The 64,380-nt window shown below is 33.4% G+C and overlaps 3 protein-coding genes across 5 annotated transcripts; 2 read left to right on the top strand and 1 right to left on the bottom strand.

The window, feature by feature from the left end:
* Positions 1–349: 349 nt before the first annotated feature.
* LOC126886676 (mediator of RNA polymerase II transcription subunit 8) lies at positions 350–20,043 on the bottom strand. The gene is made up of 4 exons (XM_050653663.1): positions 19,601–20,043; positions 16,679–16,924; positions 12,361–12,531; positions 350–836 (listed from the first exon to the last, which is right to left on the bottom strand). The coding sequence occupies exons 1-4, from the start codon at positions 19,766–19,768 to the stop codon at positions 642–644; spliced, it is 780 nt and encodes a 259-aa protein (XP_050509620.1). The 5' UTR covers positions 19,769–20,043; the 3' UTR covers positions 350–641.
* Positions 20,044–20,149: 106 nt separating this feature from the next.
* Positions 20,150–31,581, top strand: LOC126886673 (gastrula zinc finger protein XlCGF8.2DB-like). Of its 3 annotated transcripts, XR_007698750.1 has the most exons (3): positions 20,150–20,541; positions 25,380–30,341; positions 31,252–31,581. XR_007698750.1 is itself a non-coding variant. In XM_050653659.1 (2 exons), the coding sequence occupies exons 1-2, from the start codon at positions 20,418–20,420 to the stop codon at positions 26,534–26,536; spliced, it is 1,281 nt and encodes a 426-aa protein (XP_050509616.1). In that variant the 5' UTR covers positions 20,150–20,417; the 3' UTR covers positions 26,537–31,581. The 3 variants fall into 3 exon arrangements, 2 of the variants coding, with proteins under 2 accessions (XP_050509616.1, XP_050509617.1); XM_050653659.1 differs by having other exon boundaries at positions 25,380–31,581; XM_050653660.1 differs by lacking the exon at positions 20,150–20,541 and adding an exon at positions 22,070–22,210 and having other exon boundaries at positions 25,380–31,581.
* Positions 31,582–35,908: 4,327 nt separating this feature from the next.
* Positions 35,909–58,960, top strand: LOC126886674 (3'(2'),5'-bisphosphate nucleotidase 1). The gene is made up of 7 exons (XM_050653661.1): positions 35,909–36,041; positions 36,096–36,218; positions 41,686–41,814; positions 41,873–42,010; positions 54,509–54,711; positions 56,800–56,884; positions 58,601–58,960. The coding sequence occupies exons 1-7, from the start codon at positions 36,006–36,008 to the stop codon at positions 58,859–58,861; spliced, it is 975 nt and encodes a 324-aa protein (XP_050509618.1). The 5' UTR covers positions 35,909–36,005; the 3' UTR covers positions 58,862–58,960.
* Positions 58,961–64,380: the final 5,420 nt, after the last annotated feature.

The raw sequence follows: 64,380 nt of genomic DNA on the forward strand, positions 1-64,380 counted from the left end.
CGTTAGTGTGCTTGACTCGCGTGCCGGTAGTCCGGGGTTCAAATCCTACCGCCGGCAAGAACAACTAGACATTTTTAAAATGTTTATAGGCCTCAGGTCGACTCAGCCTGAGTAAAATGAGTACCTTGAGTAAAACCAGGGGTAATAATAGGGTTGAAGCGTAGAACTGGCCCTGTTACCTTCCTTGTATACCGTAGGCCCTAGATATAGCAGACTACCCTGCTGTACTCCCAAAGCCACAGCGGTATAAAACGAGAGACTATTATTATATCTTTATTACGGAATAAAAACACAAATCAAAACCCTTGTGCTAGAATTTCACGTTTCTATAAATTTAAAAACAACAAAATTTTGTTTATACCGTTTTATTTATTATATAAAGTCAGGCATTAATTCTTCGGATATATAAAATTATTGTTTATAATATGATCAAAAAAGTTAACGAATTTTTACAATAATATAAACAATGTTATTTTCCATAATTCACATTTTTAAATTATATCCAGTAAGTTATTTTAACTCTAAAATTCGCTCAGGGTAGGTACACGGTACACTAACACAACATATTCTTTTTATCGACGTAAAATAAATAATGACTGCAATATTTTTTAACTTAAAACGTTCGCACAATAGAGAACTATTTACCGACCATATGGATGCATTTGACCTGCACTTTTAATATTCGTCTTTATAGCAGATGGAGCTTTATTCATCGCCATAGCTTGAGTAGTAGGTGGCATCTGGCCAGGGCCTGGTGGACCGCCTGGTCTTCCTGTAGGTGTTACCATCATTCCACCAGATGTAGGATTTGCTTGACCATTCGGACTTGGGCCCATCTAATAAATAAAATAATCTTATTTATTATTTATTGATAACAAACGGGACAAAAATATATTCAATATATAAAATTACAAATAAAAATGGAATATACATCAATACAATAAATAAGCAAGTGCACACTTATTTATATAAAGTATCATTATGCATTTTAATACTTTAGTGCTTTCATGACATACCTATCTATTTCATGAAATAATTGATTTGCATGCATGATCTACGCAATTTAAAAGAACAGTACATCAGAAATCTTCTTTGAACTCTTTCTAACTTTTCGATACATGCTGGAGTAAAGGGAGACCAGATATCACAGTGGAATTTTCAAGTTGAAGCGGACAAGAGAAAAGTATATAGTTTATATAGATGCAATCCTACGAAAATCTCTGTTATACCTCTTAATAAAACCAAGCTATTTCACAGCCTTGTTGCATATAGGATCTATACATTGAATGAATCTATATATCTACAGTTTGAAGCACAGAATTTTTCTGAGAAAACACATCTAGATCTGTTCCTCCCAATCAAAATATCCTCTAAATCAGGGGGTTATCAATCTGTGGTAGATGTTGCACTGGTGGTACATATCATTATTTGCGGTGGTACACAACACACAAAAACACAGCCAAAATCCAGCATATTTGTAGTTAATTAGATTACCTAGCTAGATAAGTATTCAGTTAGGTGGTACCAAAAATAATAAAAAAAAAATTGTGGTACATGACTCAAAAAGATTGACAACACTGCTCTAAATTGTAATTAAAGATTATAGTCGCCATAGTATATAATATTGTCAGGAAAAAATAATGCCACCACCACATGTTTTTCCAGTAGCAGTATGGTCTCTATCTTTCCTCAATATGGAATAACCATTCAAGCCAAATTCGTCATCAACAATTTCCTGGCAGAGCCACGTCCCCAAAATGATAACATTATATCCAGTAGAAGAAGCATTATTGCACATTAGATCCAATTTTGTCCTGTCCCCTAACATTTTGGTAATATATTTAGAGCTGCTTATAAGATTTCATAAATGAATTTGATGAATAAAGAAATTGAAGTGTTAAATACCACCAAAACAAGAAAATTGGAATATTTTCGACATATTACACGTGGAGAGAGATACAACTTGCTCCAACTCATTATCCAGGAAAAGATTCAAGGAAAAAGAAGCAAAAGAAGACGCAGAATATCGAGGATGCGCAATGGAGAATGGTACGGATGTACAGTTACGATCACTGAATAGTTTACACATTAATTTTTATATTGTAATACTGTAAAGTTGCAGTGTCGTACGGATCTGATAAATATCAAAGTCAAAAAATTTCAAAAAGTCAATACTCAAAAATTTCGCGAGTTGAAAAATAAAATAAATTGATATCAAACTCCCCCAAAAAAAACTTCTTTGTATACTTTCCATTTTGTTAATTTTTTTTTATTTAGCTTAATGCCTCTACAACTAATGGCCCTTGGCATTTTTGTTAAATTTTGTAAAATTTATTTATAATATTTTGATTTTTTTATTTTAATCAACCTATTCTAGGTACACCACTGGTAACGTCACTTTGACGTAAAAGGTGCGTTTAAACGAGGTGAAATTTAAAAAAATTGACTCCTAGATACGAAGCCTGTAAACTATTAATAGTATGGTATAGTTAGACCCAAACCCAGACATCCAAAGTGAAAGTTATCCTCCAACACCAAATTGTTCTATATGGTCCACATAATGTTCAGAAAAAAGTCACACCATTTTGAGCGTCGGGTTTGGGGGGGGAGGGGGGGAAGAAATCTGCAAATTCGTAGTTTTTTACGTTTTTCGTCAATATTTCTAAAACTAAGCGGTTTAGCATGAACAACCCTCTACACAAAATTGTTCTACATTAAATTTGAAATAAAAAAGGCCCTATGCATAACTCTTCTAAAATGAACGGTTCCAAAGTTACGAAGGTAGTATAGTATAATTGATCCAAAAAAAGACCTAACCCAGAAATCCAAAGTAAAAGTTTTCCTTCAACACCAACTTGTTCTATATGGTCCACATATTGTTCAGTAAAAAGTTACACCATTTTGAGCGTCCGATTTGGGGGGGAGACGGGGGAGAATTCGGTAAATTAGTAGTTTTTTTACGTTTTTCGTCAATATTTCTAAAACTATGCGATTTAGCATGAACAACCCTCTATACAAAATTGTTCTACATTAAATTTTAAATAAAAAAGGCCCTATGCATAATCTTTCTAAAATGAATGGTTCCAAAGTTACGGAGGTAGTATAGTATAACTGGTCCAAAACAAGGCCTAACCCAAACATCCAAAGTAAAAGTTTTCCTCCAACACCGAAATGTTCTATATGGTCCACATATTGTTCAGTAAAAAGTTACACCATTTTGAGCGTCCGGTTTGGGAGGGAGGTGGGAGAGAAGCCGGTAAATTAGTAGTTTTTTTACATTTTTCTTTGTGACTTTTTTCTGAACATTATGTGGACCATATAGAACAATTTGGTGTTGGAGGATAACTTTCACTTTGGATGTCTGGGTTTTTGGTATATTTATATCATAAATATTGCCCAAAAAATATAAAAAGTATCGAAAACCTCGACTTTTCACCCTCCGTAACTCTGGAACCGTTGATTTTATAACAATTATGAATACAACATTTTTTGTTTTAATTTCGTTTAGAACATTCTTGTATATAACATTGTTTACGCTAAAGCATAGTTTTAGAAATATTGACGAAAAACTTAAAAAAAACTACTAATTTACCGGTTGCTCTCCCATCTCCCTCCCAAACCGGACGCTCAAAATGGTGTAACTTTTTACTGAACAATATGTGGACCATATAGAACATTTTGGTGTTGGAGGAAAACTTTTACTTTGGATGTTTGGGTTAGGCCTTTTTTTGGACCAGTTATACTATACTACCTCCGTAACTTTGGAACCGTCCATTTTAGAAGGATTACGCATAGGGCCTTTTTTATTTAAAATTTAATGTAGAATATTTTTGTAGAGAAGGTTGTTAATGCTAAACTGCATAGTTTTAAAAATATTGACGAAAAACCTAAAAAACTACGAATTTACCGATTTCTCCCCCCTCTCCCCCCCCAAACCCGACGCTCAAAATGGTGTGACTTTTTTCTGGACATTGTGTGGACCATATAGAACAATTTGGTGTTGAAGGATAACTTTCACTTTGGATGTCTGGGTTATGCCATCTTTTGGATCAACTATACTATACTATAAATGATCGTAATTGTACATCAAATGAACTTTTCAGAGCAGCCTTCTCCAAAGTCCGAATACCTATGATGATTGCCGACCTCCGTCGTGGAGATGACACTTAAAGAAGATAAAATTTCAGACAGAAAGATAAACGGAGAAAAGCTTAGCCATCTGAGGTTAGCCATTTGCTAATAGCTGATAGGCGAACACCTAGTAGAACGCTTAGCGGAACTATGGTGGGACGTCTGCTAATAGGAAGACCAAGGAAGGGGTGGACAGACGAAGTGAGAACCGATGCTAAAGAGATGTTAAGGGTGGACAACTGGAGGAGAGCAGCCAGGGACAGAGATACTTGGAGGCGGATGCTGAGGGAAGGCAGGACCCGACTTTGGCTGTAGCGCCATAGGAGAGAGAATAGCTGATACGATAGATGAGGCCAAAGAACTTTTAAATCAGCTCTACCTTTCCTCGCTAGAAGGGGGATTGAAAATAAATATATCTACAACCCAGATGACGACAAATTTTGTAGTCAGCGAAGATATTATATGCGTAGGACAAGATCCATAGACCAGGTGATAGCTTATAAATACCTAGGTCATGAGATTCGCATAGGAAAAGATAGCCAAACCGTTGAGATTCTCCGTCGTATATGACTGACTTACACAGACTTCGGTAATAGTCCATTCTTTCACGGTTTTTGCTCTAAATTTTAAAGAACCGCTTGGATTGACATGAAATTTGGCATACGTATAGCTTACATGTCGAAGAAAAAAAGTGATATTGTGCCGATGTGTGCTTTTGCCCTGGGGGTGACTTTCACCCCCCATTTGGGGGTGAAAAAATATATGTCCAAAATAAGTCCGGAAATGAGTAAACTGACTAATTTTAAGTAACTTTTGTTCTATAGAGCTTTTTCGCCAAGTCAACACTTTTCGAGTTATTTGCGAGTGAATATGTTCATTTTTCAACAAAATAACCACATTTTTAGACGGTTTTTGGCAAATCACTCAAAAAGTAAGTATTTTGTCGAAAAAAACGTTCTTAGCAAAAATATAGCCTGTAAAAAAGTAAAAAAAAATGGTGTACGCGTTAGGTCTCTGGATCTCGTAGAACCAGAGTTATAGCCAATGAAAAATAGACTCATATTCACCAAATTTTAAATAGAATATTTCGACGTGAGATATCAAAAAAGTTAAGCACTTTTTGGAGGAAACCTATTATAACTTTTCTAAAGTGTTTAAAAAAGCTTTATTTTTGTTGTTACAAAAAGTTTCTAGCATTAAATTTAAGCAAGTTACGCTCAAAATAAAGTTGGTTCCTTTTTGTTTTTACAAAAAAAAATCGGGAAGACCACCCCCTAATTAGCAACTTAAATGAAATTAATCGTTACCGCTCCACAAATTATTTTACTTATATTGTGTTTATATGATCTGTAAGTTTCATCGATTCAAAGTGCTTATTTTTGAAAAAATTTGGTTTCAAAGTAAAATTTTTAAAAATTTAAATTTTGAAAAATATGCTTTTTTTCAAAATAACTTAAAAACTGTTAGAGATACCAAAAATCTCGAAAAATAAAAAAAGTCAGATTTGCTTTTCTGAATATCATGTATTTTTTGTTTTTCTGTTAGACAAAAATTGATTAAGATTTGGTGTTTCTAAGTTTGCATACATTCGTGATCAGTGACTCGCTCAACCCCTTTTAGCTACAGCCCTTTCAATAATAAGGACTTTGAACCGATGAAACTTACAGATCATATAAACAATATATACACGAGTCAAGAAACTTGTGAAGTCGTAACGATTAAGTTCATTTAAAATACTAGTTAGGGGGTGATTTTCTCGATTTTTTTACCAAAGCCAAAAGGGACTAACTCTATTTTGAGCGTAACTTGTTTAATTTTGATGCTAGAAATTTTTTTTATAAAACAAAAATGAAGCTTTTTTTAAACACTTTAAATAAGTTGTAATGAGTTTTCCCCGAAATGTGCTTCATTTTTGGTTATTTCACGTTAAAGTATTCCATTTGGAATTTGACGAATATGAACCTATTTTTCATTAGCTATAACTCTGCTTCTACTAGGTGTAGAGACGTGATGTATACACCATTTTTTTTTAATTTTTTACAGGCTATATTTTTGTTAAGAATTTTTTTTCGACAAAATACTTACTATTTGAGTTATTTGCGAAAAACCGTCTAAAAGCGTGGTTATTTTGTTGAAAAAATGAAAATATTCACTGCCAAATAACTCGAAAAGTATTGACTTAGTGAAAAAACTCTATAGAACAAAAGTTACTTAAAATTAGCCAGTTTATCCATTTCCTGACTTTCTTTGGACGAATATTTTTTCACCCCCAAAAGGGGGTGAAAACCACCTCCAGGGCAAAAGCACATATCGGCGCAATATCACTTTTTTTCTTTGACTTGTTAGCTATGTGCATGCCAAATTTCATATCAATCCAAACGGTTCTTTAAAATTTAGAGGTTTTGCAATATTTTACCGTTAAAGAACGGACTATAAGCTGAACCATATTTTCAAATCATCTGACATACATTAATGCCTTAAAAGAAAAACCTTTAATCAGAGTGTTTTGCCAGTGTTGACTTAAGTAGCAGAAACGTTGACCATGGCAAGGAGAACAGTGCAAAACGGTGTGTCTCAAAGGGCGATGGAGCGTGATGTATTGGGCGTTTCACTACGAGACAAGATCCCAAACCGCCAGCTACGACAAAGATCAGGAATGGCTGATGCAGTAGAGAGAATAGCAAAACTGAAATGGAACTGGGCAGGTCACGTGGCTCGAATGACAGATAACAGGTGGACAAAGCGGATATGGAATGGAGACCAAGAGATGATGATTACCGAAATAGAGGTCATCCACCATCACGTTGGACTGATGATCTAAAACGTTGTCATAGGAAGTGGATGCAAGAGGCACAAGATCGAAATAGATGAAAAATTATGAGGGAGAACTATGTTTAGCAGGGGACAAGCGAAGATTGAACGATGATGATAAGATTTCATAAAGAATGTCTGTGTGTTATTGTCCACAGATTGCTTAGTGCTTTTTAATCTATATGGAGGATTTGTAAAAAACTCCCTAATTGTAACCATGCTTGGTCAAAATGGTATTTTCAGTATAGCATCAAATATGCTCTCACGAACACCAATTCTGAAAGAACTAATAATTATTGAAAGTCAGTTGCATTACCAGAACATTATGAGCCTTCAGATTGTTTTTCTTAATCTGACATCCTCAGAGGTAGAAGAAACATTATTAACATGCAAAAATCTCGTCCTTTCTACTTTCCTAAAATCAGCATTGGGATCTAAACCAACCATTTTAATACCTACTAATTTTTTCTTTAAAACCAGTGAAATCTTATATCAAATACAGTGAAATCGAATGAATGAAACCATGAATACAAGAAAATACGAAGTGAAGTCATAGAGACAACATGTGAAACGAATCAAAAAAATGGCAGATAACGAATTTATCTAGCAAAAATGGCATAAAACAAGTCACTGGAAAACTAGTAAAAACTCAGATGGTAGATATCTTAATTCTGCATCTGGTAGTTGAAATATACGATCTAATTTAAAAAGGGTACAAAAATTAATTCAAAGTTACAAAGCAGTGACAGGGAAACACAAACAAAGAGAGGTTTTAACAAAAAACGATCAGAACCGCTTCAGGGAACCAATGAAAATGCTGGAAGTATCCTGCGTGTGACCCCAAAACATACCTTTCTGGTTTCGATCCAAAAACGGAAACTCCGGAAATTATCAACTACCTAAAAGAAAGAGAACTGGATGAAAATGTTATCTGCGAGAAAATGAAAACCAGGACAGATAAGTACAAAAGTTCATTTAAAATAACTGTACCAGAACTAAAAATACCTCAGTTGATGAAGGAAGAATTGTGGCCTAATGGTATAATATTCAACCATTTTCAGAATGTACAGAATGTCAGAAGACACAGCAAAAGATAATAATAGATCAATAATACACTTAAATACGCAGTCAATCAAAACAAGCATTGATGCGATCAATCTTATCGTAGAAGACCACGATGAATGTTTTGCTCTGTGTTTAACTGAGCACTGGAAAACAGAAGATCAACTGAGGGACTACAATGTGAAAAATTTCAGACTGATATCTTCATATTGTAGAGGCAGTTCACAGGAACATGGTGGCAGTGCGGTATACATCAAACAACCGTTTATTGCAAAAGCCCGGGAAGGCATTTCAAGCTTATCAAAAAGATCAGTGTTTGAGTGTTCTGCTGCAGAGGTGCGAATTGATGGGGAATTGATGGGAAGAAGATCGTAGTGCTGTCCATATACTGAACCGAAAACCCACAAGTTTTAATAGACAAACTAGACCAAATACTCTATGACTTAGTTGACAAGGACTCCATCATTTTTCTGGCTGGAGATTTTAATTTGGATATGCTGCTTGATGGTGTAGGTTGGCCAGGTACATTAAAAACGTTTTTGAGCTCCTTTGATATTAAACCCTCCATCAAAGACTATACACGCATACAAGGTAACAAAAAATCCTGTATAGATAATATTTTTACAAATCTAGACATATTTGATTCTGTTGTATTCAATCCTCATACATCTGATCATACTGCTCAAAAGGTGAAATTTGAATTAAATAAATTTGACTCAAATATAACAAAAAACGAATATTTAGCAAGGAGAATAAAGATTTTTTTAAACTTATGTTGAGTAATGTTGACTGGGTATCTGTTTTTGAGACATTAGAAGTAGATGATCAGTGGGATACTTTCATGAATATAGTTCAGAAAATTTTTATAAAATGTTTTCCACTTAAAGAGTGGCTACAGCAAATAAAAAAAATCTCAACAGTGCTTGCAAAATGATGATATAAAAAATTGTAAATCTAGGTTTGATGTTTTGTTTACACTATTTTTCAATATTTTGGATTGATTTTCTTTTAAATATTCTTTGAATTGTACTTAATATATTTATTTAATTTAAAAATAAAATAATTGTACCATAGCTTCGAAATAAATTCACAAAAATGTGCTTGATATGTTGATTTCAAACCATACCCCCCCTTAAGAATAACACTAAACTGCAATTAGGATCCAAATTTTCCAAATAAGCAATCAGTTACTCAATACAATGTTATGAGTAATAATTATAAGTTTATTTGATATTCTTTGTTATAATTTAATTTAGGTGAACTGACCATCAACAATTACAATTTATTTATCCTTAACTGTAGGACAATATAAAACTTTACTTAAACTTTTTTTTGGCTTGGACTATAGTCATTCAGCCAGTCTCAATCAAAAGTAAATGTATTAAAGATATTGCCAATTAGTGAAACATGGTTATTATAATAATATTACAATTCTGTACGTCTTATTTTACATACTTATTACAGCTAATGTACATACTATGTTAATAAATATTATAAATATAATGTTTATCAAGAACGCATAGTGTATAAATTTTACAAATAAAATTATTAATCTTAATATTTAAAATAAATGCATTCTTTTTATATTTTTTTTTTGTTTTGTTTTTTTTGCTTTGTTTTTTTTTTGTTTTGTTTTTTTTTAAGTAAGTCTGACAATATATTTTATATTTTTCTTGACATTACTTCAGAACTGTATACACTGTCAATACATAAATTAACAACCATAGAACAACATCCACTTTTAATATTGGATATTTTAACATTCTTAACCAAAAAAAGTTATTACGCATATCGATTATAAAATTGCTGATTACTTTTCGAAAATGACTATCACTCACAAAAAAACAATGAAAAATATTGTTTTACTACAATGCTACTGACTGTAACGGGTTAGTTTTAATTTAACATTTTTAGGTAATGTTCGATTGAAAATTCTTTTGAAGAAAATCGGCATCGCCGCGCTAAAAACTCCCATAAGGATTGCATTGTCATATGTTCGTGTACTGTAAAGTCAAGGTGGGACAGACATTAGCAGTCGGATTTGTTTTAGTTCATTCAAAGACAGTCATATATCTGATGATAGCTTAGGAGCTTGAAATCGGTTACGGTGTTTATGGCACTCTCTGAATGAATTGAAATATAAGACGTCTCTAGTCTAGTAATAATAATGTTGAATATAAAGATATTTACAGGGCAGAAAAACGTAAGTATAATTCTTTACTCACTCAATCTCGAAAAAATTGTTATAAAGAACGAATTGAAAATAGTGAAAATAAAACTAAAATGGCTTGGCAGTTGGTAAAAGAGATTAAGGGCAATTCAAAAAATCAAGGTAATTTTTGTTTAGAGGGTGATCATCAGGTGCTATCTAATGAAATAAATCAATTTATGGCAAACGCTGTGTCTGAAGCTGTAAAGAAAATAAAGCCTGTAAAAAATTTTCAAATTAATATCGAACAAAATAATCATTGCATGTTTTTAACCCCTGTTTCAGAAAAAGAAATAAGCCATATAATAATTAACTTAAAAAACAAGCATAGCTCTGGTTATGATGAAATATCAACCAGCTTAATTAAATTTGTTTCATCAGAGATTTGTCTTCCTCTATCTTTTATAGTTAGCGCTTCTTTCAGGCACAGTAAATTTCGTCTCAAAGTGTAAAACTGGCAATTGTCAAGCCACTACATAAAAAAGATGATGTTACTAAGATAGAGAACTATAGACCAATAAGCCTTCTTCCGTCATTCTCAAAAATATTCGAAAAAGCAATATATTCCAGACGACAAAACTTTTTTACTACAAACAACTTATTCAGTAGTTCGCAGCACGGTTTCCATGCAGGGAGGTCAGTTGAGACAGCTACCTATGATTTTATATCAAAAATTTTAGAAAAAGTAGAGTCAAAAATGAAAACACTCAGTGCTTTTTTAGACCTATCTAAGGCTTTTGATAGCCTAGATCATGCTCTCCTATTGCAAAAATGATATCGTTATGGAATACAGGAACCAGCATTGAAATGGATAAAATCATTTCTTAGAGATAAATCACAAAAAGTATGCTTGGAGAAACAGGGATGTAAGGTTTACTCTGAATCGATAAACTTAAAATTAGGTATACCACAGGGGAGCGTTTTGGGGCCTTTTCTCTTTTTGATCTATATAAATGACCTGCCAAATGCGGTGGTTAGTGGTTCCTCAAACCTTACTTTGCTGATGACTCAAACATGCTATTTTGGGAAGAAACATTAGAAACACTCCTCACAGTGACAGAACAAACTCTGGACAAGGCTGAACAGTGGTTCAGTGGAAATAGGCTGGTGCTTAATACTGATAAGACAGTATTTGTTTACTTTAGAACCAGCCAATCACGAGAAGAGTTCCCAGATACAGTCAATCTTCTATCACAAAACACAGAACCTTCTAGATCAGTTTAGTTTATTGGTCTTCATATTGACCAGAACCTAAATTGGCGGAACAAATAAAAAATGCAACAAAAAAGCTAAATAGAGCCTGCTACTCATTAAGAGTTTTGAAAAGCTATCTAGACCAGGGAATCTTATTATCGGTATATTATGCAAACTTTTATTCTATTATGCGATATGGAATAATCTTCTGGGGTGCTTCGGTGGATAGCTCAACTGTCTTCATAGTCCAAAAAAAGACAGTCAGGGTGATCTTAGGATTAAAGGCGAGAGAATCCTGTAGAGGCCGATTCAAATCACTCAATATACTCACTTTCTCAGCTGTCTATATATATATATATATATATATATATATATATATATATATATATATATATATATATATATATATACATATATATGAATGTATTATGTTCCTCTTTAAAAATTTTACTTTGTTTTATCACCTGCTACCAATCATGACTGTAACACAAGAAGCCTTAATTTGAATATTCCACTTCACAGATTGTCCCTAACAGAGAGAAGTCCTTTGTATGCGTGTGTTAAATTTTACAATAGTCTACCATCTGACATTCAACGGGAAACAAGCTATAAAGCTTTTAAAAGAACTGTTTTTCAACACCTCATTAACATTGAGCCCTATACTGTGGTGGAGTACCTGGCCTACCAGCCTTGATCAGCATATATGTAATTTGTATTGTTTGTATATTTTAATGGAATGTTAATATATATTTTTTTAATATGTGATTATTAGTAATGTGATGTTATTTGCTCAATTCTGTTAAAAGTTTATGCAAATAAAAATTTACTCTACTCTATTCTACTCAGGAAGTAAATGTATTTACGTTAGATTATGATGCTGACATAAAATAAAATGGGCGGATCAGTATAGGACTGTAGATAAATCAAATTTATAATGCATAATTTTTTGTTACCTTTAATCCTTTGCCCATCCCAACTGCAGTAACTAAAAGCTGTGTGTCGGCAACACTTGAATTTTGCTGCGTATTTCCTCTAGATGATGACTCAACCTCCCATTCTTCTCGTGCTTTACTCACAATATCCCATACATGGGAAACCACCTTCTGATATGTTGCAATTTGTTTCTAAAACAAGATTTTCTTAATATGGTTATAATATTATGTTCTGTTGATATGAACAAAAAAGGTAGTTATATCAAAAAAGTATTTGTACACTAAGCATCAAAATTAACGCACCACCTTAAAAATGGGACATTTTGGACGTTTCGTATTTCCTAAACCTGTTGTCCGATTTCAGAGATTTTTTTAGTATATTACAGCTTTATTCTTCAACAACATCGATGTGATAATAGTATTGCTAAACAGGTAAGTGTCATTGTATACCGGGTGTAACAATGATAGTGTGTTTTTTCCTCAAATTTTGGAACACCCTGTGGAATATTGTAGCGTATATAAAATATTGACATTAAAACTCAACTGTAGCCTTAGGCTTTCTTAACATTTTGCTTTTTTATTCATTCGATTATGTTGGATAATAAAAAAGTTAGGTACTTTAACAACTAGCAATGTTATTCATCAATACAGGGTGTTTCTAAATAAGTGCGACAAATTTTAAGGGGTAATTCTGCTTGAAAAAATAATGACCGTTTGCTTTATAAATGTATGTCCGCAAATGCTTTGTTTCCGAGATACGGGATGTTGAATTTCTTCTTACAAACTGACGATTTATTTATAGCTCTAAAAGTGGTTGAGATATGCAAATGAAATTTGGTAGGTTTTAAGGGGTAGTTATTGCGCATTTTTTCACATACAATTAAGAATTTTATATTCACCATTGGCGTGCATACGGGTATAAACATTTTAGAAACATCCCGTATGCACGCCAATGGTGAATATAAAACTCTTGATTGTATGTCAAAAAATGCGCAATAACTACCCCTTAAAACATACCAAATTTCATTTGCATATCTCAACCCGTTTTAGAGCAATAAATAAATCGTCAGTTTGTAAGAAAAAATTCAACATCCCGTATCTCGGAAACAAAGCATTTGCGGACATATGATTATAAATCAAACGGTCATTATTTTTCATGCAGAATTACCCCTTAAAGTTTGTCGCACCTATTTAGAAACACCTTACATTGATGAATAACATGGCTAGTTGTTAAAGTAACTAACTTTTTTTTGAAGTTATACTTCTTTACGGGCGTAATGACCGTGAAATTTTATATGGTAAAACCTAGCGACCGGGCGCATGCGCATTATAACTTTGTTCTGATTGGATGTTCAAATGACATGACAAAAATTATCCAATATGGCAGCTGTGGCACAGCTGTGGGACTGTAGTTTGGTTATAATGTATGCTTGTTGCGTTTTAAAATTTGTAGGAAGAGAAACAACAAACAAAAAGTTAGTTAATGGTTATACTGCCTTTTTAAATAGTTTTCATATTATATTTTTGGACTTATTTACATAGAAGAGATGATTGTTGCATGCCAATGTGAAAGCTCATCAAACTGTGACTAGAATGAGTGCCGCAGATCTCGCTTATTCAAAGCTAAAGAATCTTTCACTGGTAAGTGTTTTATAAATAGTTGATCAAATTTTGTTATGATATTTGAACATAGCCACTTTGCACGACGCAAGTGATTGCGAAATTTATTAGTCGTTATATGGGCTCCGATACCTACCTTGAACCTACCAAAATACATAAGTAGTATGTAATACTTTTATTTACATAATTTGATTACCATCAAAATTTCTATCAATATTCACCTAATATATTGTTTTCTTACTCTATGTTTTGTTGTATTTTTTCAATTCTAAATCATTTCAATTCAAAATCAAAATAATTTGATTTACATAAGTTAAAAATGTCAAAAGGTTAATCTGTTTGGTTAGACGATCTTCGCACATAATGACAAGCTGTCTCTGTGGCGAAGTTTTTAATGCGAGTGAATCCCAATACAACGCAAATACCAGCCGCGTGGTAAGTTGGTTCGAATCCCAATAGAAACTTTTATTTTTTTTTATACATTTTATGATTGTAAGTATATTTATTATATAATTTTATTTTCAGAAAATACGTATTTAGTTAAAAAATTTTCCGACAATTAATGTTCAGAAATCATTTGTGGCATTTTTAATGTGTTTGTGTGTGTTTTATTTTTTTATTATTTTAATTTTTGGCACTGTTTTAATAAAAATGTTTGAGAAGTAGTAAGTATAAATTAATTTAATATTTAAATAAAATATAAATAAAAAGTATATTAATTTCGTTTATAATCATATAATCATATAATAGAAGTATAACTTCTTACGTGCGTACAAAGTACACACACATTCTTTTTATCTCACATAAGCAAATTAATCAAAAAGCAGAATGTTAAGAAAGCCTAAGGCTACAGTTGAGTTTTAATTTCAATATTTTATATACGCTAGCCGCTAGAATATTCCACAGGGTGTGCCAAACTTTGAGGAAAAAACACACTATCATTGTTACACCCGGTATACAGTGACACTTACCTGTTTGGCAATAATATTATTACATCAATATTCTTGAAGAACAAAGCTATAATATACTAAAAAAATCACTAAAATCGGATAACAGGTTTAGGAAATACGAGCCATCAAAAATGTCCCATTTTTAAGGTGGTGCGTTATTTTGATGCTTAGTGTATATAGAACGGCAGCTCTATAAGTAGGTACTTAGCCGCATCACCCGATTGCATTACTATCACAAGAGAAATTGGCTATTATGTAATACATTGAAATACTACATTGAAACAGACTAAATACTAAATATTAACCCATTTTGAAAAATATTAGATAGGATAGATCAGCGATACTCAACCTTTTTCTTTCCTGGGCCACATAGTAGCTATTGCCACAGCTTGCGGGCCGCAATCAAGATGAAGTAGTATACAGGGTGTTTAATTGGGAAACGGAAATACTTGAATGGTGAATAGAGATAAATGAAGCGGTTCTAGACATACTTAATTTATTGCTCCACCGACTTTATAACCGAGTTACAGGGTGTTTTATCGATTTTGCCCATTTCTTTCTGGACCCATAACTTAAGAACAACCTTGTATATTTTTTTGATATTTGGTACACATATGTCGCATTTAGAATCCAAACCACCCAACTACTATATCACAAGAAAAATCCAGGTCCGGATTAAACAAAATTTTAAATCCATTGTGACCTTGAAACAACATCCTGTATATTGAAATTTTCAAAACCGGTTTGCACATGTGAAAAGAACTTTAACACATTCACGGTCACGCTTCATGTAGACACGTCTCCTTATGGAGTAAATGACTTCATATGCAGTCGTGTCCGTGAATGTGTTAATGGAACTTCCATTTTTTGCGCAGACAATAGGACTTTTCATCGATTGTCATTTGTTTCGAGCTTCTGTCATGTGTCACATAATATTATATCTACCTCATACGTCTTTGGTTTGCATCATTGATATGTACCAATAACGTATGACGTAGATATATTAATATTATGTTACACATGACAGAAGCTCGAAACAAATGACTGTGAATGAAAAGCCCTATTCAATGACTTTAATTTTGAAATTATGTCGAAATTTTTAAGAACTCATAAAAATTAAATTACAACTAATGATATCTGTGAGTTCTAGAAGAAAAAAAATTAACAAGCATATCGGAATTTTCTTTAATTTATATGTATTTTAAGTTTGGTAATTTACCTTACATACTTTCAAAACAAAAATGTCGGTATAATTATTTCAAAATTAATGTCATTAAATTGTTTGCGCAAAAAATTGAAGCGAGCAATTAAATTTAGTTTTTATGATTTTTTTAAATGTGCAGACGAATTTTGAAAATTTTAATATACAGGGTGTTGTTTCAAGGTCACAATTATTTAAAAAAAATTTTTGTTAATCCGGACTTGAATTTTTCTTGTGATTACTAAATGGGTTGTTGCAATGTAGTAAATAAGTATTGATTATTTTTAAAATGAGTAAGTATTTGTTCATTAACGTTAATAATTTATTATTAAAAATTAATAATACCTTGCTTTTTATTCAGAGTTCTTAAATTTAAAATTAAAGTGATTAAATTGTCTGCCTCACTCCCAAACACGCCTCAAATACATCGGCACACTATCAAATAATTAGAGAAAACACGTGAAATTTGACAAATAATTTGATCACAGGGCCCTTTAAAAAGCCTTCGGGCCGCATAAAAAACGCTAGAGGGCCGCAGGTTGAGTATCACTGGGATAGATGATCTTACCTGAGCATTATCATACTGCAAACTTAAAGCCTTGTTTTCCAATTGCATCATTTTTGTTTCAGCCATTGGTTCTAATTTTGTTCTAAGGTAATCAGGAACTAAGTCATGAGCAAATGTTGTTACTCTATGTTCAGTAATTTGTGCAAGTTGTTCATCTCTTTCAGGCGATAGCATTAGTGGTAAAACAGTCAAGTTTCTTAATACTGGACATTTATCATGACTCATTACTTTGGAAAGAGATGTTAACTGAAATTCATGTAATCAAAGTTAATACTAGTATAACACAAGGGTAGCCAAACTACTACTCGCCAGTCATATGTGGCAACTCTTAGGCATAGGAGAGGGAATTACCTTATTTGGTCTTGATTAAAAATTAGAATTTTGTTTTTGCTATCCCAATACAAATAAATGATTGAATTTTGTTTCTTTAAATCGAAGAGACAATTAAGTATTTTTCTTTGAATACTTTTAAGGTACATTTTAAAACCATATACAGAATGGGAATTGAATTTAAATTTATAGGGTTTCTTGGATCATTACAGAGAACGAGATAGAGATAGTGCAAACACTCGTGACCACGGCGCAGTAGACGAAATTTGGTTTAGTCCCCACTGCCATACGAAATGCACTGTGCTATGCAACGTGAAAATATCCGCCTTCGCGCAGCTCCATGGTCAGGAGTGTTTGCAACATCTCTACAAATAAAGAATATTTTTCTTTATGCAAGGGATATTTTAAAATTTTTTCATATCAAAAAGTGAAAATAAGGGACATATTTCAATTTGTTCAGAGAGGACCATAAACGCCCTTATGAATTCTTCACCCTCTTTAGAGATCATCGGAGTCTATATTCATTTTCATTTCATATAAGTTTACTCATCTGAGTATGTACCAAGAATATGTTGGAATGTTTGCATTGATGAATAGACAGGTAGTGAAGTGAAATTTTTAGACTCCCTGGGTCTTCTTTCATTCATCTTTGACTTGATTTGCAAGTAATAGAAACCACGAATACAGGTGTAACCAGAATCTCGTCCTAAGAGAATTGTTTATACCTATCTCCTGAAATAAAACTTTAAATTGTTTTTTCTCATATCCTTTTAAAGTTCAAGTAAGAAAAAATTAAGGTTATTGGTTTAAATTAAGGTTATTTATAATATTAATTAATATTATATTAAGGCTGACATTATGGCAGTGAATTTGAAGGGTACAGGCAAGGAAGGTGCTATGTCAGAATAATAAGTTTCGAGAAAAATGGTTTTAAAGGTTTAGGCCCGGTTTTTCAGTGAGCGGTTAATATTTTGGTTAGCTAACCTAGTTTAAATTTTAACCAATATTTTAACCCTCATAGCATTTTTAAGTGCTTTAAATCAAGTTAAGAAAATCTCGGTTAGCTAACCACTTTTTTTCTTCTGTTGGCAGCAGTAACTGTACATGCGCATGTGCAATTCGAGAAATAATGATCAATTTGACAGAAAAATAAATAAAAGACAATTTCATAACCAAATAAAAAAAATGATTAATGCAATGCAATATCAAGTTCGGAATCTTTGTTTAGTTCATAACGTCTACCTCGGTTTCATAACAGAAGAGAATTAGAATTACTGGGACGATTTAGACTTTTTCCGATTTTGTTTGTCAAAGACCACGGTCTTATCACTATTTGAACAGATTGACCAGGAAATAAGAAGTCAGACTCTTTGGTAAATAATTAAGTATTTTGCTGTGTAGATAAATATAAAATAATCTTTTTAAAATATTACTAGGATTGATGCATTAAATCCTGTTACAGTAAGTGTAAACATAGGTACCTGTTACAGTTATATTTAAATATAATATTTCCTTATAATTCCTTCCTGTATAATAACGATAATAATTTATAATTTCAATAATAATAATTTCCTTATAATAATAAGGAGGTATTAGAATACTTCATGTGATGAAAGAAAATAACATAACCCAACTAATCCTTTCTGTCAGGCAGGTACTCAAAAAAATAAACATGACCATGATGCATTCACTGCACCAATGCGCAAGTGTAACCGCAAAATTCGGAGTTAAACCATCTAACGAGGATAGGTTAAAATCGTGGTTAACTTAAACAAGTTTAAGGTCTAACCCAGTACTGAAAAACTGATTAAACATGAATATTTCGGTAAACAACAAATAAATAGGTTAATCCAGCACTGAAAAACAGGCCCTAAGACTCTGGTGTTTGTTTATTATTTATGCACTTATGAAAACTTGTTTATTTACTAAACTTGCTGGAATTACAGTGCTGGCATCAGCTGATGTGTACAAAATCACATAGCACTTTTTTTCACCGGGACTGCACAGATCTGCCACCTGCTTAGCTTGACTAGAGAAATTAAAATATGTTGTTATTCCTGACTGAACACGTTCCTAGCGGTGACTGATTTATAGAATGGTAGTCGAGATCGCTGGTTAACAGAGGGGACCAGAAACTCATTTTTTGCAAAAATTGACATAGCACCTTCTTTGCCTATACCCTTTGTTTAGAGTTTCTAGAATTTAAAGAAAGTGCAGGTGGCAATAAGAAGCCAATTTCAAGTAGGGTGTAAATTGCAAACAATAAAAGTATGTAAATTTAAGAAAATCTTAATGACTGTAAAGCTATTGTCATAATAACGAATGAAGGAAATAATTTTTTTATTTAGCTTAAATGCCTAGACAACTAAGGCCATTGGCATGGTACAGTTGATTTCGTAACCAGATTATAGTGTAATGTGTAGTGACTGTGTGTTGGGTAAATGTCTTGTTACTTAGTAAAGTCGACTTCATTATCTGTACAAAGAGAGGCTAATTGTATCCGAACCTCTGTGGTCTCTAAGGTGAGTACCGATCCCACATCCCACAAGGAAAGGAAAGATTATTATTACAAAAAAAACGCAATTTACTTACTTGTCCTGATATTAAAGCATAATTATCCAAAAAAGTCGGCCAATTAATAGCATCATATTCATTTTCAATTTTAAATATCATCGATGCTATTGACTGCTTCAAATCATTTACTCTTTGAATAATCGCGTCCAAAGCAGACTCAAGTTGTTTTTCTTCTCTTTGCTGCATACTTTGAATAAAAATTTGTAACTTTAAATAATAAACAAAATAATCAACATAACCTATTCTATATTCTTCCAGTGACTTCTTCTTTTCGCAATATTTACCGAACTCATCTTATTTGTATGGATCACTATCCATAGAAATTAGGATTGTATGTGATAAATAAGATAAATACCCCTTGTGATTAACTCTTACCATATTAACATTTAACATGTACTACATTCTACGGCATATTTAATGGTAATATTATTGTGAGGATTGATGATGAGGAGGAAATCGTATTTTCTAAAAGGTCGTATAGAATGGAAAAACAAATGTGATGTGGCAACAGCGCCGTGTGACTCCTCGAGTGGGAGCAGTGATGTGAGAGACTCTCTCCCACATCACTGAGTGGGAGTGAGCTAGAGTGATCCTGGCAACAACAGTGTCAACTTGTCATTTAAAATTTAAAGCAAACTTTTTTTAAAATTAAAATGTCACTAGTGTCAGTCAAGAGTGTCAAGATTATTAATTTATAATTTTTATTAATTTAAATTTTCTGGTGGTGTATTGTGATTTTCTTCTAACTTCTAATACAACATTTAACTTGTATATTACACAAAGAAGTGGTGTATTTTCTGAATATTAACTACAATTTTCAATTTATTTATTAGTTATGGAAGTTAAGCTTGAAATAAAGGAAGAATTGGAGGAATATGAACAAAATTATGTGGAACCTCAGTTATTATCATCAATAGATATTCAAGAATGTAAAAGTGAAACAGAAGCCAGTTGTTCAGGTGAGAAAAATAGATAGATACATCCAGGGCCGGATTTACATGTTGAACCCTACTAGGCATTAATATTTTTGGCGCCCTACGCCTTGATCTCCCCCTCCCCTCAACCCTCTTATAACCAACCAACTTTTGGCTTTACCAAGCTCTACCAAAAAACCAGCCAACGACTGGTAATATCCTTTTACTTTACTTAAAGTTGTAGCTTCATACTGAAGTTTAGTACTGACTTTTTGTAATCGTTCTAAAACGGTACTCCAAAATATGAACAAAAATACTGTCTCTCTCTAGTGATTCAAGGTTTAATCTTAGAGCAGATGCATCACTACGGCATGAAGGTTTTTCGTTCCTGTCATTCTCTATTAGTTTCAAAGATTCTGTAATTGCTGGCCAAATTTCTTTCAGAGCTTGACAAGTATAGTTTCTCACTAACCAAGGTGTTTTAGATAGGCTTTGAAGTACCACAGAGCATTTTGGTTCAAATAAAGCTCCCATCAATGTGTTGAACTTGTGAAAAAATTGTACAGTTCTTGAAGTAGACCAAAAAAAGAAACAACAACCACACATGAACTAACGGCCACAGATCCTACCAGATTTAAGGAATGAGCGGCACATGGGACATACTCAGCCTGAGGACATAGTTTTTTGATTCTGGTTTGAACACCTGAGTCCCTGCCATATTACTGGTATTGTCATATGACTAACCACGGCATTTTGTGATATCCAAATCGAATTTATCACAAACATCGATAATAGCATTTACAACCTCTTCAGCTTTGTGTCCGACGTTAGGCAAAAAACACAAAAAGCGCTCTACGGGTATGGCATCTCTAGTTATATTTCTTAGTACCAACGTTAATAATTGGTCAATATGAGATATGTCTGGAGTGGAGTCTACCATAATCTCAAAATATTTTGCTTCCTTAGCTTCATTTAATATTTGTCTTAGAACATTTTCAGCCATAAGAAGGATAACTTCTTCATTATGTTGACTAGGAGATGTATGAAGTTGTACCTGAACCTCCATCGCCATATACTTTCAATTGCTCTGCAAGAAAGGAGTCAAATTCGAATAAAAATTGTAATAAACCTAAAAAGATGCCTTGATCAAACAGTCCTAAATATTCATGGCTACCACGAAAAGCTAATCCTTTTGTGGATAGAAATTTTACAGCGGCAACAACACGCTTAAGAACATTCCTCCAGTTTTTAGTTTCCTTATTTAACTGATCAGCAAGACTTGAACTAACATGTCCTTTTATTTGACCTCTCGATTTTAATGTTTGCTGGTGTGACTTATGACAACGAGAATTTTCGTGGACTACCACTCTATGTGAAGCAATTTTTCAATCATTAAAACTGGTTGTAAATGTATTTGCGTTAGCAGATCAACTGAACAATATGCATGGTACACAAAACACAGACCCTTTTCTCTGAGAAAATGACATCCAATTTATATTTATTATTTCTCCATTTTTAAGTTTACGAGTAAATAGCTTATCAGTTAAATAACTGTCTTTTTTATCTGATGGATAGTGCTGCTTTTGATGATGTATAAGTTGGTTGCCAGTTTTGTGATGCACCGAACAAAATCTGCCTGTTCCGCGGCCTAACAAATTTGGCGCTTGAGGCCAGTGCCTAGTCGGCCTAGTGGTAAATCCGGCCCTGGATACATGTAAGTACATACCTAGGTATATATTATAGATCCAGTGGTAGATATAGACATTTTCCTTGGGAGAGGAAATTTGCCTTAGGGGGAAACATCTAATGAAACACCAACCACATACACACATACTCATACAGCCCCGGGGTACATGTGTGTTCCAATGGAACAGTGAGACCTACATGTCCAAAAAACAAACCTGTCACACTCTGTAATGGAGTGGTACCTATCTGACCTGACCCCCCAAGCTATACCACCAGCCCTCCCTATCGAAGGACATACCAAATGGGCCTTAGGGAGCAAACTTCTAATGAAACACCAACCACACACACAGACACATACTCGTATGTACAGCCGCGGGGACATGTGTGTTCCAATGGAACAGTGAGACTCACATGTCCGAAGATCAAACCTGTCACACTCTGTAATGGAGTGGTACCCATCTGACCTGACCCCCCAAGCTATACCACTAGCTCTCCCCATCGAAGGACATACCAAATGGAGAGGCTTTGTAATGGGTTGCCCTGGGTAATGGAACATCCTCTGTATTACTTTATGTGGTTAAGCCACCTGATTTTAGGGGTATATGCCATTCCACGAATATATGACTGTTGGATTATCTCAACAACGAATATTTTAATGTGCAACATAAGAAGTACAAAAGTAACTGGCTCTAATAATTATTCCAATAAGCAACAATGTAATTTGCAATTTACTTTCGTTCTTCATATTTGGCACAGTAAAATATTCGTTGTCGAGATAATCCAAAACAGTCATATATTTGTGGAATAGGGTATAGCAAGAAGAGCTTTTCTCTCTATTATTGACTTAATTAATTTATTACTTGTCTTTGAACTTGTGTTCAAAACACCAACCAAAAGACATAAAAAAGATAAACCCAAACTACATAAAAGACATAAATAATAACTTAAATGCATTAAGTTCCCTTAATTTTCCTAACTAGCATATTTATTGGGTTGAATTTTCCTGTCTGTGGGGAATTTTCCCATTTTCCCTCCCTGTAGACCCGCCACTGCATAGATCTATAGAATATAGGAAGTGATCTTCAATGGTGACAGTATGTGTAGAAAGATTGTTAAAAATTAACTAATAGGATTTAGTTTATAGTGTACTAAAATAGCTTTTGCAGAATTAGGCTTTTCCCTGGCATAAACTTGACATTAGAATGACAAAACCATTATTTAAATAATGACAAGCTCTTGTCACAACATTAAGAACGCTAAATTATACTGCATTCACTGGCCCTATTTTTGAACAAAATCTTGCAAATATCTTGGTTTATTTTTAGTTCTAGCTGATTTAATGCTAGATTGAAAATCTGAAAATCTTGGTTCATGATTATCATCAGATACTTGATTCGGTTCTTGAACAGGTAAATTTTCTGTCTCTTCTGGTATTGATTCAGTAATGGAATTCTCAGTAGTAATTGCACAAGAGCTCTAAAATTATTGAATTTTTCCCGAGTGACACTTTGACAGTTTTAATTTCACGAGCCGAAGGCGAGTGAAATTATGTCAAAGTGTCACGAGGGCAAAAATTCTATATTAATTTTAGAGATCGAGTGCAATTTGTTGCGATTATTTCATGAATAAAGCTGTTCAAAACCAAAATTTTATTGATATTTATTTATGTAAGTTCAAATTAGTACAATTAAACACACAGTTGTTATAAATATTTGATGGTTGAAAGTCATCAGTTTTATAATTTTTAAAACATTAATTGTCATTAATGTCACTGAATGTATTTTTTCGTAGCAACGAAGGGCATCTGACGTAATATACTTGACGACGGGAAATTATCAAAAATTATTAGTCTAATTTAGATTTCTGTAGCTTTCTATTGGTCAGAATCTCCTATGAATGAAATAATCAGTAGTAATTGCACAAGAGCTCTGAAATTATTGAATTTTTCCCGAGTGACACTTTGACAGTTTTAATTTCACGAGCCGAAGGCGAGTGAAATTATGTCAAAGTGTCACGAGAGCAAAAATTCTATATTAATTTCAGAGATCGAGTGCAATTTGTTGCGATTATTTCATGAATAAAACTGTTCAAAACCAAAATTTTATTGTAATTTATTTATGTAAGTACAAATTAATACACAGTTTTTATAAATATTTGACGATTGAAAGTCATCACTTTTATAATTTTTAAAACATTAATTATTGTCATTAATGTCACTGAATGTATTTTTTCGTAGCAACGAAGGGCATCTGACGTAATATACTTAACGACGGTATATTATCAAAAATTATCACCTTAATTTGCATTTCTGTAGCTTTCTATTGGTCAGAATCTCCTATGAATGGAATAATCAGTAGTAATTGCACAAGAGCTCTGAAATTATTGAATTTTTCCCGAGTGACACTTTGACAGTTTTAATTTCACGAGCCAAAGGCAAGTGAAATTATGTCAATGTGTCACGAGAGCAAAAATTCTATATTAATTTCAGAGGTCGAGTGCAATTTGTTGCGATTATTTCATGAATAAAACTGTTCAAAACCAAAATTTTATTGTAATTTATTTATGTAAGTAACATTAAACACACAGTTTTTATAAATATTTGACGATTGAAAGTCATCACTTTTATAATTTTTAAAACATTAATTGTCATTAATGTCACTGAATGTATTTTTTCGTAGCAACGAAGGGCATCTGACGTAATATACTTAACGACGGGAGATTATCAAAAATTATCGATTTAATTCAGATTTCTGTAGCTTTCTATTGGTCATAATCTCCTATGAATGAAATAATCTAGTGTATTATGTGGACTTTTATTTTTATGTTCATTATTATAGTGATTCAATAATTTTACGTCACCCCTTGGTGGACTTATCCACCCACTTGGGTGGACAAGTTCAAATGTACTAATATCTTGTGTTTCCCACAAGAAACCGAATGGTATTTGTAAAATATTGTTCTAAGATAATAAATAAAGAGAATATAGCTTTGGCACTCCTGAGACGATCACAAGATTTTGTCTTGACACCAGCGAGGAGCACTTGTGTCCACCCAATTGGGTGTACATTGTACTTAACCTGTTAATATATTTGTTTCTTCAAAACTTTTGTTATTTTTAATTATGTTCAATACTTCCTACAGTATTTTTTCTTGTAATACAAAAGAAACATATTTTCATAGATTTGTTTTTATTTTAGGTTTTGACCTCAAAGAAGAGAGAATCGAAATGATGAAAGCACTTTCTGAACAATCAGTACCTGAACAAGAATCAGTGACTCAATGCTTTGAAGAAAAGACATTAAATTTTGCAATTGGTCCTGAAGAATTTTCACACAAGAACAATTTCAAGGAACCTATGAAATTTCTTTCTGGAGAAGATCTTCATAAATGTCATGTTTGCTATAAGCTGTTTACTGAAAAAGGTACCTTCAATGACCATATGAAAGGTCACGGAGAAAGACCTTACAAATGTGGAATTTGTGTTAAAGATTTTACTAAAAAAGCTGGTTTAAAGCAGCACCTGAAAGTTCACACTGGGGAGAAACCTTATACATGTGCAAGTTGTTTGAAGCAGTTCTCTACAAAAAATAATTTAATTGTGCATACAAAAATAATTCACACTGGAGAAAGACCTTATAAATGTGACATTTGCAAGAAGCAGTTTTCTCTAAAAAATACTTTAAGGGAACATATAAAAGTTCATACTGGAGAAAGACCTTACGAGTGTCCAATTTGTCTTAAGAAGTTTGCTCATAAATGTCATCTAAATGAGCATATGAGAATTCATACAGGACAGAGACCTTACCAATGTGAAATTTGTATGAAGCAATTTATTACGAAATATCACTTAACTAACCATATGAAAGTTCACAGTGGTGAGAGACCTTACCAATGTGAAACTTGCAATAAAAGTTTTCCTCAGAGACATCATTTAAATGAACATATAAAAGTTCATATTGGAGAGGGTCCTTACAAATGTGAAATTTGTGGTAAACATTTTACTTGTGAGCCAAGTTTAAATAAACATATGAAAAGTCACACTGAAGAGACACCTTACAAATGTGAAATTTGTGCCAAGAACTATGCTAATAAATGTTCTTTAAGTAAACATACGAAAACTCACACTGGCGTGAGACCTTATAGATGTGAAATTTGTGCTAAGCAGTTTATTGAGAAATGCACTTTAAATCAACATATGAAGATTCACACTGGAGAGAGACCTCACGAGTGTCAAATTTGTCTTAAGAAGTTTGCTCAAAGTTTTCATCTGAGTAGACATCTGAAAATTCACACTGGACAAGGACCTTCTTCGTCTAATGACGCTATGTCCTTTGGTGAGTCTTGGCCAGCTTAACAATGTACTTCCATTCCGGTACGTTGTTTATCCATCTTTTATGGGGCCTTCCTCTTGTTCTATTTCTTTGGGGCTTCCATCTCTGGATTACTTTTCCATCCACCCAATGGCACTACGGCACAAACTGGGCCTTGGCCTCCTTCGGCAAGTTTCTCCAATCATTTTGATTTACTGCTGTTTTTTCCATGAAAGCGTTTTTAGGAGGTTTTTGGCATCCTCATGTACTTCGTCTTCCAATCTCATTTTTAGTCTTCGAACAGGTCTTTTTCCTTGTATTTAGCAATTTTCTAGCGATTCTATTTTCATGCATGCGGGCCATGTACTCTACATCGTAATATCTGCAGTTTAATGTATTGTGCTAGAGTTGGTTCACTATATTGTTCGTATATTTATTTATTATACCTAATTCGTCAATTTTCACTTATTGGGCCCAGTATCCTACGTAATATTTTTCTTTCAAACACTTCTAATGCGTTGGCAGATCTCTGTGTCACAACTCATGTTTCACAACCATAACTTACTATGGGCCTGATAACTGTTTTATAGAATCGGAGTTTTGTTTTCCGGTGTACTTCTCGCGATTTCAATATGTGGCCCATCGCGAAATAGGCTTTATCTGCCAGCATAAACCTTTCTATTTATTTCCGGTTCTTCTTCATTGTTTGCGACCAGGTCCGCGCCTAAGTACGTGAATCTATTCACATGTTCTATATCGTCTATAAAGTGTTTCCTAAAGAGTTCTGCACTCTGTTTCATCTCAGTGTAGGTTTCTTTCGCCGCGTTCATTGTTCGGCTTATTATCTTATTCTGCTGTTTATATCATCAGCGTATGCTGCTAATTGGGTAGATTTGTTTGTAAGTGTGTTATTTCCGCTCACCGTCAATCGTCCAATTACATTATTCAAGAACAAGATTAAAAAGTGTTGGAGTCGGTTCGTCGCCTTGTTTCAGTCCTTGAATGCATACATATGCTTCTGTTTCTGTCATTGTCATTTGCACTAGTCGTATTAATTTTGATGGTATGCCAAATTTTTGCAATATATTAGGTAGACTTGTTCTATGAGAGAGATAGAGATTCAGATTTACAAGAAAAAATTGTTCAACTCTTACTTACTTACTTATCCTCTTCGTTCCCACTGGAACATAGGACATCTACTGTCACTGTCCATTTTTGCCGATCTTTTGTTTTTTCTCTGACTTCTTGGTTAGGCCGATGTTTTCTGCTCCTTTAATAATTGTTTTCTTCCATGTATTTATCGGCCTCCCCTGTTTCCGTTTTCCTGGAGGTTGGAATTCCAATGCTTGTTTTGTTATGTCTGTGTCTGGTTTCCGCACAGTATGGCCCACCCATTTCCATCTTCTCTTTCTTATTTTTTTTATGTATTGGTTCTTGCTTCGTTTTTTTCCATAAGTTTGAGTTTGTGATCCGGTTGGGCCAAAATATTCTTAGAATTTTTCGTAAGCATTTCTTGATGAAGGATTGAATATTTTCGGTGTTGTGTTTTGTTATTCTCCAAGTTTGTGATCCGTATAATAGTACTGCCTTTACATTAGTATTGAAGACTTGTTCAACTCTGAAGTCGGGTAAAGCCAAATCAGCAGAATGCGATGAGACTTGCATTAGTTTATAGATTTATATTTTGTTTAGTTCAAGGTAGTGGTTTTTTGAAAATTTAATTGGTGAGTTTAAGAAATATATAATATGTACTTATAAAATAGCAGATGACTTTTTATTTGAAATAGCACTATGAATTTCCGTCAATGGGTCTTTTGAATAAAAAGAAGTATTTGCTTTTATGAAAGTTCATACTGGAACTGCTTACAAATGCGAAATCTGTTTTAAACAATTTTATAAAACAACACAACTAAGGTTTACTAAATGCTACGTATGGTCGGTGCTGCTGTATGACATAGAGGGATGGACATTCAAAACGAGGGATATAAATAGATTAGAAGCTTTTGAGATGTAACTTTATCGCCGTATCCTAAAGATCCCATGGACGGCGAAAGTCACAAATGTAGATGTCCTTAAAAGAATCAACCAAGGACACCAACTTTTCGAAACCATCAAGAAAAGGAAAACGGGGTATCTGGGTCACATCATGCGAAACGAAAAATACCAGTTCCTTCAACTTATATAATCGAGGGTAAAATTGAAGGCAAGAGAGCAATTGGACGCAAGAAAATGTCCTGGCTCCGAAACATAAGGCAATGGACGGGTATTAACGACATACAATCTCTGATACACATTGCAAGAAACAGTTAATGGAAAATGTGATCGCTGACATCCATTAGTGGATTTGCATCCGAAGAAGAGAAGATAAAACAACTCATTTACATGAAAACATGAAAATTCACAATGGAGAAAGACCTTATAAATGTGAAATTTACGTTAAGATTTTACTATAAAATATGATTTAAAGCAACACCTGAAAGTTCACACTGGGGAGAAACCTTTCAACTGTCGAACTTGTTATAAGCGGTTTTCTACAAAAAATAATTAATTGAGCATAAAAAAATTCACCCGGAGAAAGACCTTATAAATGTGACATTTGCTTGTAGCAATTTGCTCTAAAAAATACTTTAAAAGAACATATAAAAGTACATACTGGGAAAAGACCTCACGAGTGTCAACTTTGTCTTAAGAAGTTTGCTCATAGATGTCATCTAAATGAACATATGAGAATTCATACGGGAGAGAGACCTTACAAATGTGAAAGTATGAAGCATTTTATTACGAAATGTAACTTACGTGATCATATGAAAGTTCACAGTGGTGAGAGACCTTACAAATGTGAAATTTGCAATAAAAGTTTTCGTCAAACACATAATTTTACTGAACATATCAAAGTTCACATTGGAGAGAGACCTTACAAATGTGAAATTTGTGGTAAACATTTCACTTGTGAATTAAGTTTAAATAAACATATGAAAAGCCACACCGAAGAGACACCCTATAAATGTGAAATTTGTGCTAAGCATTTTGCTAATAAATAATGTTCTTTAAGTAAACATACAAAAACCCACACTGGTGTGAGACTTTATAGATGTGAAATTTGTACTAAGCAGTTTATTGAGAAATGCACTTTAAATCAACATATATGAAAGTTCACACTGGAGAAAGACCTCACGAGTGTCAAATTTGTCTTAAGAAGTTTACTCAAAGTTTTCATCTGAGTAGACATCTGAAAATTCACACTGGAGAAGGACCTTCTTCTAATGACGGTACGTCCATTGGTGAATCTTGGCCTGCTTATTAATGTTCTCCCATTCTGCCCTGTCGGATACTATCCTTCGCCACTGGCTGATGTTCATGATTTTAAGATCTTCCTATTCGTCTATCCATCTTTTACGGGGCCTTTCATCATCATCAGTGGCATTACAGCTCTTTATGAGCCAAAGCCTTCTTCAGAACAATCCTCCATTCGATCCTGTCTCTGGCAACTCTTCCCCATGCTCTAATTCCAATAGATTTCAAATCATTTTCTAGTTTGTCTTGGTACCTAAGTCTCGGTCTTCCTCTTGCTCGTTGTCCTATCGACCCTCTTCGGTCAAAAACTTTTCTGAATATGGCATCTTAATCTAGCCTGATTACATGCCCTAATTATCTAAAGCGTGATACCTTAATAAATATTACAACGTCAGGTTCTCCAAAACTTCTGTACAACCCCAGGTTGTAACGCCTGCGCAACAAACCTTGTTCTTTTATCCCGCCATATACTCTTCTTAGGATCATTCACTCGAACCGTTTGAGCAGTTCTTGGTCATTCTGTGTAAGTGACCAAGTTTCTGAACCATATACAGGGTGTCCCGGAAAATAGTGCGTTCCTTTAAGGTATGGAGAGAATACACAATTTGGAACAAAAAAGTCCTATACCATTTTTTTCTAAAGTTAACCGTTTCCAAAAAAAAGTTAACATTGTTTTCCATATACCTGTATTTTAATGTTTGGAAATTTTAATAAACTGGCAACATCGTACGCACTACGGCATAATAACATAATAAGAACTCGTTTGTGATTGTGATTAACACTATTTAAAATAATCCAACCTAATAGTAGGTAATACTTATGTATTTACTATTTGTTTACTAAAATTATTTTCTTTTGAAATGTATTGAAATACCTATTGCATAATTTTAAACGAATTACACATCTTTTAACATAAAAACACATCTTTTAATTAAACTAGTATTATGTATTTAGTAAGGTTTAAATGGGTTGAATGCTGAGTATTGCTGAGGGCTTTAACTGAATTACATAGTTTTAATAGTTTACAGTGGAACTTAAATACACCAGATAATGTCTCAGTAATTTGTTTACTTGTGAACTGAAATAACTAAGTTGTACTTACTTGAAAATAATTAATATACCGAATAGATGTTTCAAGTAACCTTTCACAAACACCATTCATAGGTAATAACATAATAGGTAATACACTCACTATTCGAAAACATTTTCGGCATTGACACTAAACAGGATTCTTTAAAACTATCTGTTTACTATCATCTTCTATCTATTTACATGGGACTGTCTATGCTTAAATTTGCGTACCGCACATAGTTGTCAGATTTAAATTTGGATACAAAATACATTTTAATTTTTTGGTCAAACGGTTGCATTTAGAAAAAAATGTTATAAGAGTTTTTTGTTCTACATGGTGCCTTCTACCTATACCTTTAAGGAACGCACTATTTTCCGGGACACCCTGTATTAGCATTGGTCTTATTAGTGTTTTGTAGACAGTCAATTTCATTTTTCTAAGTAGCTTTGAGACCATCTGTCTTCTTGGAGACATGGTAACACTTATTGGCGAGCACTATTCTTTTATTTCCTTTTTAATTTCAATTTAATTTCTTTACATGGCCTTCCTCTCATTCTGTGTGAGACTTGCATTAGTTTATAGATTTGTGTGTTTAGTGCAAAGTAGTGATTTTTTTTAACATTTAATTGGTCAGAGAGAGAGAGAGAGAGAAGAGCGAATTAGTTCGTTGTAGACCAATGAAATTGTACAGTTTGACAAATATATAATACTTATTACAAAATAGCATACCTATGACTTTTTATTTGAAATATCACTATGGAGTTCAATCAATGGATCTTTTGAATAAAAAGAAGTATTTGCTTTTATGAGGGTGCATACAGAATTGCTTACAAATGCGAAATCTGTTTTAAAGAATTTTATAAAACAACTCATCTACATGAACACATGAAAATTCACAATGGAGAAAACCTTACAAATGTGAAATTTGTGTGAAAAATTTTACTAAAAAATGTGGTTTAAAGCAACACCCAAAAGTTCACGCCGCTGGGAAGAAACCTGACCACTGTGTAAGTTGTTTAAGCAGTTCTCTACAAAACATAATTTAATTGAGCATAAAAAATTCACACTGGATCAAGACCTTATAAATGTGGAACTTGTTTTAAGCAATTTGTTCTAAAAAATACTTTAAAGGAACATATTAAAGTTCATACTGGGGAAAGACCTCACGAGTGTCAAATTTGTCTTAACAAGTTTGCTCATCAATGTCATCTAAATGAACATATGAGAATTCATACTGGAGAGGCCTTGCCAATGTGAAATTTGTATGAAGCAATTTATTACGAAATATCACTTAAATAACCATATGAAAGTTCACAGTGGTGAGAGACCTTACAAATGTGAAACTTGCAATAAAAGTTTTCCTCAGAGACATGTTGTTTCAAGGTCACAATGGATTTATAATTTTGTTTAATCCGGACCTGGATCTGTCTTGTGATTAGTAATTGGGTGGTTTGGGTTCTAAATGTGACATATGTGTACGATATAAAAAAATATACAAGGTGGTTCTAAAGTTATGGGCCCAGAAAGAAATGGGCAAAATCGATAAAACACCCTGTAACTCGGTTATAAAGTCGGTTGCGCAATAAATTTAGTATGTCTAGAACCGCCTCATTGACCTCTATTCACCATCCAAGTATTTCCTTTTCCCAATGAAACACCCTGTATACTACTGCATCTTGATTGCGGCCCGCAAGCTGTGGCAATAGCTACTATATGTGGCCCAGGAAAGAAAAAGGTTGAGTATCGCTGGTCTAGAGAAAATAAACATTTGAATATTGCTGCGACAACGCAATACCAAAAGAAATTAAATATGTGGACTGGACTTTGTAACGATAATATAATTAGTCCATTTTTTTAATATAGGAAATCTGAATGGATATAAGTATCTAGATTTATTGCGCAATCAGATTATTCCAACAATTTGAAACCTTGCGTCAACTTCGACGATGTCTGGTTTCAATAGGATGGCTGCCCAGCACATCAATTGCACTTGCAGCTAAGGTTTTTGTAGCAGCGTTATCGATTTGAGAAAATTATTCATTAATTTCTGAAATTATGGTCTCCACTAACTCCACTTCATAGCAAAATCCCATCATTAGGTAGTTCTTCGTCGGCACTGAGCTTTTCACCTTGAATGGTAAGCTCAAGAATCCGGTGATCTTTTTTTAATCGATGTAAGTAACCACTGAATGAATTTGAAAGGTTCTTTGATTTTCATGTGTCAAGGTGAAAAATCTCTGCGTGCTTAGTACATTGCCCCAGAGATTGGTATGCCCTTCGATCTTTTTTGCAGAAACTAGAATTTGTTTTTAGAAGAGTCAGACTGAAATATGAAGTATAGTACAGTCAGGCCCGGCCCCAGGGGTGGGCTAACTGGGCGGCCGCCCAGGGCGGCGAATTTAGGGGAGGCAATTTTAAGAGGACAGCCAATTTTTGAAATTGAAGAAGTAATAAATTATGTTTTTAATATTATAAAAAATCAATATTATGAACAAGAGCATTAAAAATGCAACTGTAAAAACGAGAATTATTAAGTGAAACAATAACAATTGCAAGGTTTATTCGACGGGAAATCGACAACACTGCCTTCTTCATCGCATAATAATAGTGGGACCACAACTAAATTAAATTCATGAATTCACTTAAAATTACATTTACCGAAAATTAATTTGAAAAATCTGGCTGAAGCTTATTGCTAAGCTGACAGAACTTATTTAGCAAAAACCGAATGGACTGAAACTGAGAATACCTTTGGACGATATGAGAATACAAGGATATGGTAATGGGGAAAACATGAATGGGAAGAACTTTTCGTCCCATGTTCTAGCCATTCACTCAACTAAGTCGTGAACAGTTTGCAGTTTCTTTTTCTTCCTTAGTCACAAAAATTTACAACCTTTTTTCGCCATCTATTCATCGTTGGGCTATACTAAAAAATCATATTTCTAGCATAACATTGAAACCTTTGTCCGAAACTATGTAGATAGGAACTAGATGAGAATTTATTAAATTACTCCGATCAGATACCAAATTGAAGAAATCTACTAGAAATCACTGTCAATAAAACCAACGATAAAATGGTTGCTCATGAGGCAAGCTGTTTGGAAAATCAAATACATGATTTTACTTTTCAAAGCTCTGGTAATAGGTATGGCATGACATTTTACTTCACATCAATGTAGTCAGCAAATCACTGCAGAGTATTGATATTAATTTGAGTGTATCAAGCTGTCAGTTTATTAGAAAAAAACAGAAATCCATTTTAAGTCTCTCAGAAGTGATTTAAAATTCCAGGACTAGTTGACAGACGCAAAAGAGTTCTATCAAAGTTAGAAATTGAAAACCCGAAAATCAGAGGCACACTAACATCAAGAAAGAGGAAAGTGAAAAGACTAATTCGGCTATGGGGCTGAAGATGAAAGAATGGACCTAGATCCAGAGATGCGATATATATATATATAATATATATATATATATATATATATATATATTTAAAAACATAAGATGTAGATATATATATATATATATATATATATATATATATATATATATATATATATATATATATATATATGTTGACTTCTATTTGTGATAGATTTCAGCAAATTAAGAGCCATGAAGAAATTGTTGAGTTTTTGTACGACATAAACCAAATTAAGCATATGACTGCTAGTGATTTATCAGATAAATGTTTTTAGCTATGTGATGATTTAGCTTTTGGTGAGTCAAAAGATCTAAATTATGCTGATCTAAAAGATGCACTCAAAGTATTTTCCACGATTGTGAAGCCCAAGAGTACACCTCTAGAGACACTGAAAGTGATTAGAGAGTGTGATTTTGATTTCTCACCCAACGTTAGTGTTGCTTTGAGGATTTTTGTAACCCTACCAGTGACAGTGGCCTCTATAGAGAGGGAAGCTTTTCAAAGCTAAAATTAATAAAAAATTACTTAAGATCAACTATGTCCCCAGGAATGTTTGAGTGCACTAGCGACAATCTCTATTGAACACGAAATAGCGGAGTTCCTGGATCTTTGAGAATTATTAAAGACTTAAAAGAAGACTTTCTCGTGCCAAGATAAAAAGAGTAGTGCTTACTTAAAAAGGTAAGTGTGTAATTATGGATATGCATAGTGAGTTTGTGAATATTAAAGCAGGTTTTAATATAATAATAGTAATGTAGTAAAATTTCATGACAATATTGCAAATACATATATGAATTTTTAAGCGTGTATCGTTCAAATACAGTGGAAAATGGCGTATTAAATAATTTATCACAAAGCACACATCAATAAAAATATAAAAAAAATACAATCGCGTGATTTAAGTTGGCGATGCTGGAGGAAGGTAGCGACTCATGGGTCTACCAAAGGGGGGCGGCGCGGTCGTCAATCTTGCCCAGGGCGGCAAAATCCCTAGGGGCGGACCTAGTACAGACTGTGAGTATTGACCCTTTTTTCATATTAGGACCCCACCTCACACCTGCAACCATTTCATCACCTATGTAGGTACATACCTACCTGAAATATGAAATGTTGTAGTTTTACTTTGCTTTTAATGATATATGGCGTAGGTATTCTTTGCTTGCCAAGTTCATAGATAATAGATAAAGTCTTAAATGCAATTTGAATAATGGGAAATCATAGGACAGATAATCGTGGTTCCATAATATATGAGTTGTCAAGCCTTAAAATACGTATTTTCGCATTTCTCATATTTTAAATCGCTTATAACTCGGAAACCATCAACTTTTGAGAAAAATGACAAGATGAATTTTTTGTTTAAAAAGACCCAAAATACCTAAACAAATATTTTCTGAAGCAAAAAAGGTCTCTTTTGAATTTGTTTAAACAATTTCTGCCTAAAAATTTCGCTCGGCACCCATCTGATTTGTTTAAAAGAGGTCATCTTTGAACAGGAATCCGCAAATAAACCGAATCAGAAATTTTTTCATACGGGAGGAGCATCACAACACGTACTAAAAGACAAAATCTCAAAATCAGTGAAATGAACTACGCGTGCGGAAACCTCGTCTCGATTGACTTGCATATTCAGCCAGGCATAACTTATTTTCTAGGTGAATGTCTAATTGAATTCTTGACCTTGCATTTAAAACTTTTCTAAACAAAACCGCTATTTTTTACACGTATGATCTTGATAAAGGGAATATCAAAATTCGTTACGGTATAGATAATTGATAATTTGTTTTAATTTACAAACTACAATTTTCTGTTAAAGATGTCCTGCCAGAGTGCTCCACTTATTTTGCGGCTTTTAGCCTCTTCAGTTACTACAGCAAGAAGAGCTGGCTCTATTATTAAAGATGTGATGGAAAAAGGTGAATTGGGAATAATACATAAGGTATAGTACACATTCTTATGGGAAAGGTAACAATTTTTTGCACTTTCAATTGTCCTCTTACTATAACAACAGGAATCATGTTTAACAAGACAGGTAAAATCATGGAAATATTTTGTTTACTTTAACTAACCCTCATGTGACCTCTGCCACTAGGTAGACTATATTAAATTTCAATTCAAGATGCAGTAGAAATAAACAAACCAAGACACATTAAATGCTACTAGGAGCACTCCCGAATTTACAATGTATAAACTTTAGAAATCATGATTTGGGATTTACAATGAATATACATTGTAAATTATGATTCGGGAGTGCTCAAAGTAGCATTTAACGTGTGGTGGTTTGTTTATTTCTACTGCATCTTGAATTTAAATTTAGTATAGTACAGTACTCCAATAAATTAATGCACCATCTTAAAATTGGGACATTTTTGATGTCTCGAATTTCCTAAACCTGTTGTCGGATTTGAGTGTTTTTTTAATATGTTATAGCCTTATTCTTTAACAATGTAACTGTAATAATGTTGTTAGATAGGCAAATGTCATTGTATACCAGGTGTAACAATCATATTGTGTTTTTTTTTCCTAAAACTTCGGAACACCCTGTGGAATTAGAGATTGCAATTGCTGGATCCAGCATCCAGCAATCCAGAGTCTTTTTTATATGCTGGATCCTGCAAACCGTGCTGGATACAGCAGCGCGGATCCGCAAACGTGTCAAATTCGAAATAAGTTACTTCATATTTTCATTGGCCTCTTTATTCAAAGTCGTGTGTCAGCAACAGTTTGCTTAGTATGCTGTAACGTTTCTACAGCCTAAAATTTTGCATCGATAAAGTTTTGATAGACATTTATTTATTCTGCAATCAAATTCTCTGCTGGCAATAATCAAAAAGTTGATACTTTTCAACCGGTGAAACTGGCTGTAGAAGCTGGTTGCAGAGGAGAGTCCACTTTGATAACGGCTGACACAACCATAAAATTTGCCAACAAAGTAAATAGCCAGGACTCTAGCGTTAGTTCCGAGCTATCGACAGCACTACACAACAGAATAGTGGAACGGCGTCTCTCTGAAATTACAACTGCATTAATTCCTCACTAGAACTGCCAGACTAGCAAACCAGCACCTTAACGTTGACCTTTTTCAAACTTATAGCAAGTTCCTGAGTCAGGTTTTAGTAAACATTAACTAAGACTTATTGTGCTGTAAAAATAATAATAATAATAAACTCAAAAGTGACTTGTCTGCTTATGTCCACCGACCACACTAATTAATGTCCTTAGGTATGATTATTTGTGTAATTTGTATTGGTAATATATGTATATTGATAATTTGTATTTTTTGTTCTCTTTATTGTATGTAATTTATATTTTAATCTATTGTTTTTTTTTCTGTAAATGGTTGCAACTGTATATAAATAAATAAATAAATAAATAAATTTAGTGTACTTACAAAATCCCAAAAATGGATGATGAAGGACTAAACAGTCCTGGTTACTTCTCCATGCCGAAAAAGAATGCAATGCGACACGAGATGAAACATTTGTTGAGTCGTATAAATAAACAAGTGATTGTGGAAGAGGTGTCAGAGGACATAATGGTAGTAGAAGATGGGCTGCTAATCCAGAGTCCATGAATTTTACTTTAGAACAAAAACTTGAGATTGAACTGAAACGTGAGAGAGAAAATACTTCTATAACCAAAAAAAATTGGTTTTCCAAGAAATTATTCAAAGATTTTGAAAATATAATGACTGTTTATGAGACCAAAAGAGCGAAAGGCGATCATTTGTCCATGGTTTATAACCATTTGATGATCTTAAAACCCACCAGTGTAGAAGCAAGGACTTTCTCAGCAACTGGGTATATGTGCAGTTTTGTGCAAAGTAGGTTAGGTGGTAAGACTATAGATAAAATATGTTTTTTAAGGTCTCACTTTTAAAAAACTAAATCATTTATGTTTCTGTTATTTAGAAATTTAGAATACATACAGACTGGTTTTTATCATGAGATCAAAAAACGTTCTCAGTAAGCCATGGAAGAAAAACAAATTACTTAACTTGTGTCAGTTCAAAATTGTCGTCAATGAAATTTGCTTCAAATGAACTACTCTTACAACAGATAAGTTAATTTGGATAAAATTTCATTTGTGACAATTCTCAGCAGACACAAGCAAAGTTGAACAAAAAGTTGTTCAAAAATGAACAAGAAAAAACATTAAAATCGTGTTTATATTTTGAATCCACATTTTGCTGGATCCAGCTGGATTCAAGCCAATCTTGCAAAAATCCAGCTAGATTGAAAATGCTGCTGGATTGCAATCCCTATGTGGAATATTCTAGCATTTATAAAATGTTGAAATTAAAACTCGATTGTAGCCTTAGGCTTTCTTAACATTTTGTTTTTTGATTCATTCCCTTATGTTCGATAATAAAAGAGATATGTTGTACTTTTATATTACAAATGAGGTTTGCTATTTGGTCTTGATTAATACAATTTTGTCCCACAAATTTGATCGGGTTAAGATCTAGACTATGCGGTGGCCAATTCAAAGTTAAGGATTTACCCATTGTAAATATTTGGTCACAGTTCATGCAACGTGAGGTCTTGCATTATCATGCGTAAGCAAAAAATTGTTACTAATATAAGGAGCCGATAGCCTGGTAGCTAAGTCCTTTGCTATGTAAGGTCACTGCTTGAACACGAACACACTCATCGCAGGTCAAATTCCTTGTAGCGGGTTCCATTTCCACCAAACAACAAAAAAATTATGGACTTCACTGAAACTTTAAATAATAAATCTACGAATTTTCACAACAAACCCGACATTTTTTGACTGTTATCAATTTGACATTTATCAAATTTTTAATTTCCCAGTTAATTACTCCTCCTAGTTTAAAAACAGGGTATCAAATATTCCACAGGGTGTTGCAAACTTTGAGAAAAAAACAGTTTGATTGGTACACCCAGTATACAATGACAATTTACCTGTCTAGCAACAATATTATTAAAGAATGAGGGCATAATGTATTAAAAAAATCACTTAAATCGTATAACAAGTTCAGAAAATTTGAGACATCAAAATTACCTATTTTAGGTGGTGCGTTAATTTCTTGGAGAAGTGTATATTCTGAAAAATAAATAAGCTAAAGAAAAGTACAAGGACTACTAAAAGCTGCAACAAAAACTTAAACCAGATTAGTTTTAGGTTATTCTAGATTTTCATTAGTTATTTGGAAGATGTTTTTTTTTTTTTTTTTTTGGCTTTAAGGTAAAACCCACACAGCCAGATATACAAATTTTGTAAAAGAGAGGGCAAGGATTTGACTGGAAGATGTTCATTTGTAGAATTATCAGAAATATGAGGCTAGACGTGCAAGAAGGGCGGATTAGACTTTTTGTGATTTTTTTACCATTCTTTTCTACATTCGTCTCTTACCATGACACAGGGTTCCTGGCACATTCATGTCTTCCTCTGCCTCCCCTTTATTCTTTTGTTTCCCATTTTGGCTTTTTGTACCTTCTTTGTTAGTCTCTTTTGCTCCATTCGTTCTATGTGGTCAAACCATATCAATTGTTTCTTTTCGATCATCCTAATTATCTGTTAATATCTTCATTTCTGAATCTTTCAAACTTCGTAACTCCAGCTATTCTTCTCATGTATTTCATCTCTGTCACATTTATCATTGATTCATGTTTCTTTTGCACAATCCATTTTTCCATCCCATATGCCATTATCAGATTTACTATGCTGCTATATACTCTCAGTTTAGTTTTGTTGTCGTTTTCTGTTTTTAATGTTGTATTATTTAAAGAATATACATGTTAGTAGTAGGTCTGGATCCCGCGTATGAAAAAAAAGTTGATTAATAGCAAGCTGAAAATTTGTTAATAGCTTAAGGGTGTCTAGTGGGATAAACTTTGATATATGGGAACACTGGAACAGGGGCAGTTTTAATTGTGGAACAGCTTAAAAATTTGGAACGGTCACACCACGAAAACGGCACATTTATTTTGTCCGACAGAATAGACTTAAACTCTCCGAACAAAGATTAAACTCTCATGCAAAAATCAGACTGCTATTTATCACCTGTCATAATTCCTGTCATTTGACATATTCTACATGTTCCACTCATTAAAACGCCCGTTTGGTGATAAATAGCAGTCTAATTTTTGCATGAGAGTTTAATCTGTTCGAAGAGTTTAAGTCTGTTCTGTCGGACAAAATAAATGTGCCGTTTTCGTGGTGTGACCGTTCCAAATTTTTAACCTGTTCCACAATTAAAACTGCCCCTGTTCCAGTGTTCCCATACATCAAAGTTTATCCGACTAGACACCCTTAAGCTATTAACAAATTTTCAGCTTGCTATTAATCAACTTTTTTTTCATACGCGGGATCGAGACCTATAGCCTTGTTCAGTTTATTACTTTTAGTTTTGTTGTCGTTTTCTGATTTTAATGTTGTATTATTTAAAGAATATACACGTTAGTAGCCTTGTTCAGTTTATTACTTATTACCATGTTTTCCCATTATATGTTATTATATTTCCCAAATATTCAAAACTAGATACTTCTACTTCTAGTACTTGTTCCCTTCCTTACTATTATATTGGTATTCCTTTCTTTTTTCTCATCTTCATTTATTATCATAAGTTTTGTTTTATTGAGATTCATTTCCATTTTTAAATTTGGTATCTCTTTTTACCAAATGTCTTCTTAGTTTTTGCATTTTTTTTACTGTGTCTGTGATTAGAACTATATCATCAGAGGATAGAAGGGAGATAATCATTATTGCATTTAAGTTTTTGTATCCTACTACATATTGAAGGTTTCTTGTTTGATGGTTTGTATTTTTTATTAAGGTATCTACAACAATTATAAATAAGAGAGGACTTAGTCCACCTCTTTGTTTTACCTTCCCTTATCCCATTTAAATGTGTCTTCTTCTTGTTCCGCTCCTATTGGAGATTGGAAATCATCACCATTCTGATCTAATTACATATATCTGGACCTTGGAGGTAAACTACACTATGTCGACATGGTATTGTTTTGAATAAGTTCCTTTAATCCACTTATTTTATTAGTTGTATTCTACAAATTGGATATATATTATCATTAAAATATGGTCATATTGTCTTTCAAACTATTACGAGATATATCAGATTTTTATAACTTTCTAAGTGCTCTAAACTTTGTTTCAACCACACGCTAAACACAGCTGCTTGAAATTCGAAATGACATAGTGTAGTTTACCTCTGAAATCCAGATATATAGATTTTATGACTTTTATCATCTTTTTTGGTATATTATAACTTTCCAATATTTTCCACATTTCTCTGTCACCCTCACTCCACAACTTTTTTCTCAAAACAGGGATTTTCGAGTTCACCCTTTTTGCACACATAGCCTCGTATTATCTATCCTCTTTTGGTTTAAAAATTTGAGCATTAGAATTTGTTGTTTTTTCAGGGTTTGAGTAAAAATGATGTCCAAACTGAAGCTGATAGATCAGCACAGCAGTGTATTATAACTTCCCTAGCAAGACAATTTCCTAATGTTACGATTATAGGAGAGGAAGGACCTTTAGATGAGAGTGAAGTTAGTATAATTTAAATAGATTGGTAGTGAAAATATGTTAACTTTTCTAATGATGTAGGTTCCTAGTGATTGGATTGTTACAGAAAGTGATCAGAACATTTTACAAAGAAAGTGCCCTGAAAATTATGTTAATGTTAAACCTGAAGATATTGTTGTATGGGTAGACCCGTTGGATGGAACTTCTGAATATACAGAGGTAATTGATATTTTTATTATTAATTGCGCTCAAAGAATGCCATAAGTCAAAAAAGCAAAGTATCAAGAAAACGACGTTTGACATAAGTCAAAAAAGCAAAGTATCAAGAAAACGACGTTTGAAATTTGTGTTAAAATTTTTCCTGGCTTAATTCAAAAACTATTAAAATTAGAACAATAAATATTTTAGTAAGTTACAAAGATTTTTGAAGCTCTACAAAATAGCGTAGTAAGTCTACTAAAAATATAAAAAAAAAATATTTATTTTGTAGTTGTGAAACTATACAAATACAATAACGATATATTTACGAAATACAGTAAGGTCTCTTTTTATGCGGATTATTTTTATGCGATTTTGAAGTTATGCGGTTGGTATTTCATACAAAAATGTCTATTATTAACAATTAGTATAATAGGGAACTTGCATAAAACTTTACACAAAATCACAACAGAACATAATTTAGAACCTCTATCAAAGATAAGTTTTGTTTGTCTTTGGTTTGGCACCTAAAGACGACTATAAATTCAACTTATACCAGCCACCCCAAAACGCGTCGTGACGTCACGGGGTTATATGTTTACATTCTACACCAATAGGGAACTTGTACATTTTTTTATTACATAATCATGTTCAGCATTGTATAAAAATGAAATTTACAAAATTTCACGCCTGAAAACTCATAATAACTTAGAAGTACAAATTTAAAGTCTTTCTTATCTTAAAATAGTTCAAACGAGCCGCGACTCACAGAGTTTGACTATGTGGTTCTGTTTATGGTTATATTTACGTATATTGTTCTTCTTCTTTAGTTTATTGGCCTCCACCTACTTGGGTATTTGGCCAGCTCGTCGTCGGGGAATAAAGGAAAAATATTTATATTCTAATGACATTTATCGTATGTCGTCGTAATAATATATACCAGTTTGTTGAGATTGGAGTTTGATACAGTTTTTGAAGGAAAGGAAAGAAGGTTTACTATTGAAAATAAAAATATTTTGTAAAAGTACAAATTTTCTATGAATAAAATAAATGAATAACCATTTTCAATTTCGTTGCAAAACGAAAACACAGCCGAACCATATCCTAGTCCAATCAGAGAGTGCTGCAAGCACCCCTACCGGTTTCGAAACTTATTAGTCTCTCATCAGGAGGCACATATGCTGCTCTCCCTGATCCAACCAAAACAAACCCCAGCGTGCAGTCCCGGATTGCAACGAACGAAATGGCATAGATGCCCTAGCGGCAACTGCTAGCAAAAAGACTAAGTTTTCACTCTAATGGCATATAAAACAACATTGTTTTCATTCTGGTGGGGTGTAGAATAGCATTATGTTGTTTTATATGCCATTAGAGTGAAAACTTAGTCTTTTTGCTAGCAGTTGCTGCTAGGGCATCTATGCCATTTCGGTCGTTGCAATCCGGGACTGCACGCTGCAATTGGACCTCATTGCCTTCTTTATGTATGAATAGAAAACAAAAAAGTTGTGACTGGCTAATTGACACCTCAGTCTACGCCATAAAAAAAACCATAAACGGAACCACATAGTTAAACTCTGTGACGTCACGGGTCGTTTAAACTATTTTAAGATACAGAAGACTTTAAATTTGTACTTCTAAGTTATTATGAGTTTTTGAAGCGTGAAATTTTGGAAATCTCATTTTTATACAAAACTTAACATTATTATGTAATAAAAAAAATGTGCAAGTTCCCTATAATATTAACTATTCCCATCCATAATAGTCTGAGAGTTTGCAGTTCGGGTATTCCCCTTGTTACATGATGTACCATGCAGCTATTATATCAATCTGAATTTCGCATTGAAAGGTATTAGGTCTGGATCCCGCGTATAAAAAAGTTAATTAATAGCAAGCTGAAAATTTGTTAATAGCTTAAGGGTGTCTAGTCGGACAAACTTTGATAAATGGGATCACTGGAACAGGGAAGTTTTAATTGTGGAACAGGTTAAAAATTTGGAACGGTCATACCTTGAAAACGTCACATGGTTTTTGTCCGACAGAACTTCCAATTGATTTGTTACCCTTTCATTAAACTCTAATGCAAAAATCAGACTGCTATTTATCACCAAATGGGCATTTTAATGAGTGGAACACGTAGAACATGTCAAATGACAGGAGTTATGACAGGTGATAAATAGCAGTCTGATCTTTGCATTAGAGTTTAATGAAAGGGTAACAAATCAATTGGAAGTTCTGTCGGACAAAATACATGTGACGTTTTCGTGGTCTGACCGTTCCAAATTTTTAACCTGTTCCACAATTAAAACTTCCCCTGTTTCAGTGTTCCCATATATCAAAGTTTGTCCGACTAGACACCCTTAAGCTATTAACAAATTTTCAGCTTGCTATTAATCAACTTTTTTTTCATACTCGGGATCCAGACCTATATAGCCTGTAATTGTTTTGAAATTAAATTTAAATGTTGCTGATTTCAAGTTGCAGTATAATAAACAGCACATTTTGATTTCTGGATTAAAACATTTATTTAAGTGTCGTAAAGTTTTATGTTCCATTAGAAGAGGTTTTTGCAATCTCAATATCGGCGTTAGTCTGCGTTTTTAATTTCTTCTTTAAGATTTTATTTGGTCCAATGAAGAAAAGAAAACATCAAAGACACAATTTTTGGTATACAAACGTCCACCGTTTTATGTGATTTTAGAAAATCACGGAACATATCCCTACTTTTTTAATGCAAGTAAAGTCTTTTTTTATGCGATTTTTTTATATGCGGTTTTCTGAAGAACGTATCCACCGCATAAAACGAGACCTTTTTTTTGTTATGGCATGGACTTTATGTCAATCAGCCAGTCACAACATGACTACTGTATCAAGAAGATTAAATATTTAAAGACCGTAAGTCCATAAAATATCAATGTATCTATGTTATTTCTCAAGCATTAATAGGTCTGGATCCCGCGTATGAAAAAAAAAGTTGATTAATAGCAAGCTGAAAATTTATCAATAGCTTAAGGGTGTCTAGTCGGATAAACTTTGATATATATGATCACTGGAACAGGGGCAGTTTTAATTGTGGAACAGGTTAAAAATTTGGAACGGCCACACCACAAAAACGGCACATTTATTTTGTCCGACAGAACAGACTTAAACTCTTCGAACAGAGATTAAACTCTCATGCAAAAATCAGACTGCTATTTATCACCAAATGGGCGTTTTAATGAGTGGAACATGTAGAATATGTCAAATGACAGGAATTATGACAGGTGATAAATAGCAGTCTGATTTTTGCATGAGAGTTAAATCTCTGTTTGGAGAGTTTAAGTCTGTTCTGTCGGACAAAATAAATGTGCCGTTTTCGTGGTGTGACCGTTCCAAATTTTTAACCTGTTCCACAATTAAAACTGCCCCTGTTCCAGTGTTCCATATATCAAAGTTTATCCAACTAGATACCCTTAAGCTATTAACAAATTTTCAGCTTGCTATTAATCAACTTTTTTTCATACGCGGGATCCAGACCTATAAATTACATTCATGGTAAATCGTTGGTATAAAGGAATATTAAACTGCCCAATGATATGGTAGGTACATGACAACTATTAATTTGATCTAATGTGTTAAATATAATATAGAATTTATTCATTATTTACATTTTCACTATTATCTTGTATTTATGTTTAATTACATACTTAATTTTGATTATTATTATATTGTAAAAATAAAACTACTGGTTTGTGACGAATAAAAGAAGGTGTGAATTATGCTTATTCATTATTATTATCTATGGTAGCGATAAGAAGTATTTGCTTTAAAAATTACATTATATGTTAGAAATAATTTGGAAGATATGCAGTTGTTACTTATTTAATTTTAATTTGATTGATTTTTTATCATTTATAAGATTTGAAAGGTTAAAAGATAAAAAGTTTGGAATTTAATAAATAAAAAAGTTCTCACTGCTAGGGATTCGAACTCATTCGCGGTTAACGTAAAAAATAATACACGAGTAAATAGACGCGAAGATATATGCATTTTTTAGTGGCGTCAATCTAAAAGGGTTTATTATGACTACATATATGAAAATAAAGTTGTTTTTAGTATTTTTTTTACAATGTCATCACATTTTCTCACCTTTTATACCTTCCTTGGATTTCCACAAATGTTTCAATATCGAAATTAGCTACATCAGTCATTCTGGAGCTGTCATAAAAAAGATATAAAAAAATAAAATGGTGTTTATTAAACGTCATTTAATATTTTTTATATATCGAAGTACTGAACTCATAGTTCAATCTTCTGATGTATTCTCCACAAGTAAAAAATATCGACAAGGTCTAAAGGTTCTCATTGTTAAGTCTATAGTAGAATATTGGCAGCTTCCTCAGCCACCTGATTAGTTACTCCTGTGATTGATACTGCGCCATCATTTTCTTCGTCTTGGCTCTCATTTTCTCATTACCAATATATTTTCTTTTTGAAGTACAATATTCAGAACCTATTACTTATGCACAACCGCCCAGACATATGCAACAATCGCCAGAATCATGTAATATGCGTCATTTCATACTTTCGTATTCAAACAACTACCAGCAATGCATAGAAAGGTAAAGGCAGCTAAACCAATGTGATTATGTATCTTTTGACTGTACATTTTGAGATTAATAAACATGAATCGTAGAATTATGTACCTACTTTTGAATGTATTTTTACGAAATTTTGATTATTTCAAGTATATTTTTACTTTTTATTCATTAACAAATGTTATAAATTTATTGCTATAAAATCTTTGCTCGACGTTTATCTTACATTAATACATATCTACTTAAAAAAAAAGAATTTGCTTTACAGCAATAAAATTGATAAACTACAAAACGCTTTACAGCGTTTTCAATATACGCGTTCTTTTTTTACTTTCACTGCCGGTCAAAATAAGGTCGTACATGGCTCACTTATCCCGGAGTTATGAATAAGAATAGATCCGGTCTGATCCTTATACCTGCGTATTACGACTCTACGATAATATGAGAAAACAACTGTAAACACAAAAATCAATAAATAGGGACTTTTTATTTTACCTCATGACCACGTTTTCAGCATTTGGAACCACTGTGCGTCGTATATAGAGTTTCCGTCGAGTGATTTACGGTGACGCTATTTCGATGATACATCAAAAATGCAATTTGAGTAATGGAAAATCATAGCATGGATAATCCGCAGCCCGGATAATCCGCGCAAGGATAATCAGGGTTCTACAAAGCTGTTTTCATTAAGGCTATGGGTACATAATTCGCAAATATTTTACGGCTATCCGTACTTTTTATGTCTTTACACGGCAAATTACGTGTAGTAAAATTCTCACTGATATGGAAACTGCAGATGTAAACATTAGGTTGACAGTGACATTGTCATTAGAAAGGTAGAGATGGCTATTTCGGTTTCGTTCAGTTTTTTAATGTTCTTGGATAACCTTTACTTGTATAAATGATAGGATTATTTTTTCACTAATTATGTATTCAGTGGTTACCATTATTTATATACTATACAAATAGTCGAAAAAGAAAAAAGTTGTAAAATTATTTTAATAATGTCCTGTTACCATGGAAAGCTTAGATAAGGTCAATACTGTCAAAATTAGATAGACGTCATATCTAGGACACATAATGCGTCATAGGGAATTTGAGCAGCTCCAGGTAATATTAGATGGCAAGATCGAAGGTAAACGGGGTTAAAGAAGAAAGAAAAAATCTTGCTCCGAAACATCAGAGATTGGACTCACACAACAGGAAATGACTTAGTTCATCAAGCCAAGAATAGAGAGAAATTTGCCATATTGACCGCCAACCTCAATAGAGAAGTCACTTAGGAAAAGGAGCCGAAAATATCATTTTATTATTTTTCTTCGAGAAAAAAAAGCGTTAAAACTCTCCGTAAAAAGCGAAGCCTTTTATTATAAAATCTTAAAATCATCTTTATTAAAATATGAAGTCAACATTTAATAATTCACTCAAGAAAATAGACGGAACGCATAAAACGTAGTAGATGCTATTGCTTCGGCAAATAGTCACTACTTTGTAGCATTTTCTTTTAAATAAAAGTAGGTGCTTTTTGCTTTTGTTGAGAAGAACTTACTACACAACAGAAGTACCTACTACTGACCAGAAGTATCTACTACAAAGCGTAGCGCCAGCCGTGTCTGCATTACACCAATCGTGATGGAATTAGTTTTCCATGTGCTTGTGATTTGTGAATTCACATTTTTACGTACCAAATTATTAGAATTGTACATGAGTAAAAATGAGTGACTCAGATCCGAAGCGACAAAAGAGTCACGCGAGGATAAAAATGAACAATTGTTATTTGTTAATCTTCTTCACAATTATTAAATTTTATTTGATAAAAGAATGACCCCAAAAATTAAGAATCTTCTTCTTAGTTTGTAAATTTTTCTATGACACACATTCATAAATGCTGCCATATTGTAACAAAAAAATACCTACGCCGAAGACGTCCACCCACCAACTTCACTTAAACTGAAGCAAAATACTACTAAAGAAGCACATACTTTAAAAGCGTAGTACATTCTTCTATGTAGGCTGGTAAATAGTAGCAAATACTACGGAGAAAAGCAAATGCTTTTTTAAGTGTAGAGAAATCTTCAAAAATGTAGTACGTACTTGAACCATTAGCATTTACTACATTTTATGCCACCATGGGCACTTTACTTCATAACTAAACTCGTACCTACCTATTTACGGTTATCGGAACAAACTCTTATAAAATAATACTTTTATTTGAACTTTAATGACTTGAAATACTTGGATTTTTCATAAATAATATATAAACAATAAATAACTTTTTATTAATTGTACGCCTTAAATAAATTATTATTTTTCAAATACACTATCAATTCTATTTAATAAACAACTCTTTGATTGATTTTATTATCATCGTAAAAGCGTTAGTGGCAGAATGAACTGCTATATCAAAATAGCGGGTCGGACACATCTCTACTTGTCACTGTCTTGAGTCTTGTCATAACATTATATTCGAATGAGTGCGTTGTATAACAAAGATAGCGAATGTTCGATTTCCACGGACATGGTGTCCATTTTTTCCGAATCCTGAAAAAACTAATAAATATTTTTAAAAAATTTAAACACAAAATGAAAGACTAAATTATTATCGAGGGCCGAAAGTCCCTTAGAATATATAAGAAGTTTCTTTCGAATGAGATATTTGAAATTAAAAATCACACTATGTCAAGTCCTTTGTACTTAAAGGACGTAAGTATTTGTAATGAAATAATACTCGATGTAAAATACTTTATTTTAAAGAATTATGCACATGGTTTCCATTTTCTATCGCAGTATTAAGTATCTGACAGCTGTCGTTCAGATGACAGTAGTACCAACCTACATTCATGGTTAAGGGAGTTTTACACGAACATAACACCTCCTCCCTTGACCATGAATTACAAAAGTTAACTAGAAGTAAAAGTACTTACAAATTCAGTCTGGTAACAGGTTTCCTTACTCTAGTGGAACGCCTTAAAATGGGTTCCTCAGTTTCAGTTTGAGCCCCAGGTACACTATTCGAACTTTCCATATTGTTTGAAATTTCGGATTCATCAGTAATCACTTCGGTAGGTGGTGGTGAGACACTGTGCTCTGGAATTGATGCCTCCCTCGGAATCAAATTGTGAGTAATGGTATCCGGAATGTAACATGTTGGATTATTTTGAGATGGAGTATATTCCCCAATTTGCCGTATTTGGTCTACATGACGTTTCCATGTTCTACCATCATCTAACTGAATTAAATAATGCAATAACCCTAATCTGAGTACAATAATGCCAAATTGCCATTTAGAATGAAAATAATCCCTCACGGAAACCCTAGTTCCTATATCAAAGTTTCTTAGACTCATATCAGTATAGGTAACTCTATCACTACATGAAGGTTTAAGTAAATCTAATCTATTCCTTATTTGTCTTCCTAACATAAGTTCTGAGGGACTTTTACCTGTAACTGTATGTGGGCTTCTGCGGTATTGCATAAGTAGCTTACATAATTCAAACTCCCTGTCATTTCCCTCACTTCGCATAGCCCTTAAACATTTTTTTAGTATTTGGACATATCTCTCTCCCTGTCCATTAGTTGCAGGATGGTAGGGTGCAGTAAATTTTTGTGTAATTCCATTATCTTTCATAAAAGTTCTAAACTCATGAGAGTCAAATTGTCTACCATTGTCTGTAACAAAAACTTTAGGAATACCAAAAGTTGTAAAAATTTTTCGGCAAATTTCAATAGTAGTTTTTGTAGTAGTATTTTTTGTAAAATGAATTTCAGGCCATTTACTGAAGGAATCTACCAATATAAAATAATAACCTCCATTGAAAGGTCCAGCGTAATCAGCATGCACTCGTTCAAAACAAAATTTTGGTGGCTCCCATATATGAGAATTATCTTTAATTGGGTTGTTCTTGTGCTTATTGCACTCTAAACAATTTTTACAAAGTGACTCAATATCCTGGTCTATGTGAGGCCACCAGCAATAACTACGAGCTAAAGATTTCATTCTAACTATTCCAAAATGTGCAGTATGTAATTCTGTCAAAATTTTATTTCTCAATTTAGTAGGTATAACTACTCTTTGTCCTCTCATAATAACATCAGATTGTAATGAAAATTCAGCTTGATTTATATTGAAGCTAAATCGTTTATCAACAGGTTTTCCTGTTTTTAACCCAACAAGTAATTTTTTTAAGGTATGATCATTTTTTGTATGAAAAGCTAGATCTCTAATATTTGTAGGCAAAGTTTCAATTTGATTTATTTCAAAAATATCTGGCTCATCATGTGTGAAATTTTGTTCTGATTTTATAGGTAGACGTGAAAGTGCGTCAGCATTGAGATGAGAATCTGTATTTTTGTAACGAATGTCATAATTCAAACCTTGTAAGAAAATTGCATAATGTTGCATTCTTGTTGCACTTAAAACTGGTAGGCTTTTATCAGGTGCAAAAATTTGAACTAACGGTTTATGATCAGTGAGCAAAGTAAATTTCCTAGCACATAAATAATTGTAAAATTTTTTTACTCCAAAAATTATGCTGTAAGCTTCTTTGTCTATTTGTGAGTACCTTTGCTGTGTAGTAGTAAGAGTTTGAGAAGCAAACTGTAAGGGTCTCTCTGTACCATCTGAAAAGATATGTGAAAGTACTGCACCTACCCCATAGGGTGATGCATCAGTTGCTAGGACTAATGGTAAATTTGGGTCATAGTGACATAAAACATTTCTAGAACAAATGAGTTTTTTTGCTTTGTCAAACGCAGTTTGACAAGTATTCGACCATTTAAAATTGACATTCTTTTTAAGTAAATTATTTAATGGTTGTAAAATTGTAGAAGTATCTTTTAAAAAACGTCTGTAATAATTAATTAGGCCACAGAAACTCCGAACTTGAGTTCTGTTTGTAGGTATTGGAGCATTTGCAATTGCAGTTACCTTATCTGCACTAGTAGACACACCCGTTTTACTCATCTTATATCCACAGTAGTCAATCTCGTCTTTGAAAAATTCGCTTTTATCCAAATTTATATGTAAATTATGTTCAGATAATTTCTTTAAAACTTGTTCAAGTCTTTGTAAATGTAAGGTATTATTTGGAGCTGTAATTCTTATATCATCCTGAAATATTGAAATACCATCTATTCCTTGTAGCATTTGCTCCATTAAACGTTGCCATTTGGCAGGAGCACTAGCAATTCCAAACATTAATCGATTTGGTTGAAATAAACCTTTATGGGTGTTTAATGTAAGTAAATGTTTCATTTCATCTTTTATTGGCAAGTGTAAGTAAGCTTTCGTAATATCTATTTTTGTATATTTGTCCCCACCTGCTAATTGGGAAAGTAGGTCATCTGGTGTAGGTAAAGGGTATTCATCCACTTCAATGCAAGGGTTTAATGTGATTTTAAAATCACCACAAATGCGTATGTCCCCATTTTGTTTAACTACAGGAACAATAGGAGTTGCCCAGTCCGAAAATGCTACTTTCTTTAAGACTCCCTGATTTACTAAGGACTCTAATTCTGCCTCAACTTTAGGGCGTAATGCAAAAGCTACAGGACGGGCCTTACAAAATTTTGCTTTAGTACCAGGTTTTAGATAAATTTCAGCCTCTAACCCTTTTATTTCACCAACTGACTTTTCAAATAAATGTTTATATTTATCTAACAAAGTTGCAATTTCAAAATTTTCATGTAGAATTGTATTTACCTGATGTAAATTGATTTCCAGAGCATGTATCCACTCTCGACCAACCAGTGAGTAGCCATCACCATCCACCACATACAACTTTAGAGTGTGCTTTAATTCCTGGTGCTCAACCTCCACTGAAACTAAACCTAAAACATTCAAATTATTTTTGCAGTATGTAGTTAATTTAACATCCGATTTTTGTAATTGTAATGCAGGAAAATATTTTTCAAATATATTTTTATTTATGATTGTAACAGCAGCGCCAGAATCAATTTCAAAATTTAAAATATTACCATTCACTTTTAAATTTATAAAAAATTTATCTTTGCAATTTCCAGCATTTACTTCTAAGACCTCTTGAGCAGAGTTTACTGAATTTACTTGCCTGTGTGAATTTTGTTGTGCCTTTAAACAAACTTTTTGAATGTGTCCGACGTTTTTACAAAAGTTACAGATTAAATGCTTTTTATTACATTTATCGGCTAAATGCGAGGTGTCTCCGCATCTATAACAAGCCCTATTACGGTTATTTGACATTGTAAAAGTATTATTAGGAGAGCTACTATGATTATTTACTGTATTATTATCATTAAATTTACTAGTGTTTGTATTTTTATGAAAACTTTTTGCTTTCGCATTTAAAACATTTATACTAGCCTGATTGTAATTATTGTTGTGAGAAAATTGATTACTATCCTTTTCTGAAGTTTCCATGCTTGCTGCAATTTCTACGGCTCGGTCCAAGTCCAATCCCTTTGTTTCTAATAGTCTGGCTTGAATCCTCTTTGACTGTAAACCAAAAACAAACTGATTTCGTATAGCACTTTTTAAATATGTGGAAAAGTTGCAGTTTATGGCAAGTTTCTGTAGAGAATGTAGGTATTCTTGTATACTTTCGCCTTCTGCTTGTCTTTTTGATTGAAACCTAAATATTTCAGCAATTTCAAGTGGTGCAGGGTTGTAAAAATTATCCATTAACTTAACTGTATCCTCATATGACTTGTCTTCAGGGACCTCTGGAGCTAGTTTATCGCACAGTGTATCGTATGCTTCCGACCCCATGTAATGTAGTAAATAGGGCAATTTCATTTCCTCTGGAATTTTAAAAACTTTGTATGCTCCTTCCAGCCGTTTTACCCACCTGGACCATTTTGTAGCTGTCTGGTTAAAAGGTTCAACGGAAAACTGGAATGTAGAAACTTGTGTAGACATTACTGGAGCTGTAGCAGGTGCAACTATCGCAGTTGTAGTCGAGGAACTCGTGTTTGTACCGGCTGTAGTTGGAACGTTGTAGTTGATGTAGTGTCTGTAATATTTGTATCCCATCCTCGTCGCCAAATGTCAAGTCCTTTGTACTTAAAGGACGTAAGTATTTGTAATGAAATAATACTCGATGTAAAATACTTTATTTTAAAGAATTATGCACATGGTTTCCATTTTCTATCGCAGTATTAAGTATCTGACAGCTGTCGTTCAGATGACAGTAGTACCAACCTACATTCATGGTTAAGGGAGTTTTACACGAACATAACACACTACATTTTCTCTTAGTTTTTCACCCCTGTAACTTATTAAAAACACTTGGATAAACGTACGCAGAGCAGAAAACACTTGGATAAACAAGGTTGCAGAATGGAGCCCAAGAGGAACGAGAAGAAGAGGACGACCTAGAAGATCTTGGAAAAATGAAGTCGACGAAGCCATGTCTAAGAAAGGATTGGAAGACGGAGACGGGAAGATCAAAAAAAATGGAAGTCCTGGCTGACGGAAGGGAAACGGCATTAGCTGTAGACAACCCTTTATATATATATATATATATATATATATATATATATATATATATATATATATCTATATATATCTATATATAACTTATTAAATAAACATTATAGAAGTTCTTAGGGACTTTCGGCCCTCGCTAATAACGTAATCTTTCATTCTGCGTTTAAATTTTTCAAAAATACTTATTCGTTTTCTCAGGATTCGAAAAAAATGAATCCCCATTTGAATAGCATTGCAGCCGAAAATACGTACCGATCCTCTTAATATTAAATACATTTATTTATGCACCTCTGATTTTGTTTAGCATAATTTAATCTTACTGTAGTTAAATAAGTTCCAGATGTTATTTTAGTACCTTGCTAAATTGCTTAAGTATTTTTTAAACATTTATATTATCAAGTATATTGGTTTTCCTGATGTGATATTACATGCATTGGCAAATTCACTACTACTACTAACTAATATACTTTTTTGTTTTAGGGTCTTTTAGATCATGTTACAGTATTAATAGGAATAGCTGTTAGTGGTAGAGCAGTAGGTGGTGTAATTTATCAGCCTTATTATGAGTATAAAACCGTTAAAAATGGTCCGGGTAGAACTTTTTGGGGATTAGTTGGTCTGGGAGTAGGAGGCTTTGAACCAATTAAACCACCTAGCAATAAATTTGTGATAACTACATCAAGGTGAGACTATGTAATTTGTTGGTGCCTGATGACCTTTTGAGTAACCACTGGGAGGGTTGACATGGAAGGGATATGCCATGTCGACAGTGCTTCTCAGGGTGGCATAATTTGTAAGCCATGCCTCATGGGCGATAAATTCAGTTCTTTTTCTTCACTATATTTTCTTACCTTAGTAATGAAATCCACCTCTTCTTTCCAACCAGATCCTTTGGAAACACAAAGAATCTACATGTCCCTCTTTCACTATAGTGTTTACAATCCGGGGTAAAGCACATTATCATTTTTATTATACAAAATACACTGATTCACAAAAGTTCCTACCCCTTCATTTCCTTGGTGAAATCACTAAAAAATTATATTTCATAGAAATTTAAGACCGAATTATGGTAGTATTATCTTAAAAAACACTATATAAGCAGAAAAAGTAGCAGAGGAAGCAAAATTTCAACCTTTATAGGAATTAAAATGGCTTGAGATTGGGCAAATCCTTGGCTTTCAACCTTTGTTTACGAAGTGATAATAAAAATATGACAGTCGTGACTGTCTATTCCTTAAACCGGGATATTCCTATAACCGGTATTCTAATAAGCGGGTTCGACTGAACTACATTTTCCCTGTATATGTTCTTGATTGCTTACGTTAGATTAGCTGGTATCCTTATTTTTGTCATTGCTTTGTATAGTTATTTCCTTGACACGGTGTCGTATGCCTTCCTAAGGTCTGTGATGGTCGTGTATCCATCTTTGTTCTTAGCCCTTTTCTTCTCTATTGTCTGTTGTATTTTTTTGTCTGTTTTGTACATAATTTATGATCTAGACATGATTTTCCTGCTGTGAATACTGCTTGCTCTTCACAGATTTTACCTTCTATACCAGCGATACTCAACCTTTTTTTTTCCTGGGCCACATAGTAGCTATTGCCATAGCTTGCGAGCCGCAATCTTGGTGAAGTAATGTACAGTATGATACAAATGAAAGGAATAAATTCGTTATTTCGTAAATTGGCGACTATAAGGAAAAATCCAGAAACAGGTCGATTTTTTATTTTAAAATTATGATTTTTTGACAAATATGTTATACTAGTGACGTCATCCATCTGAGTGTGATGACGTAATCGATGATTTTTTTAAATAAGAATATGTTACGTGTGCTAGCTTATTTGAAAGGTTATTCAATGCTCTATTCAGCAATTTAAACACTTTTTGCATATTTCATTTTTGAATATGAAGACTCGGTCAGGTATGATCAAGCAAACAACGTGAAGATCAAAAAAGCGCAACTTTTGAGAGTTTTATAGTTATTCGGTACTAATTTCCAGAATTCTCAATATTGATTTGCGTCTCTATTTTCTTTAAAAATTGCCTCCAGATTTGTATCATCTTTAAAATCAATTAGTTCATCTGACAACTTTGCGCTATTAAATCCCAACATCGCAAGTTGTGTAGTAGCGGCTACTTCTAAGTGCCAGAGATTTTCCACTAATAGAAGACATTTCCTAATTTTTCGCAAATCATTCAATCTTTCATGAAATTAATCGCTTAAGAAAACTAAGTAATTAGAAATAGCAGCAAAGTTTTCTAGAGATACATCAATTGCATCTTGTTGACCTTTTACTAATGTCGAAAAGTTATACAGATTTTTTATATTAATTTCCTCGATGTACCTACATCTTTAGCTTGTCCTCGAAAGCAAATACTTTATCCTTCAACTGCGAAATAATTTTATGTTTACCTTTTAATTTGTAAACGACGATTAAGTTCGCCAAGTTTTCCTGTTATGTCGTAATTAAATGCTAAAAGCCACCACCCACTATCTTACTCAAGTTCAAAATAATTTGATCGTTTACAAGGCCCTTAAGTTAGCCTTCGGGTCACATAAAAACGCAAGAGGGCCGCAGGTTGAGTATCACTGTTCTATACTTTTCTCTATCTTATTCCTGAGAATCCTGACATACAGTCTTCCCATTGTAGCGATGACCCTTATTCCCCTGTAGTCACTGTGTCCTGTAACTCTATTCAATTATGGTTTGAAAAAAATATGTTGGGATTAATACTGATTTTGCTGGAGTTATTTTGTTCTTCATTTTTAGATCTCATCGTGATGGTAAGGTAAATGACGCTTTAAAAGCACTAAATCCAGACGATATCATTAGTGTAGGAGGAGCTGGTCACAAGGTAAAAATAGTTGTTTAAATTCTAGAGTCTATTTAAATTGTAGAGCTGGTTAACATATTTTACGGTGTTGTGTCTAGACTTTTACTGTATGTCGATTGGCCAACAGAAAAACAATTATTCTGTTAATATCATTTCAATTTGCATGTATTGTTTAATGGTACGGTTTTAGTGACCATCTTCTTTGTATCAAAAGTTAGTTCGTGAGATCATTGTTTAACTTGCACCTTTAGACTATCCTCAATTTGAAGATTTTCTGAAAAACTGTTGTCAGCATCATGTACTTGCACCAATTAACATACTGTAATTAGAGAACATTTATTTAGAATTGGAAAACATTTTCCATGAGCATAAAATTTTTCCACAAACCATAAGCTTATGCAGATGAATAAAGGTGCTATAAGATATTGAGGACATATTTCAAGCTATTAGCATTTAAATTGTTTTGCTTGAACTTTGCATTTTGTGAAGGTAACATTTTCTACACTTCTGATTTTTTTTAGTTTATCTCTAAATTTGAGTTTATTTCTTCAATGAACACTAAATCAAAATACTTCACTGTAACATTGATTAATTGTCCTCATTCATATTTTGTTTAATTCACCAAAAAATGCGATAATTTTGAACTGGATTGTACTTAAATTATGTTGAATTGTCAAGTGGTTGCCATCAGTAATTCATCACAATTACTCGTCCAATTCCACAACTCTTAATTCCAGGAAGGAAACCAGAAATACTGATGTCCAGATGGTTTTATTTGTGCCTGAACCACCTTTTATTAGTTGAAAATATTTAAATCTGTTTCTAGGTCAAGTACCTACAGTTGCAAATTGAAAGAACAATTTTCTACAGTTCTTTGCATATTTTTTTCTTTCTTTTCTATCCATCCAAAAAGTCTCTACTAGTTTCATTTCTTTTTATCTCACAACTTACTTTTTATCTCACTCACAACAGTAATTGAGCACCTTATTTTTTAGTCGAAGCTCAATTTAATTGTTATTCTTGATTTTCTAGTAAATCGTAAGCCTTCACCTTATAAACTATAAGAGAGATGCATCTCGGGACAGCTAATTGTAGGTTTCAGGATCCTGACTACAAATACTAAAAAAACTAAAAGTACGAATTTTGACGTGAAATTTGGTATGTAGGGTTATAATAATATTTGGAACAACTTTTTCAAATACCTTTTTCCTATATCTCTAACGCGAAACAAAATATCGAAATTTCACCCTGTTTGTGGATTCGTAGTAGGCCGCGTTTAAAGTTTAAATTTCAATTGACTAATTTCAAATCTGTATTTATTTTGATAGCCGAAATATAGGGGTGTCTTCATCTTAAATGCGACACACTGTATATTGGAAGGGCTAAAATGTTTCTTCTGTCACCTTGGTTTTCGCAGTATTGACCTTCATCCCAATTTTTCCACAACTCTCAGTGATTCTATTTAACAGTATATAGTATATGGAGACTATGGTCCGAATCAGTCATTAAAACAGTGTCATCTGCATAGCGGATGTTATTTACTCTTTGTCCGTTTATCCTGATACCTTCTGAAGAATGCGATAAAGCGTTGGCAAATATTACCTCCGAGTAGATTTTAAACAATATTGGTGAAAGCATACAACCCTGTCTGACACCTAGTTGTATTTCAGTTGGCCTTGACGTGTTACCATTGATCTCTATGATTGCTTGTTTCTAATTTAAGTTTTTTGTTTGTAGGTTATCGTCGTGTTAGAGGGAAGAGCTCACGCATATGTGTATGCTAGCCGAGGCTGTAAGAAATGGGACACCTGTGCTCCAGAAGCTGTGTTAGAAGCTGCAGGAGGACGACTAACAGACATCCATGGTAAACACTACGATTATTCCAAAAATGTGTCATTTCCAGACGATCAAGGAATATTCGCAACAGCCAGTGGCGTCGACCATGATGCTTTGATTGCAAAGTTACCTCAGGAATTACGTGATGCATTCCCTTACTAAATTAAGAACAAAATTATATCAGATGTACAGTAGCGATATGCGAAAGTTGAAAGGTTTTAACTGTATTTTATTTATATAATAAATAACATTTAAGTCTTATTTTATTTCAACGATTTCGAAAAATAGAATAAAAGTAAAAGTAAGTAGAAGACGAACTAACTGACCCAATTAAAGCTGGCAATGGGATAAGACAAGGGGATTCCCTGAGCCCTCTATTGTTCAACTAATTTATGGATTATCTATTCTAATTAGGAAATAAGCCACAATTTAACTTGAAAAAATAATTTCAATAACGTTTCGACTTCGTCTTTTTAAAGACAGATCACATGCTATGATTGTTTGTGACGGATATTCTTGAGTTAAAGTTGATTTCATATAACCAAATGAAAACTATCTTTCAATAAAGTCGTCCCAGGAACGCAACTCATAAATGTTGGTATATCATTTTAAAGTCTTCTACTTTAAAATGTATAATATATAGTCGAACCCGCTTATTGGAATAGCCTTTGTGCAAGGCAAAAATATTCTTATAACCGGGATATTCTAATAACCGATCATTGGTGGCTAGTCGAAATAAGTGTTACCGAATATACGTAATAATATTATTTACATACTATGCCAATGTGTAGTTTTACATACTATGCCAATATGTAGTTTTATTACATACTATGCCAATATGTATATCATATATGTACGTACATAATCAGTGTATGTAAATAAAAAATGAATAACCATTTTCAATTTCGTTGCAAAACGAAAATACAGCCGAACCATATTCCAGTCCAATCAGAGAGTGCTGCAAGCACCTCTACCGGTTTCGAAACTTATTAGTCTCTCATCAGGAGGCACATATGCTGCTCTCCCTGATCCAACCAAAACAAACCCCAGCGTGCAGTCCCGAATTGCAACGAACGAAATGGCATAGATGCCCTAGCGGCAACTGCTAGCAAAAGACTAAGTTTTCACTCTAATTGCATATAGCATATCCCACCAGAATGAAAACAATGGGAACCTTCTCTGGTTACACCTCCGAGGCTTCTACAATTTGCAAGCCATGCGGATGCTGAGACTAAGGAAGATGAGGGAATTCTACAATTTACAATTCACGTCCCATCTGCTCAGCGCGGTAAAGTTCCAACGAGACTGGTTCCCTTCATACTCCACACAGAGTAAATGTAAATAAAAAATGAATAACCATTTTCAATTTCGTTGCAAAACGAAAATACAGCCGAACCATATTCCAGTCCAATCAGAGAGTGCTGCAAGCACCTCTACCGGTTTCGAAACTTATTAGTCTCTCATCAGGAGGCACATATGCTGCTCTCCCTGATCCAACCAAAACAAACCCCAGCGTGCAGTCCCGAATTGCAACGAACGAAATGGCATAGATGCCCTAGCGGCAACTGCTAGCAAAAGACTAAGTTTTCACTCTAATGGCATATAGCATATCCCACCAGAATGAAAACAATGGGAACCTTCTCTGGTTACACCTCCGAGGCTTCTACAATTTGCAAGCCATGCGGATGCTGAGACTAAGGAAGATGAGGGAATTCTACAATTCACGTCCCATCTGCTCAGCGCGGTAAAGTTCCAACGAGACTGGTTCCCTTCATACTCCACACAGAGTAAATGTAAATAAAAAATGAATAAACATTTTCAATTTCGTTGCAAAACGAAAAAACTGAAAATGGTTATTCATTTTTTATTTACATTTACTCTGTGTGGAGTATGAAGGGAACCAGTCTCGTTGGAACTTTTACCGCGCTGAGCAGATGGGACGTGAATTGTAAATTGTAGAATTCCCTCATCTTCCTTAGTCTCAGCATCCGCATGGCTTGCAAATTGTAGAAGCCTCGGAGGTGTAACCAGAGAAGGTTCCCATTGTTTTTATTCTGGTGGGATATGCTATATGCCATTAGAGTGAAAACTTAGTCTTTTGCTAGCAGTTGCCGCTAGGGCATCTATGCCATTTCGTTCGTTGCAATTCGGGACTGCACGCTGGGATTTGTTTTGGTTGGATCAGGGAGAGCAGCATATGTGCCTCCTGATGAGAGACTAATAAGTTTCGAAACCGGTAGAGGTGCTTGCAGCACTCTCTGATTGGACTGGAATATGGTTCGGCTGTATTTTCGTTTTGCAACGAAATTGAAAATGGTTATTCATTTTTTATTTACATTTACTCTGTGTGGAGTATGAAGGGAACCAGTCTCGTTGGAACTTTACCGCGCTGAGCAGATGGGACGTGAATTGTAAATTGTAGAATTCCCTCGTCTTCCTTAGTCTCAGCATCCGCATGGCTTGCAAATTGTAGAAGCCTCGGAGGTGTAACCAGAGAAGGTTCCCATTGTTTTCATTCTGGTGGGATATGCTATATGCCATTAGAGTGAAAACTTAGTCTTCAGTGTATGTAAATTGTTTTAGATCTTTTTACGTCAATAATACAGTAGTGTAACTAGTACTTATCTATGTATGTGTTAAATACCAAATTACATTACATGTATGTGAATGAATACATTAGGTAATTAATATGAAATGTATGCAATATGTAGATATGTAAAATTACTTTTTTTTTTCTTGAGAAATTATTGGTAATTATAGCTTTTTCGTTGTTAATCCGTGTGGTCATCCTTAATCCTTAATCCATTGGTTGAATAGAAGTTTTATTGGCGTCAAGAAATGGATTGTTACATTCTTGTTCTTTTCCCTTCTTTTCGAATTTAACAAAGCCATAATTCGCATCTTGTAAACAAGTAGCCTACTCTCTGAGTGAATTCTAAATAAACTGCTTCTAACAATTTTATAACAGGTAACAGTGCCTTTGTGTAGACAAATAAAAATTATTTTATGACCCATGCATTTGTCGGCCATGCTAAAGATCGAATTGGTATTCGTAACAAAGTAATAAATATTTATTACCCTAATAATATCTAATCCAGCACTACCGGCCGTTGACGACAAACCATAATACCAAACATAATTTAAATTTTTACTAAATTGTAAAAAAAAATATTCTTTGACCTGCAAAATATGCTAATAAGCGGTATTATCTAGTTAGATCCTATTCCAATAAACAGATAAATTTATTAAGGAGTAAATAGAAATGTTTCGGGAACTTGAATTTATATTCCATAAACCGGGATATTCCTATAACAGGGATTCTAATAAGCGGGTTCGACTGTATCTGAGTTCCCTATTCGCAAAATTAAATTCCAACAGAGGGCGCTCAAAATTTCAAAGATGGGCGACAACTCTAGGAAAACAATTCATTTTGTCATTTGAATTCACAGTTCTAAAACGTTAAATTAACATCATTTACAGCAGTGTTTTGCCAAAGTAACCACTAAGTTTTGCAACTAAGACATCTTGTAAGTTAAAGGCGACTCAAAATTATGTTTAATCTGTATGCATTCATTAAAATTTGATGCTAACTACTGATTTGTTTTTACCTTTTTTTCATAAAAAAATCTGGTCCCCCGATAATCACACAGCGTTCTAAAAATTATTAATCTATCTTAGGATTTCTAATTTTGTTTTTAATTTAATTAATAGGTGTACTACAGTTTATTTTACACCAACAGATAACAATTTTTAATTAAATAAAAACTGAAAACTTAGAAACTAAGTAAGTGAATTTATTTTATAATACTTGTGTTCTGGAAATTACGAAGTGGTCGGGATATTTTGCATAACAATGTACATTCTATGTAAAGAATATAAACTACATTTTATTTATTTATTTAATTTTGCAGTCGCTTAAACATTAAAAAATACTACCTTTAATACAAACGTTAAATAACAAAATGTGTGATTTGGCATTGGTTAATTTAGGTCATTACGTAGAGTATAATAGGAATGAATACTGAGGAACACTGCAATAGTTTTTTTTAAGTCGAAATTATTGTTAATTACAACATAAACTGACCGCAAATATGTACACAAATTATTGGGCAAAGTCAATGTTTTCCTTGAGTTGATGCTTTTTAAATTCGCCACCAGGCGTCGCCCGCTTTGCGGTTCCTCGCCAATATAAATGAGTCAGATTAAATCAAATTATTAGAAAAATTTTTTCACTAAGCAACAACATTTTTGTTTAATTTATTAATATTTTGTATTTTAACAACGACGTCCGAAGTGGAAGGCGAAACGTTAATAAAATTATTTTTTCAATTTAAATTGTGGCTTATTTCCCAATTAGAATAGTTAATTGCAAAAATGTTACAAAGAAATAGCTTCAGAACAATATTAAGTTATGGATGAAATAACAAAAAAATTAGAACGAAAAAAGGATACCGAATAGGAGAAAAATAACTTAAAATAATCTGCTATACAGACGACGTAATATTAATATCTCAAAGTGAAGCTTATTTACAACGTATACTACACAATTTAATATAACTGCCAGAAAATTTAACGTAATTTCCCCAATGCGCCAACCTCGAAACAGAAGTGAATATAGCAGAGACGCAAGAAGCCTGAATGGAGCCATATGGAATTGGATAAATAAACATATCGAGAAAGAAGTAAAAGGCAGAATTTGCAAAACAATCCTCAGAAACACGACTGTATACCTACATAGAAAAAAAATAGCAAATGAAAACTTAAAAAAAATGGATGAGTGACACTGCACAGAGCTAGAAGTACCGATATAGGTCGGAGAATATCAAGGACTGGACAAGAAAAATAAGAGTAGAATGGAACAATCATATAAATCGAATGACAATAAATAAAGTAAAGACGGCTCCCCAATAAGAAGACGATCAGTGAGAAGATCGTGAAAACAAAATGACAACTTACTGGAGGCACATTTAAAAACACTGGTCTATACTAAAAGAAGAAGTTGCCTTGTATTTCTCGATGATCTGGTATCCATACCAGTGACGCTGTTACGCTCCGCCAGTATGACAAGTTCTCTTGCACATTATAAAATTACATAAATCTCTGGAATACAGGGGTATATTCTCCTAGTGGTTTTAGATATGTCTATTTACCAGATGTAAGCAGCCAGGATTGTATGTTTCAACATCTGGAAAACTAAGAGTTAATATGGGGTAGGTAGGTAGGTAAAAGGAATGATTAAGGGGCAACATTAAAAAAGTAACATTTCTCTTAACAACAAATTTGGGCCGTCCGAAATTAAAACGTTATATTTTTTAGTGCATAACAATTTCTTGCATCAGATCACCAAGATACTGATGTTATTACCATCAGGTACGTATGGTATTTAAGTAAATTGTCGACTGAGTTTTCATTCATTGTTGATAAATGATGTATGATGTGTAATATTTATTAATTTAATAGCTTTTATCTCTCCTATTGTGCTACAACCCAAGTCGGGATCTGGCCTCCCCAGCATCCGTCTCGAAGTATCTCTGTCCCTGGCTGCTCTCATCCAGTTATCCTCCTTCAATATCACTTCCTCTTTTCACCTTTTCCTTGATCTTCCTACTGGCCAACGTCATTATCCATTCTTACAAGGTGACCCGCCCAGCGCAATATTTGTATTTTCGAGCTATTAATCT

This window comes from Diabrotica virgifera, chromosome 6 (assembly GCF_917563875.1).
Source record: "Diabrotica virgifera virgifera chromosome 6, PGI_DIABVI_V3a".
Classification (NCBI taxonomy): domain Eukaryota; kingdom Metazoa; phylum Arthropoda; class Insecta; order Coleoptera; family Chrysomelidae; genus Diabrotica; species Diabrotica virgifera.

Coding starts and splice junctions, on each gene's coding strand:
- LOC126886673 (XM_050653659.1), top strand. CDS start 20,418: ATGGAAGTTAAGCTTGAAATAAAGGAAGAATTGGAGGAATATGAACAA. Junction 20,542..25,379: donor AACAGAAGCCAGTTGTTCAG/GTGAGAAAAATA, acceptor TTTTTATTTTAG/GTTTTGACCTCAAAGAAGAG.
- LOC126886674 (XM_050653661.1), top strand. CDS start 36,006: ATGATCTTGATAAAGGGAATATCAAAATTCGTTACG. Junction 54,712..56,799: donor TTTGTGATAACTACATCAAG/GTGAGACTATGT, acceptor CTTCATTTTTAG/ATCTCATCGTGATGGTAAGG. Junction 56,885..58,600: donor TAGGAGGAGCTGGTCACAAG/GTAAAAATAGTT, acceptor TTTTGTTTGTAG/GTTATCGTCGTGTTAGAGGG.
- LOC126886676 (XM_050653663.1), bottom strand. CDS start 19,768: ATGCAGCAAAGAGAAGAAAAACAACTTGAGTCTGCTTTGGACGCGATT. Junction 12,532..16,678: donor TGCAGTATGATAATGCTCAG/GTAAGATCATCT, acceptor ATCTTGTTTTAG/AAACAAATTGCAACATATCA. Junction 837..12,360: donor GGATGGGCAAAGGATTAAAG/GTAACAAAAAAT, acceptor TTTATTTATTAG/ATGGGCCCAAGTCCGAATGG.